The following is a 61,827-nucleotide window of genomic DNA, read 5'->3' on the forward strand; positions in this document are numbered from 1 at the left end:
TTCTATTGTTCTCCCTGTCTGTTTTTGTGCCAACACCAAGCTATTTTTATTATTAGTGCTCTATAGTCGAGCTTGAGTCAGAGACGGTGATGAGAGTGGGGTGTTGAAGTCTCCCACTATAAGTGTGTGGGGTTTTATGTGTGATATGAGTTTTAGAAAATTTTCTTTTATGAATATGTGCGCCTTTGTATTTGGCAGATAGATGTTCAGAATTGAGACCTCATCTTGATGAATTTTCCCCGTAATGAATATGAAATGACCTTCTTTATCTCTTTTGATTAATTTTGATTTCAAGTCTAATTTGTTAGATAATAGGAGAGCTACAGCAGCTTGTTTCTTAGGTCCACACTGCAGAATAAGTCTTTTTATCTTACTTTTGCTTTTTGGAAGGCATGAAACTATTCAAGGCTGTTTTCACAACTTTTCCATTTTTTATGAACTCTAGGAGTAAGTTTTAATTTGTATTTATGATTAGCCATGGTGGTGTAATGGGCACATATCAGAATAGGAAACATTATTACATCTTTAGGATGTGACTGCCCTGTCAAAGAATCAAATATATTTTTTTCATTTCTCTGTTGATCCAGATCATGCTCTTCCTTGTCATCATGTGGATCATTGTTAGTTAACATTTATAAGTCACGAGTTAAACATTGAAGGGATAGCCCCAGTGGAAGCCAACACATCAAGGCACTGCCAGCATCTGAGTACCCTTCTACACCCATGGGAAATGTGAGGTAAGAGCGGGCCTGTTTCTGGCGCACCAGCTGGTGCCCTTCACACAACCAGCTGAGGCATGGGGAATGCACACTATGGTTCCCATCCCAGCAGGAGCCTGCCCACATAGAGACTGCCAGCCTCCAGTCCCTTTCTCCACACACTGGACTAAGTATGCCTAGACCTGTTTGCCTCTGACATTCCTGTGCCTGGGGTGTAAGCACTGCAGTTCCCAACCAGGCTGGAGCCAACCCACTGATAGACTGTCAGCTTCTGAGCACATGCTGACACTGCCAAGGCCCCAGTACTAGGACCATCTCCATACACAGGAAGAGGAGAGCCATCAGAGTATTGGACTTGTTTGCACCCAACAGAAGGAACCGGGAGAAGAAGAGAAACCTTTAGCCTGCACTGAAAGCAGAGATGGGAAGGAGACAATATAAAAACACACCCAGCAACAGAAAAACAAATATGCTACCTCCAGAGTCTAGATACTGTACACCAGCAAGACTTGAACATCCCAATGCAGATGAAGCATAAAAGAATGACCTTAGAATTTCATGAAATTGATAGAGGCCCTCAAAGAGGATATGAGAAAATGCCTTAAAGAAATATAAGAAAAACCAAACCAAAATAATCACGAAATAGAGGAAAACACAAAGTAAAAATTACAAGAAACAATTCATACAGTGCAAGGGTTAAAAGCTGAAATAGAGACAATAAAGAACACAATCTGAGGGAATGCTGGAAAGAGAAAAGCTGGGAAAACTGTGAAGTATTATAAATGCAAGCATAACCAACAGAATACAAGAGATGGAAGAGAGAATCTCAGGTGTCGAAGATACATGGGGAGAAATAGATTCATCAACCAAAGAAAATCTTAAGCACAACAAATCCCTAACACAAAATATCCAGGAAAGATGGGACACCATGAAAAGACCAAACCTAAGAATAGTAGGTATAGAAGAAGGTAAAGAAACCCTCCTCAAAGGAGCAGAAAACATATTCAACAAAATTATAGAAGAAAAGTTTCCCAACTTAAAGAAAGACATGCCATTGAAAGTACAGCAAATTGGCAAAGAATGGGCTGGCAAAACCAGCAGAGACTGCTGATCTGAACAGGGGAGAGCTCTTGGACCCCAGACTGACAGCTGGGAGGCCAGCATGGGACTGATCCAGACCCCCTGAATGTGAGAGTCAATGAGGAGGCCTGGGCTACCTATGGGATCCTGAGCAGTGGGTCAGTGTTTATCCCTCGAATACTAACAGACATCATGTGTGCATAACACAAAGAGGGTTGCTCTCTCTGCCTGGACTCTTAGGGAAGTGCCTGGACCCTACCCTGAAGAAATAATAGACTCTAGATATCCCCTATATGGAAGGAATTGGCAATAGGGTTTGAGGATGGAGGGGATGGTGGGGGGGCTGCAGGAGGAGGGGAAGGAGAGGGAACTGGGATTGACATGTAAAACAAGCTAATTAAAATAAAAAAGCAAGTACAGGAGACTTACAGAACACCAAATAGAGTGGACCACAAAAAGGTTCCCTGCCACATAATAACCAAAACTCCAAATATACAGAATATTAAGAGCAGCTAAGGAAAAAGATCAAGTAACATATAAAGGCAAACCTATCAGAATTACACCAGAATTCTCCATGGAATCTTGGAAAGCTAGTAGGTCCTGCATAGATATTCTACCAACACTAAGAGATCATGGATGGCATCCCAGACTACTAAACCCAGCAAAGCTTTCAGTCACTATAGATGGAGAAAACTAGGTATTCCATGACAAAACCAGATATTAAAAATACATGTCAACTAAGCCATCCATACAGAAAATTCTGGAAGGAAAACTCCAACCCAAGGAAGTTAACTACAATCAGAAAAATATAGGCAATAGATAATCCTACTGTACCAACAGCCAAAAGACAAAAGGGATGAGAATCCACACACAATCTCACCACCATGAACCATTCCAAAAAAACAAACATGAGCAATCAATGGTCATTAATATCCCTCAATATTAAAGGTTTTAATTTGCCCATAGAATGACACAGGCTAACAGAATGGATTCAAAGACAGAATCCATCCTTCTGCTGCATACAAGAAACAAACCTCAGCTTCAAAGACAGGCGTTACCTCAGAGTTAATGGTTGGGAAGACATCTTCCAATCAAATGGACTCAAGAAACAAGTGGGGGATACCAATCATAATATCTAACAAATTAGACTTTAAGCTAAAATCAATCCAAAAAGAAGAAGGAGGTCATTTCATACTCATCACAGGAGAAGTCCTCCAAGATAAAGTCTCAATTCTGAACATACATGCCCCAAATACAAAGACATCCTCATTCGTAAAAGAAACATTACTAAAGCTCGAATCACACATAAAACCTTACACAATTATATTGGGAGACTTCAACACTCCATTGTCACCACTAGACTGAACTGCCAGATAGAAACTTAACAAAGAAACAAAGGATCTAATAGAAGTTATGACCCAATTGGTTTCAATAGACATCTATAGAATATTCCATCCAAAGAAAAGAGAATATACCTTCTTTCAGTGCCAGATGGAACCTTCTCAAAAATCGACCACCACTTGGCAACATAGCAAACCTCATGTATCTTTTCAGACCTACCATGCTCAAAATTTAGAATTCAATAGCAACACAAATTTCAAAAAACCTATAAACTCATGGAAATTGAATAATGTATAATTGCATCATTCTTGTGTCCAAGAACAAATAAAAAAGAAAAAAACCCTTCCTAGAATTCAGTGAGAATGAAGACACAACATACCCAAACTTATGGGACACCTTGAAAGCAGTGCTAAAAGGAAAGTTCATAGCACTAAGTGCCCACATGAAGAAACCGGAGTATAGTCAGACTAGGGAATTAACTGCACAGTTGAAAGCTCTAGAAGAAACAGAAGCAAACTCACACTGGAAGAGTACATACCAAGAAATAATCAAACTGAAGTCTGAAATTAATAAAGTAGAAAGTAGAAAAGCAATACAGAAAAACAATGTAATGAAGAGTTGTTTTTTCAGAAAATTATTAAAGTATATAAACCTTAATGCAAACTTAACAAATGGCAGGGTGTGAACATGTAAATTAACAAAATTAGAAATGAAAAGTAGGACACAACAACAGACACTAAGGAAGTCTAGAGAATCTTCAGGTGATACTTTGAAAACTTTGTACTCCACAAAATTCGAAACTTTAAAGGAAATGGACATTTTCTGGGTAGATATCACTTACCAAAATTGAATCAAAAACAGATAAACAATTTAAATAGAACTATAACCACTAATGAAATAGCAGCAGCCATAAAAATTCTCCCAACCATAAAAAAGCCCAGAGCCAGAAGTCATCAGTGCATTATTCTACCAGAAATTCAAAAAAGATCTAATACAAATTCTCCTCCAATTATTCCATACAATAGAAGCAGAAGATTCATTACCAAACTCTTTTTATGAGGCTTCAACAACATTGATATACAAGGCACACAAAGACACAACTAACAAAGAGAACTTCAGGCAAATATCCCTCATGAACATTGATGCAAAGTACTCAATAAAACACTGGCAAATTGAACACATTAGAAAAATCATCCATCATGATCAATTAGGTTTCATACCAGTGATGCAGGGATGGTTCAGCATATGAAAATCTGTCAATGTAAGCAAGCTGAGAAACAAAAATCACATGATCATCTCACTACATGCTGAAAAATTCTTTGACAAAATCCAGCACTCTTCATGATAAAGGTTTTGTAGAGATCCTGGGTAACAGGAACATACCAAATATAATAATAGCTATATACAACAAAACAAACAACCAACATCAAACTAAATGGAGAGAAACTCCATAAGAGTACTCTAAAACCTAAAACAAGACAAGGCATCACCCTATCTCCATACCTCTTCAATATTGTACTTGAAGTCCTAGCTAGAGCAATAAGTTAAATGGATATCAGGGGGATACAAATTGGAAAGAAGTCAAACTTTCACTATTTGCATATGATGTGATAGTTTACATAAGGGACCCAAAAAACTCTACCACAGAACTCCTACAGCTGATGAACACCTTCAGCAAAATGACAGGACACAAGACTAACTAAAAAAAATCAGTAGCCCTACTATAAACAGACAAAAATATGGTCAAAAAAGAAATCAGAGAAACATCACACTTTACAGTAGCCACAAACAACATAAAGTACTTTGGGATTTCGCTAATGAAACAAGTGAAAGACCTGTATCACAAGAACTTTGAATCTTTATAAAATAAATTAAAGAAGACACAAGAAAAAATAAAGATCTCAATGCTCTTGGATAGGTAGGATCAACATAGTTAAAAATGCCAACCTTGCCAAAAGCAATTTACAGGTTCAATGTAATCACTATCAAAATCCCATCACAATACTTCACAGACCTTGAAAGAACAATTTTCAAATTCATGTGTAAGAAAAAAAGACCCAGGATTGCCAAAACAACCATGTACAATAAAGGAATATCTGAAGGCATCACCATCCCTGACTTCAAGCACTATTATAGAGCTATGGTCCTGAAAACAGCTTAGTATTAGCACAAAAATAGACATGTAGAACAATGGAATTGAATTGAGCACCCTGATGTTAACCCACACTCTTACCAACACTTAATTTTTGACAAAAAGCTAAAATTATATAATGGAAAAAAGAAAGCATCTTCAACAAATTGTGCTGGCATAACTGGGTGCTGAAATGTAGAAGACTACAGATAGATCCATATCTTTCACCATGCAGAAAACTTAAGTCCAAATGGATCAAAACCTCAAGGGAGGTACCCTTGAACGAATTTTTATAGGAGTCTGCTTCCTGACCATGACACCAGTAGCACAAACAGTGAGATGACAATTAATAAATGGCACCTCCTGAAACTGAGAAGCTTCTGTAAGGCAAAGGACACAGTCAGCAAGACAAAAATGCAGCCCACAGAATGGGAAAAAATATTCACTAACTCCACATGTAACAGAGGGCTGATTTCCAAAATTTACAAACAACACATGAAGTAAGTCTCCAAAACACCAAAAGATCCCATTAAAAAGTGTGGCAAAGAACAAAATAAAGAATTCTCAACATAAGAGTATAAAATTCCTGACAGGCACTTAACAAAAAGTTCAACATCATTAGTTATTAGGGAAAAGCACATCAAAACAACTCTGAAATACAATCTTACTCCTGTCAGAATGACTAAGGTCAAAAACAGCAATGATATTTTATGCTGGAGAGGATGTGGAGAAAGGGGAACACTCCTCCACTGCTGGTGGGAGTGCCAACTTGTACAGCCACTTAGGAAATCAGTATGGAGATTCCTCAGGAAATTGAGAATCAGTTTGCCACAATATCTAGCAATTCCACTATTAGGCATATACCCAAAAGATGCACACTCATACAACAAGGATGTCTGCTCCACTATATTCATAGCAGCATTATTTGTCATATCCAGAACCTGAAAGCAACCAAGATGTCCCTCAACTGAAGAGTGGTTAGAAAAATATGGTACATTTATGGAGTAGAGTACTACTCAGAGGAAAAAAAACAATGGAATCTTGAAATTTGCAGGGAAATGGATGACACTAGAAGAAGCCATCATGAATGAGGTAACCCAGTCACAAAAGGATAAACATGGTATGTACTCATTCATATATGGATTTTAGACATGGGTCAGGGGAGTGCCAGAGACCCTGGTAAGCAGGGAGTACCCCGTGGGAGATATGCAGGGTACCCCAGAGAAGGGAAATAGGACAGTATCTCCTGAGAGGATTTGGGAGCATGGGGGAAGGGGAGAGGTGTGAAATAGAGAGGTGGACAAGAGTGGTAGGGAGGAAGACATGAGGGAGTAGGAAGTTTGAGTCTGGGGAACAATATAGGAGACCAGGATGATAGATAATATAATAGAGGGAGTCATTATAGGTGTGAGTTAAGATCTGGCACTAGTGAGATTTCCATGATCTATAAGGATGACACTAACTGGCAAAATAAGCAATAGTGGAAAGACTACCTTAATTGCCCTTCCTGGATAGTGAAATTGACAACTACCTTATGAGCAATCATAGAGCCTTCATCCAGAGGCTGATGGAAGCAGAGGCAGACACCCACATGTAAACACTGAACTGAACTCCTGGAACTAAGTTTCAGAGAGGGAGGAGTGATGAGCAAAGGGTTCAAGACCAGACTGGTATAGTCAGCAGAAACCGATGTTGTTAAAAAGTGGGAGCTCATGAACCCCAGACTGATGGCTGAGAGGCCAGCTTGAGTCTGATCCAATCCCCCTAAATTCTGGTGTCAGTGAGAAAGCTTTGGCAATCTATGGGACTTGGGGTAGTATCAATATTTATCTCTTGAATACTAATCAACTTTGGGATCCCATTCAATATCTAGAGGTGGACAACAGGTATTAGATGTTGTTAAGAGGGAAACTCCATCCCTTCACATTTTTCAATAATCTTTTTTTAAATTTTAATTAGAAGCAAGCTTGCTTCACATGTCAATCACAGTTCCCCCACCTCCCACCACCTGACCAAACTTCCACCCAATCTCTACATCATTCCCAAGGGAAGGTGAGGCCCTCCTTGGGGATCCCCAAAGTCTGTCATTTCATCCAGGGAAGGACCTAGGCCCTTCCCCATGTGTCCAGGCTGGGAGAACATCCCTCTGTTTGTAATGGGCTCCCAAAGATCATTCATACACCATGGTAAAGACTGATCTACTACCCAAGGCATCAGGGATTTCTTTGGCTTCCTCACTGGCACTACAATCATGTATCCTGGACTAGTCCCCTGTTGGCCTCTCAGGCATCCGTCTGGGATTCAAGAGCTCCCCCATGTCCAATCAGCTATCTTTGTGGGTTTCACCATCATGGTCTTGACCTCTTTGCTCATCACACCTCCATCTCTGTCACTATGTTCCAGGAGTGCAGTTCAGTGTTTAGCTGTGGGTATCTATCTCTGCTTCCATCAGTCCCTGGATGAAGGTTCTTGGATGGCATATAAGGTAGTCATCAACCCTATCATCAAGGAGGGGCTATTAATATAGTCTCTCCACTATTGTTTAGTTTGCCAGTTGTTGTTATAATTGGAGATCTCTGGAGATCTCACTAGTGTCAGCTCTCTACTCAAGCCTATAATGACTCCATCTATTTTGATGTATCTCATCCTGCTCTCCTCTATTCTTACCTGGATTCAACTTTCCTGTTCCCTCATGCCTCTTTCTCTCCTCCTCTTATATCCCCCTCTCTTTTCCTTGGTTCCCTCTCCCCTACCCCGATGTTCACAATCTGCTCAGGAGACTTAAGTTTTGTGCATGGTGATAGACATGGATCGATCTGCATTCTTCAACATGCCAGCATCCAGTTATGCCAGCACCATTTGTTGAAGGTGTTTTCTTTTTTCCATTGTATATTTTTAGCTTCTTTGTAGAAAATCAGGTATGCATAGGTTTGTGGATTAATATCAGGGCTTTCAATTCGATTCCATTGGTCTACCTGTCTATTTTTGTGCCAATTCCAAGCTGTTTTCAGGACTATTTCTCTATAATAGTGCTTGAAGTCAGGGATGGTGATGCCTCCAGACGTTGTTTTGTTGAGCAGAGTTGTCTTGCCTATCCTGGGTATTTTATTTTTCCATATAAAGTTGAGAATTTTTCTTTCAAGGTCTGTGAAGAATTGTGCTGCGATTTTGATAGGGATTGCATTGAATCTGTAGACTGCTTTTGGCAAGATTGCCATTTTATTATGTTGATCCTACCAATCCAAGAGCTTGGGAGATCTTTCCATTTTCTGGTATCCTCTTGGATTTCTTTCTTTAAATACTCAAAGTTCTTGATATACAGGTATTTCTCTTCTTTGGTTAACACTATCCCCAGATATTTGGTGCTGTTTATGGCTATTGTAAAGGGTGATGTTTCTCTGATTTCTTTCTCAGCCACTGCATCATCTGTATATAATAGGGTCATTGAGTTTTTTGAGTTATGCTTGTATCCTGCCACTTTGCTGAAGGTGTTTATCAGCTCTAGGAGTTCAGGATCTTCTTGCTTTCATAGTTTCCATTGAGAAGTCAGGTGTAATTTGGATAGGTCTGCCTTTATATATTACTTGGCCTTTTTCTTTAGCTGCTCTTAATATTTTCTCTTTATTCTGTAGGTTTGCTGTTTTGATTATTATATGGTGAGGTGACTTCTTTTTATGGTCCAGCCTATTTGGTGTTCTGTAAGATTCTTGTATTTTCATAGGCATGTCCTTCTTTAGGTTAGGGAAGTATTTTTCTATGATTTTGTTGAATATGTTTTCTGTACCTCTGAGCTGTATTTCTTTGCCTTCTTCTATACCTATTATTCTCAAGTTTGGCTTCTTCACTGATGTCTTTCCAGTGTGTGTGGGTCCTCTAGATGCCAGGAGCTCAAGCTGGTGTCACTGGAGGTTGTGGCCTGGTAGGGCTGATGTCTTTCCTGTGTGGACAGGACTTCTGAAGTTGGGGTCACCAGAGGTTGGGGCCTGGAAGGTCTGATGCCTTTCGTGAAGCTGGAATCACTGGAAGTTGGGGCCTGGAAGGGCTGATGCCTTTCTTTAAGGTGGAGTCATTGGAGGTTGGGGTCTGGAAAGACTGATGCCTTTCCTGAAGATGGAATCACTGGAAGTTGGGGCCTGGAAGGGCTGATGCCTTTCTTTAAGGTGGAGTCACTGGAGGTTGGGGTCTGGAAAGACTGATGCCTTTCCTGAAGCTGGGGTCACCAGAGTTTGGGGCCTGGAAGGGCTGATGCCTTTCCTGTGTGGGCAGGTCTTCTGGATGCCTGGAAAGGGCCCCCGGAAGATTGAGGGGATAGGTGTTGGGCTGATGATGGGGAGTGGCCCCACGGAGACTCAACCTGACCTGAAACTGGGGTCGCCAGAGATTGGGGCATGGAAATGCTGATGCCTTTCCTGAAGCTGGGGTCCCCAATTTTTTGTACCTGTTGAAGTTTGCTATGTTGTCAAGTATGTGGTTGGTTTTTGAGAAGGTTCCCTATGGAACTGAGAAGAACATATATTATTTGTGTTTGGATGGAGTGTTCTATTGATGTCTGTAAACCCAATTGGGTCACAACTTCCTATTAGGTCCTTTGTATCCTTGTTATGATTCTTTCTTGTGGTCCTGTCTATTGGTGAGAATGGGGTGTTGAAGTCTCCCACTACAAGTGTGTGAGGTTTTATATGTGCTTTGAGTTTAATAATGTTTCTTTTTTCCAGTTACAAATACCATTAAAGCTGTGAATATCTATAGAGCCAAATAGATACAATCAATTATTTCTGGATAAGCAAGAGCTAGTCATCAGAATAGAGGACTCACTACCACCATTATCACATACAACATCCTGAATTCAATTGGTATCACTGTCTGCATGCATTTCCTGATGAGAGACAATTTTGAAACTTAGAGACAATCTCCAATGTTTCTTTTATGAATGTGGATGGCTTTGTATTTGGGGCATAGATATTCAGAATTGAGACTTCATCCTGGTTGATTTCTCTTGTGATGAGTATGAAGTGGCCTCCTTCATATCTTTTGATAGATTTTAGTTTAAAGTCTAATTAGTTAGATATTAGGATTGCTACCCCCACTTGTTCATTGATTCCATTTGATTGGAAAATATTTTCCCAACCCTTTACTCTGAAATAATGTCTGTCTTTGAAGCTGAGGTGTGTTTCCTGTATGCAGCAGAAGGATGGATTCTGTCTTTGAATCCATTCTGTTAACCTGTGTCTTTTTATGGTCGAGTTAAGACCATTAATACTGAGTGAAATTAATGACCATTAATAGCCCATTCTTGTTTGTTTCAGGATGGTTGTTGTTGTTGGAATTGTATTTTGATTTCCACTACTTTTTCTTTTTTCTGTTGGTAAAGTGGGATTATCTATTGCCTATGATTTTCTGGTTGTAGTTAACTTCCTTGGGTTGGAGTTTTTCTTCCAGAATCTTCTGTAGGGTTGGGTTAGTGAATATGTATTGTGTAAATCTGGTTTTGTCATGGAATATCTTGTTTTCTCCATGTATATTGACTGAAAGCTTTGCTGGGTACAGCAGTCTGGGCTGGCATCTGTGGACTCTTAATGTTGGTAGAATATCTATCCAGGACCTTCTGGCTTTCATAGTTTCCATGGAGAAATCATGTGTAATTCTGATAGGTTTGCCTTTATATGTAACTTGGCATTTTTCTCTAGCTGCTCTTAATATTCTTTCTTTATTCTGTAAATTTGGCATCTTGATTATTATGTGTCAAGGGGATTTTTTGGGATCACTCTATTTGTTGTTCTGTATGCTTCTTGCACCTTCATTGGTATGTCTTTATTTAGGTTAGCAAAGTTTTCTTCTATTATTTTGTTGAATATGTTTTCTGGCCCTTTAAGGTGGTGTTCTTCACTTTCTTCTCTACCTATTATTCTTAAGTTTGGTCTTTTCACAGTGTCCCGTATTTCCTGGGTATTTTTATTAGGGTTTTGTTGGACTTAAAATTTTCTTTGGACGCCTGGCGGTGGTGGCGCACGCCTTTAATTCCAGCACTCGGGAGGCAGAGGCAGGCAGATCTCTGTGAGTTAGAGGCCGGGCTGGACCGATAGCCTCCGAAACAATACAGAGAAACCCTGTCTCGTAAAAACCAAAAAAATTTTTCTTTGGACGATGAATCTAATTCTCCTAGTGTACCTTCAACACCTGAAATTCTCTCTTCCATCTCTTGTATTCTGTTGGTTATTCTTGCTTCTGTAGTACCTGACCATATCCCCAGTTCTTCTATTTCCAGCATTCCTTTAGACTGTGTTTTTTAAATTGTTTCTATTTCAGACTTCAGCGCTTTTACTGTTTGAATTGTTTCTTGTGGTTTTTGTTTTGTCTTTTTTTCCAGTTAATCAATCCATTTGGACTTAAGTTTTGTGCATGGTGATAAACATGGACTGCATTCTTCTATGCCAGTCTCAATTATACCACCATTTGTTGAAGAGGACTATAGCTCTATAATAGAGCTTGAGGTCAGGGATGGTGATGCCTCCGAGGGTTGTTTTGGCTATCCTGGGTCTTTTGTTTTTCCATACAAAATTGATTATTGTTCTTTCAAGGTCTAGCTTTTGTCTTTTAATTCATTTCTTGCATTGTTGGATTGTTTTTCCTTCCATCTCATTAAGGTATTTTCTCATATCCTCTTTGAGGGCCTCTATTGTTTCCATAAAGCCATTTTTATGTCATTCTCTTCTAGTTCATTTGTGTTTGGGTGTTCCATTCTTGTTGGTGTAGGCTCTCTGAACTCCAGTGGTGTCATATTGTTTTTTCTGTTGCTCCTTGTGTTTTTATATTGTCTCCTTCCCATCTGTTCTTTCAGTGGGTTCCAGAGGGTACCTCTTCCTCTTCTGACGGTTGTGGGACCAGGGTTCCCTTCTGTTGGGTGTAGGCAAGTCCACTGTTTTGGTAGCTCTCCACTTCCTGGTTTCATGGGTAGAAAAATGGACTAGGATCCTGGGGTGCTTTGGATCCCACTGGGATGGATGGGAGCCCCACTGTTATAACTCAGGCACAGGAGTATCACCTGGAGACTGGCCCTGATAGCCTTAGTCACATGGGTGGAGCAGGAGACTAGGATGCTAGGGTGAGTTTGCTCCTGCCTCTGGGATGGAAGACACAGTGGTAGACCCCAAGCACTGGGAGCCATTCTAATCCTGGTTCCATGAGTAGAGCAGGGAACTATGTTACCTTGGCTCCTGCCACCTCTGCCAGGGTAGAAGCCTCAGTGGCAGAGCCTCTTATGTTCTCTTTTTATTTACTGTCCAAATGCAGTATTTTTGTTTGTATTGTGGTAAGCTTCAGTGTGCACAGCATTTTCTCTTTGTATATCATTTCCTTCCATCACGTCTAAGTCCCCTGAGTCACTTGGAAGCTTTTTCTTTTTCCTTTCTCAGTAATCCTGCTGCATGTTTCTTTGCAGTACAACCTGCTGAGTTTGTATAATGATACTTTAAATTTTGCTGTCATTGAAATTATGTTTCAGGGCTGATCATTTTGTAAATTATCACTGAGTAATCAATTGGTATGCTCTTCCATGGGCAAAACTATTTCTCCTTCTATCAGATTGTCTAAATTGTCTCTAGTTCTCTTAGTAGATTTGAGGTCATGTGAGCTTTTTCTCATCTAGATTAGCATGTGCATTGGTGTCATCCTTGTTCAGCTCAGTTTTAGGCAGATATATTGGTGGAAATTTATGAGTTTATTTTCTGACATTTCTGGGAGACACAACCACAGAACAAACTACACATTACTTGCTTCTTAGAATGTTACTATCCCCTCTCCTTCAATTATCCCAAATTCTTAAGTTCAGTGGTTGTATTATAGATATACCCTTGAGACAGGGTTCCACATCTCTTCTTTTTTATTGGTTATGGTTTTGCATAGTGATCTCTGTCTGTTGCAAAGAAAAGTTTTCTTCATAATGATTTAGTACTACCCCTTTTCTGGTGAAATGACAAAGGTTTAGAGTATAGTTATGATCTATGTTGTTTAAATAAAATGACAGTTAGAGATTTCCAACATTCATAACTTTATTAGTGATAAGTAATTAACTAGGTTTCATTTCCCATTATGGTTTACCTCCTCTAGAGCAGCTCCTATGTGTAATAATACAAATATTGGTCATCATATGGTATACATGCCACAATTACTGTTTTAATGTAATTCTGTCATGCTGATCTTCTGTGTGGTTCATAGGTGGGTGAGAATGTTTGTGGCTTCTCTGCTTTGGAAGCTTACATGGCACCAAATAGAAAACTATAGTCTGATGGTTTTTGAAAATGAATAACAGAGGGACTATTTTATTGCATTCTATATTTGCGATACATTTTTTTGCATTTTAGCTGTTTTATTCTGTCTTTTTGAATTCAAAATAGATTCCAATATCATATAATATATCTGGAGCAGAGTTTACCCTACCTCAATTCCTCTTGGTTGAACTCCACTTCTACTCTCCTTCATATCCATTCCCCTTCCATTTCCTCTTCAGAATAGAATTGGTCTGTAAGTTTCAAACTTTAGCATAAGTTTCTGTTCTTCCTGGTCTCATGGCAATTTAGCCCCAAATAAACACACAGAGATTCATATTAATTATAAATTGTTTGACAAATGGCTTAGACTAACTTTTGGGTAGCTCACTATTAATTATTACTCATTACTATTAATCTATGGATTTCTACATGGACTTATCTTGCCAGAGAATGACCGGCATCCTGTATTCTCAGTTCTACATGGTATCTCTCTCCTCTCCACTCTCTGTCCTTTCCAAGAATTCTCCTCCTGTGGTAACCCTGCCTGTACTTTCTGCCTTGTTACTGTCTAATCAGTGTTTTATTCATAAACCACTAAGAGAAAGATGTATACAGAAGAACGTCCCCCATCATCCCCTCTCTTCTGTCTAAATAAAAGGGAAGTTTTAAATTTAACAAATTTGTATATAACAAAATTTTATCAAGGAATAACTGTACTAACAATATTTACTCCATTTACATTTGGCAAAACTTAAAGAAAATATTTTATCATCTATCATATCTTTGTGACTCTACAGTTTTATGTGTAAGTTATCTTTTAATATAACTGAGGTAAACCATAATTTTCTGTCTTCAACTCCATCAAAGACCTCAGAAAAATATTATATAAACTTGAGAATTGACAAAGACAACTTGCTGCTGTCCAGTCAATCATAATGCCTCTGCAATGTTGAGGCATCCATGTTCAGCCTACAGGACCAGGGTGTCTGGCAGACTTCTTAGTGGAGCAGGAAATTTGAAATAGTCCTGCCTGTATTGGCATTTTATCTGTCATTTTTTCTGTGTCCTGCAGAATGTCAGGCAGACTCTTCCATGAAACAGGAACACCGAAGTACTGTTCCATCTTGTTTTTTCAAGTGCAGCAGGCACTTTCCTGTGGGTCTTACATGTCCAGTTTTCACATCATTCAGTCAAACAGTCAAGGCAAGAGACTTTTCTTGCCCAAATGGTCAATCTTGCCATAGCTACATTGAACACAAATTCCATACTGAGTTTCTTTGATGAGGTCTTCCTTTCTGATGAAATTGGTGATGCCAGGAGCAGTTCTGTCTCATTGCCTTGAAAACCCCAATAAACCAGTTGAAATTCCATATTCTGTAGGTCTTTGAAAGGTATTTAAGACTACCTACTCAGGTGAAATACATCTCTGTATATCTAGAAAACCTAGCTAACATAACTGTAAGTTTTGACTATTATAGGTTACTATCTATAATCTGCATTTAATTATATATTATAACTTTATAAGAGCTGTATATACACAATATCTAAACAAGAGTAAAGTATACCTTACACAAAATTAACTTTAAATTTGTATCAAAAAATTAAAATCCATACCAACTCAAAGTAAACATTTCTAAATCATATTCCCTTTCTTTTTCTTTAGAAAGACATTGACTGTAATCATTAACTATTTCTAATCAACTCCATTTAAATGAAAACAAATATGCATAAACAATATTTGGGAATATGAGCATAGTCTCTCTAAACTGCTTCTTACTGTCTAGGGGTGCTGTCAATCCATTGGGGATCCTGAGAAAACCCAGAAATCTGTCCAAATCCTGGCTCTTATAGTATGAGCCTGCATCATGTTAGCTATTTAGGATGTTGGATTACCTAGGCCACTGCTTCAGGGTGACTTGCTTGAACAGATGATATTAGTCTGGAGAGAATGCACAACTTTTAATTTCCTGTAGAAACAAAAGCAGAATCTCTTTTCCCAAGTAATATGTCCTTAGACTTAAATTTTAAAGTCAAGGCATTTTAAAGTATATATGTTGGATTAGTCCAGCAGTACTTATAACCAAATGTCTTTTAGCAGCTGTTGTTCCTTTCTTATCAACCAAACAATTCAGCGACATCACAATAATATATAGTATCCAGACTCTCTGTATACTTTCCTTCTTTATGAGGGTTTTTGATTAGTCTATTTCTTTTATTTTTATTTTTTAGTTTTTGAGACATGGCTTCTCTGTGTATTCTTGGTTGTGCTGGAATTCACTCTATAAACCAGTCTTGCCTTGACATCACAGAGATCTGCTACCTCTGCCTCTGGAGTACTGGAATTAAAGGTGTGTTCCAACACACCCAGCTACTATATTTTTAAGGGATTTTTCTATCCTTTTTCTTTTTCCCCAGGCCTACATCTATTTTTAAAGAAGTTTTCCCCCTCCAAATATTTCTTTACTGTCTATGTCTATCTTTTGCTTATCACAAGATTTTAATCTGTTAATCAGCATGGCTAACATTAAAGAATCTGGCCCCACCATGTTCCAAGGCTTTATGAGAGTAGCTTCGTGGTGTGGAGTACTAGTAGGAGCCATGTTTATTGCCAAAACTCTGCAGAATTTATAAGCCCATACCACCATCAAGAAGTATACTGTTGGGTGTTCGTGAACACCATTTAATTGTTTGGTAGCAGGGCCTCTTAAAAAGCCCTGTGGTTTTTACTGCTAACACTGAGTCAGGAAGCCTCTGTTAAAAGAGCCATGAGCCTGTGCTTACCTCTAGTAAGCAGAGCCCAACTGAGAAATCGCTGCTACCAAGAAGCAGTGCTTGAATTTTTCTTTTGTTTTTAGAATCCTTTTTTAGTCTTTTGGAATTATTACCCCATGTTGATTATGCTATTCTTATGCTATTCTGTAGAAAGAAATTTCTGTTCTCCCAAGTTGCACAACTGTTCATCACCAAGTAAACACACAGAGACTTATATTAATTATAAGTTTGGCCAATGGCTTAGGGTACTTGTTGACCAGCTCTCTTAATTATTAACCCATTACTATTAATCTATGTATTTCTACATGACCTTATCTTACTGGAGAATAGCTCCTGTCTTCCCAGTACTGTGTAGCATCTCTCTAGTCTCCTCTCTCTGTCCCTTCCCAGCATTCTTCTCCTCTGGTAGCTCCGACTTTATTTTCTGCCTGGCTACTGGCCAATCAGTAATTTATTCATCAACCAATAAGAGAAACATATATACAGAAGAACATCCTTCATCATCAAACAGTCCAAGAGGACAAACGAGATACAATAAGACAAGGCAAAGCCTTTATATAGAGGCATATATTTGCTGACAGTTGGAGCTATGAATCTCAGAAGAGAGAGAGTATGAAAGTTTGTACTTCTGTGTCTGGCTCAACTCATTCAATATGTCTCTTCTAGCTCTAGTCAAGTATCTACAAATTTTATTTTAAAATGTTAGTTAATATCATTTCTTTCTCTTTTTTGAACTTGTAATAGAATTACCTCATTTTATGCTTTCCCTATCCTCTCTCCAAACCTCCACATAAACAGCTGTCCTGGTTCTTTCAAATACATCACCTCTTTCTTATTATATATATATATATATATATATATATATATATAAATGTACACATATGTGTTCCTATATAAAACTTGCAGTCTGTGTAATGTTGCTTGTATGTATGTTTTCAAGACAGATAATTCAGTATTGGATAACTGATAGTTGTCTTCTTCCCTGGAGAAGACTATGTCTCCCACTCTAATCCTTTATTAGTTTCCTGCAGATTTTCCTGAAGGACTGAAGCCTTATGGTCTGTTCAGAGACCACTTTGGCATGCCTATTAGCACCTTCAAGTTTGTGTTTATGCATTCATGTTGATAAGACTTACTGGTGTAGCATCTACTGTCATTAGGACACAGTCTCAGAGAAAATTATGATCATCTGTCTTTTACAATCTATTACCTCCGTATTCTGCATGTTCTCTGAGTCTTGGGTGTGGAAATAGTTTGATAGATATGTCAGATGTGATTGTACTCCAGAATTATGCCTCTTGACTGGTTGTATTATATGTTTCTCTCCTGAACTGTTACAAAGAATATTTACCTTGGTGATGGTGAATTATATGCATATGTAGGCATAATGATAGACATTTTTTGCTAGACAATACTCTCTTATTAAAGTAATGGTTATAGATTTTCCTTAAAACTTCATTTGTATATTTATGCATGAACTTACATGTATTAAGGATATTTTTAGATAGACAGTTCGCAGTATACTGATTATGATTTTTCAGATACACCTACAATTATTAAACCTACTTCCTTATTTCAAGTTTGTACATTATTCATGTTAACGAATAAATTCAGAGGCTTGCAATGAATCACTATGTTATTTCAATTTAGATACCTCCTTTTCCCTTTTCCCCAATCAAATCATTTCTTTCCTGATATTCTACCCTCTCTTGCTTCCACATACTCTTTCATGCTTTCTTCAGTTAGTTCAGGGTAAATCATCACATGTGAATAATGTAAGTAGATATCTCAGAATACAGAGAATATGTGACATTTGTCTTTCTTGATCTGGGCTACCTAACTCAACATAACTTTTTTATTCCCATCTATTTATGTGCACAACATTGTCATTATCCATGTATCCACTGAAAGACACTGAGGTGTTTCCATTACTATATATTATAAAAGACAAGCAATGAGAATGGCCAAGCAAGTATCTCTGGAATAAGATGTAAATTCCTTTGTGTATATGTTAAAGAATAGTAAGATTTATTTTTAGTTTCTTAAGAAATATCCACCTGATTGCTGGAGAGATTAGATGTGATTGTAAGATCCTTTAACAGAGGGCAATTTCTTTGCTTGTTCTACAAAAGTATCTAAGTTACCACACAAAGCTACGGTTTAGTTCAAAAAATTAAAAGAATAAAATTACAAACATTTCTTTATGTATTATGTAGTTCAGCTACTGTTATATAATTGATTTGAATATTTATAAGGGCTACCAATTAATATGTAGCATGCATAACTTACTAAAACGTGTTTTCATCAATAAGTTATATGCTCACATACATTGTAAATGAGAAAAAGTGAGGGAATCTTTTAGTTTTAAATACATATTTCAGGAAAACTTACTGAAAAGTAGATAAATAATTTCACTTTACTATACTAGTGGATTTAATTAGAGATACTTAATAAATTCATCAAAATAATCTGCTGTGTCTATATTTTGTTTTGTTTTTGAAACATTTCAAAGAGTTGTTATCAGGCCTCAGGAGAATAATGTAGCACTTTGGGATAAAGATGCACCCTAGCAGCCCTGCACTTGAGGCCAAAATGGAGAAGACCTCCACAGCCACCATGGCCTTGTTCTTGGTGCTGTGGTAGACAGGGAGGAAGGTGACCCAGACACTGCAGAACACCAGCATGCTGAAGGTCAGGAACTTGGCTTCATTGAATGTGTCAGGCAGGTTCCTGGCCAGGAAAGCCACAGTGAAGCTTCCTAGGGCTAGGATACCCAAGTATCCCAGCACACAGTAGAAAGCAGTGACTGAGCCCTTGTTGCATAAAATAGTGATGTAACTATGTTCAGAGTGTGCATCTGCTTCAACATATGGAGGTGAGGTTCCCATCCAGACTCCCAGGAGAATAATCTGCATCAGGACACAGATGGGGATAACAGAGTTATAGATGCCTGAGACAAACAGTCTTCTCGATGTTCTTCCTGGGTTTACAACTCTAAAGGCCAGTATTACAGTTATAGTTTTGGCCAAAACAGTGGAAAGGGCCAGAGTGAACACAAGTGCAAATATAATTTGTTGCAATATGCATGAGGCTGTGCTTGGCTGACCAATGAAGAGAAAGGAGCACAGGAAACAGAGGAGAAGGGAGATGAGCAGGATGAAGCTGAGAGTCCTGTTATTGGCCTTAACGATGGGTGAGTCTTGATGCTTGAAGAAAATACCCAAAACTACAGCTGTGCTGCCAGAGAAGCACAGAGATATGCAGACCAGAGCCATGCCAAGAGAATCTCCCAAAGACAGGAATGTCACAGACTTGGGAAGGCAGTTGTTTCTCCCAGGGTTTGGGTACTCTTGAATTGGGCAAGGGATACACTCCCGCTGATCTATGGGAGAAAATTAGGCACAATTTCAGCCTCTGCTGAAATTATTTACTTATTCCATATTAAATACACTAAGGGTGCCTTCCACTGATGTTGTGTGTTGCCTGGAACATTCTGCTTTACTGTAGTGCCAAGGAAACCAACTGTTTAGAAATTCCCCTTCTGATATCGGTCATATCTGCATCAGGATAATCCATGTGATAATAATAGTATAACTGTTATCCGGGCAAATGACATTCAAACAATAATCAACTTTTTCAGATGATGTAAACACATAAAATTCTGTTTTAAAGAATTCTAAAGTTAATACACATCAGCTTGGTCAGACTCCCAACTACTTAGGTGAACTCCTAAACACTCAGAAGTCTACGGAACCCCAAGTACAACAAAGGCCAAGATAATCACCAGAGGGTCAACTCTCTACTTGGACAGACTCCTAAGTGGAACAGAACTTGTGTCAGCTACTAGGAATCCAGGCAAGTGTTACTAGAAAGAGGAAGCAAAGAAACAAGACACCCATTCCACAAGAGAAACTCAGAAATCAGGGACTAGAACTAATAATCCCAACCCCAGATGTCTAAATTCCAGCATGAGAAATAGAATGAACAATGACTGGGGCGATATAACACCACCAAAGCTCATCTATCCTAAGACAACAATACCTGAATATTCCAACTCAGTGAAAGCACAGGAAAATGACCTCAAAAGCAACTTTATTGAACATGACAAGTGCTTATAGAGGAAGTTAAAACTCAGAGCAATCAAGGAAAAGCTTATCAAAAAATTGCAGGAAATCAACTAACCCCTCAAATAATGCTATGGAAGCTAAGAAAAAGCAGGCAGGTAAGGAAATTATTCAAGGCATGAAAATTAAAACAGAAGCAATAAAACACAAATTGTGGGAATTCAGGTAATGCCAAATCTGAGTGAGAGAACGGGAAGTGTGGATGCAAGCATTGCTAGCAGAATACCAGAATCCAAGAGGTAATCCTAGGCATTGAAGATGCAAGAGAAATGTAATAGTGTCATCAGGCAATACAATAGTAAATCTGAGAAACTCCTAACATAAGACATTCAAGAACTCTGGAACATCATGAAAAGACAAAAATCTAAGAATAATAGGAATAAAAGAAGGAGAAGAATCTCAGTATAACTATCCAGAAAATGCAATTAATAAAATCATAGAAGAAAATTTCTCTAACTTAAAGAGGACATGCTTTTAAGGTGCAAGAAGCTTACAGAACACCAAATAGATTAGATCAGAAAAAAAGTCCCTGTGTCACATAATAACTAAAACATGAAACTCATTGAACAAGGAAAGACTATTCAAAGCTGCAAATGATAAAGCCCAATTAGCATATAAAGGCAGACCTATAAAAGTTAAACCTGACTCTCAGTGGATACTCAAAAAGATAGAAGGGCATGGACAGATGTCTTATAGACTCAAAGAGACTACAGATGCCAGTTCAGACTAATATACCCAGCAAAATATTCTATCGCCACAGATGGAGAAACCAAGGTAAACCTCAACAAAATCAAATTTAAATAATATCTATCCACAATCTAGCCCTACAGAAGGTACTAGAAGGAAAACAGTAACCTAACAAAGTTAACTACAGCCATGAAATTACAGGGAATATATAATCTTACACCAGCAAAATCCAAAGAAGACATGTATACAGACAGACAGATACACACACACACACACACACACACACACACACACACCTACTACTATTACCACCACTACCATTGTAACAAGAATTAATATTCACTGGGCATTAATATCTCATTATAACAATGGATCCAATTCCTTAATTAAAAGACATAGGCTAACAAAATGAATATGAAAACAGTATTCATCATTATGCTGCATACAAGAAATTCACCTCAGCATCAAAGATAGATATTACCTCAGGATGAAGAAAGGTTTGGAAAAATTTTTTCCATTTATATGTACACAAGAAGCAATTTCTAGCTATAGCACCAAGACAACTAAATGATATCAGGGGGATACATATTGGAAAGGAAAAATTCAATGCATTGTTATTTGGTGATATGATAATACATATGACGGGCCCCTGAAATTCTGACGGGGAACTCTGATAACTAATACAGAAGTTCAGGAAAGTGACTGGATAAAAGTTTAGTTCATAAAATTAGTAGCCCTCATATATACAATGATAAACAGACTTTGAACAGAATCAGGGAAACAATGAGCTGCAAAATATCCAGAAATAGTATAAAATATCTTGTGGTAACTATAAACAAGCAAGTGAAAGATCTGTACTACAGGTGCTTCAAGACTTTAAAGAAGGAAATCAGAGAAGATATCAGAAGATGAAAAGATCTCCCATGTTCATGGAGGGTTAACATAGTAAAATGGCCATCTTACCAGAAACAATCTACAGATTAAATGAAGTTCCTAAAAAATTCCATCACGGTTCTTTACAGACCTTGGAACTCTACTCAACTTTGTATGGAAAATAAATATCAATTAGCCATAAAGTAAAGGAGAACCATTCCACAAACCACAGACCCAGATAAATTAATGCCTAGTTCAACTGTATTGATGCCTAGTACAATAGTAACTAGAAAGGCTTTATCTAGCAACTGATGGAAACCGATGCAGAGACCAAGAGTAAAATATTAGGCAGAGACTGGGGAATCCTAGGCATAGGGTAAGGAAGGATTGTAGGAGCCACTAATGTCAAGAGTACCAACAGAAAACCCAGAGAACAAACTAACCTGAGATTATAAGGTCTCACAGAGACTTCACCACCAGATAGGGAGCTTTCTTGAGACTAATTTAAGTGATCTGCACCTTTGTTACTTAGGTGTAGATTGGTCTTGTTGAGGGAGTCCTCCAGTGCTAGCAGGAGCTATTTCTGAATCCAATGTCTACATTTCAGACCCTTTCCTCCTACAGGGTTCCCTCAAACAGCCTTAGTAGAAGTGAAAGTTCTTCATCTCACAATAATTACATATAAAATGGGTGGCTGACATCCATGGGAGGCCTGATATATCTGAAGAGAAACAATGGAATATGATTTATTGGGGATAGGGTGAAATCTGGGGGAGGAAATAGAAAGAGTGGAGAGAAGGAAAATAATTATTGAGATACAAAAGCAGAAAAAACAAAGAAACAAAAATCATACAAATTCTAAAATTATTTGTTTATACATTCTTTGAGAACTTAATGTGTTAGATCACATCTGTGTCCACACTCTCCTATAACAGTTTCCTGATTTCCAACCTATGCTGTTTGTCCTTTTTCATTTCCTTCAAATGGCTAATGTTAGTTGTACATCCTCAAAGTCCCTCCTTTTCCTGGTTGCTTCAATCCTCCTCGCTATTTAATCCCTTTATGTCTCACCATTAATGTAAATTAGCCATTCATTGGGAGATCCTTTCTTCCCTCCTAGTCCCTTACTAGGTACATATAGCCTCATTGTTTGTTTGGATTGTGACACCAGCAGAGACAGCTGAGCTGAACAAGGGGGGAGCACTTGGACCCCAGACCGACAGCTGGGAGGCCAGCATGGGACTGATCCAGACCACCTGAGTGTGAGAGTCAGTGAGGAGGCCTGGCAAACTATGGGGCCCTGGGCAGTAGATCAGTATTTATCCCTGGCATATAAATGGACTTCATGTGTCCATAACACAAAGAGGGATGCTCTCTCAGCCTGGAGTCTTTGGGGAGGGCCTGGACCCTGCCCTGAGTGAAATGACAGACTCTGGATAACCCCTATGTGGAAAGAAGTGGGGATTGTGTTGAAGGCTGGGGTTATGATGGAGGAGTGTGGGAGGAGAGGAGGGAGAGGGATCTGGGATTGACATGTGAAGCAAGCTCTTTTCTGAAAAAAGTAATAAAATTAAAAAAGGATAGCAAAAAAGAAAAATATATTGGTGCTGAATGGAATCATATTGATGTTGGTTGAATTATTTGTGTTGTATAGTTATTGTATCAAAATGTCAAAATTTTCAGCATTATTATTCATTTACTATGAATAATTTTATAATATAAAATATATACTTTATTTTATTTATAATATATAATATAAAAATGCAGGTTGTGCATTTTTAAGAATTTATTATTCTGACATATAAAAACATTGGTATGTATTTCAACATTTCTGATCTTCTTTTAATCATAAATGCTATCATAAAGTTCATGTTTGGTGGGTACATGCATACTGTAATTACATTGTGCTCAGAGAAATATCCAGTACTGTGTCCTCTCTCAAATTACTGACCCTGATCAGTTATACCAAGCAATAGTTCTACAACAGGACAAGACTCTAAAGTGCCTATGTGCTGCCCACCATACCAGGCCCTTCTGTCCAATTGATTTAAGTACACTTAAACCATTTAAAGCTGTAGATTCAAAATGTTTGTGTATACTTTCGTTTGACCTAATCTATATCATGTATATGAGTACTAGAAGTTATAAAAAATACACATGCTCAAAATATCAACAAAAGATACCAAGATAGGAATGGTATAGCTTGTATATTCTCTCCGATAACTACCAGACTGAAAGAAATGTTTTTCATTAAGGTTTACTGAATAAAATTCAGAACACAGAATATAAAAAGTATTTATTCACTTCTTAGAGAAATTTATAAGTGTTTTAAAAAAGCAAAAAGAATCAGTTCAATGAAACTAAGAAGAAATAGCTCAAGGGAAATTAATACCTTTGTGAGGAACAAATGAACACAGACAATCCAACTTCTACATGGAATTCAGTAGGAAATAGTAAGAGTGAAGAAGATTTGAGGTAAAATGAAAATGAAATTGAAAAGACAAACATTACACCTAAAAAGGAAAGAATTACAAGTCAAATAAATCATACAGAAGGCAGAAAAATTGGACTTAAAGATTAAATAAAGAATAAGCAGTAACCATAGAAAATTAAAACAGAAAAGGAAATGTTGGACACTATGAGAAAACCAGAACTCTAAATTATTGGCATAGATGAAGGAGAAGAATTCCAGTTCAATGACTTAGACCAGTTGTTCAACAAGGACAGCTACATAGAAGAAGCATTCCTTAAATTAAGGAAAGATACGTATAAACGTAGAGAAGCACAGAGTACACAAATAGAGAAGACCAGAGAAGAAAATCTCTACAGCGTATCATAATCCAAGTACTAACAAAGAACAATATTTTAAAATAAATTTTAATTACATGAAAATGTGTGTTGAAAATTCCAAGAGAAAGAAAACAAAGCAAACCACAAGTCAATTTAAAGGAACACTCATTAGAATACCAGCTGATATCCTGAATGGAATCTGGGAGAGCCAGAAAAGCCTAGAACAAAGCATACCAAGTCCTGAAAGACTATGATGGCCAGACTAGAGAGCATTGATGAAAGCAGAAAAATAGTGGAAAGAAGAAGAAATCATATTTAGTAGAACATAAAGGACCACTGAGAACAAGACAACAACTCTTAATTCAACAGCACAATGACCACAAATATCAGAAACATCTACAATACCATTAAACATGAATTGCCTCAATTCATCAATTCAAATAATGAACCATCTTAATGGATCATTAAACAAAATCCATCTCACCGTTGTCTACAAGAAATATGCATGCATCACAACCATAATAGTTGGTGAAATAGACTTTAATCTAGAAGTAATTGGAAAAATTAAAATAGGAATCTAAATTCTAGCCAAGGGAACAGTTAATCAAAAAGACATTATGACTCTAAGCCCGTATTCACCCAATTACGGGGCAGCAAATTTTGTAAAAATTTTCTTACTGTATCTGAAAATGTAACTTAACCAAAATCCCAAAACAGTAGGTGCTCCAATTTCCCACTTTTATATAATAGACAGGTCATCTAGCCAAGTATACAAATTGACATCTCATATCACCTGGACTCAAAAGATATCTGCATGATATTCCTCACAAACTCCAAAGAAAATAGATTCTACAACTTTGAACATGGAGGTTTTTCTAAAATAGCCCAAATCATGAAGCACAAAGGAAATATTTACAAATTCAAAAGACTGAACTACGTGTACTTTGTCGAATCTGATCTCAATTAAGAAAAACAACCCTAAATTGACAGCAAATATATCTCTAGTAAATACATAAACTCATTGGAGATGAAAAAACTCAGTACTGAATGATGACTAAGTCAATGAAGAGATCAAGACAGAAATAAAAAAAATCCTGGAACTAAATGAAAATGAAAACAAAAACCAACAAAACATCTGGGATACACTGAAAGGTGTCCTACAAGGAAAATTTACAACTCTAAGTGACTACATTAAACAAGACCCCAAATAGATGGCTTAGTTATGCAACTAAAAATGGAAAAACAGGAAAAAAGAAAATACAAACATAAGTGATGGCAAGAAATGGTAAAATGAGAGCAGAAATCAATGAAATAGAAGTAAAGGAACACCTGTGCCTGGGGAATGTCCTCAAATCTCCCATGCCAGCAGGAGCCATCACACCCCAGGTTCGTAGTCTCCTTCTCCACCCATAGGACCAGGACCAGGTAAATTGGGGCCAGTTTTCTGGCCACCTTCATGTGCCTGGGGAGTGCCACTGAATCTCCCAACCTGGCAGGAGCCAATGCATCCTCGCATTCTAGTCTTCTCCACCCATGGGAGTAGGGACCAGGTTAACCGGGTCCTGTTTCTGGGCCATGTTTCTGTACCTAGGAAGTACCATCTCAGAGTGAGTCAATGCACTCCAGGATGCCACACTCCTACTCCACCCACAGGACCAGGACCAGGGAAGAGGAGAGCTACCAAAGTATTGAACTTGCTTGCAGCCACTGGCAGGCAACCCTGCTCCTGTTATCACCAGGAGAAGAGGCTCTTCCTGTACCCAATAGAAGAAGGGATGAGAAGGATACAATATAAAAGCACACTCAGCAACAGAAAAACAAATATGAAATTTCCAGAGTCTAGAGAGTCTACACCAGTGAGATTTGACATTCCAATGCAAATGAAGCAGAAGAGAATGACCTTAAGAACAGCTTCATGAAAGTGATAGAGGCCCTTAAAGAAATGGAATTAAAAAACAAACAAAAATGCAAGAAATACAAGAAATGAAAAAAACAAAGCAAAAATTGCAAGAAACAATGCAAGGATAGAAAGCTTCAATGGGGACAGTTAAAAAAGCACATTCTGAAGAAATGGTGGAAATAAAAAGGTTGGGCAAACAGTCAGGTACTACAAATACAAGCATTACCAACAGAATACAAGAGATGAAAGAGAGAATCTCAGGTGTTGAACATACATGAGGAGAAATAGATACATCAACCAAGGAAAATCTTAAGTCCAACAAATCCCTAACACAAAATATCCAGGAAATATGGTACACTGTCCAAAGACCAAACCTAAGAATAATAGGTGTAGAAGAAGGTGAAGAAATCGTTCCTCAAAGGGGCAGAAAATATATTCAACAAATCATAGAAGAAAACTTTCCCAAACTAAAGATCGAAATGCCAATGAAGGTACAAGAACCTTACAGAACACCAAATAGAGTGGAAGAGAAAAAGTCACCTCAACACATAATAATCAAGATCCAAAACATGCAGTTAAGGCAAGAGTATTAAGAAGAGCTAAGGAAAAAGGTCTGGTGACAAATAAAGGCAAACCTATCAGAATTACACCTGACTTCTCCATGAAAACTCTGAAAGCCAGAATACTGGATATATATTCTACCAACACTAAGAGACCATGGATGTAAATCCAGAGTACTATACCCAGAAAAGCTTTCAATCACTATAGATGGAGAAAACAAGATAATTCATGTCAAAACCCCGATTTAAACAATACATATCCAAACCCAGCATTTCAGAAAGTTCTGGAAGGAAAACTCCAACTGAAGGAAGTTAACTAGAACTAGGAAAACATAAGCAATAGATTATCCCATTTTATCAACAGCCAAAATAAAGAAGGGGTGGAAATCCACACAGAGTTCCACCATCAAAACCATTCCAATACAAACTAGAATGAGCAATCAATGGTCATTAACATCCCTCAATATTAATGGTCTTAACTTGCTTATAAAAACACACAGGTTAACAATGGATTCAAGGATAGAATCCATCCTTCTGCTGCATACAAGAAACACACCTCAGCTCAAAGACAGATGTTACCTCAGAGTTAAGAGTTGGGAAAGGTTTTCCAATCAAATGGACCCAAGAAACAAGCAGAGGTAGCAAATCTTGTATCTAACAAATTACACTTTAAACTAAAATCAATCAAAAGAGATGTAAGAGGTCATTTCACACTCATCATAGAAAAAATCCATCAGAAAGAAGTCTCAATTCCGAATACCTTTGCCACAAATACAAAGGCATCCACATTTGTAATAGGAACATTACAAACTCAAATCACATATAAAACCTCACACACTTATAGTGGAAGACTTCAACACCCCTCTGTCACCAATAGACAGGAATACCAGACAGACTTAAAAAAGAAGCAAAAGAACTAATAGAAGTTATGACCCAACAGGGTTTAACAGACATCAGTAGAACATTCCATCCAAACACAAAAGATTATACCTTCTTCTCAAAAATCCACCATATACTTGGCAACTGAGCAAGCTTCTGCAGGCACAAAAACTGGGATTAACTCCATGTATCTTATCAGACCACCATGCTTTAAATTTAAAATTCAACAACAACACAAAATGCAGAAATCCTACAAACTCATGGAAACTGAAAAATGCGCAATTACACCATTCCTGGTTCAAAGAAGAAATAGAAAAATAATTTAAAGACTTCCTAGAATTCAATGAGAATGAAGACGCAACATAGCCAAACTTATGGAACACTTGAAATGCAGGGCTAAAAGAAAGTTCATATCACTAAGTGCCCCCATGAAGAAAAGAGACAATAGTCACACTAGAAAATTAACAGCACAATTGAAATCTCTAGAATTAAAAGAAGCAAACTCACTCCAGTGGAGAAGACACCAGGAAATAATCAAATTGAGGACTGAAATCAATAAAGTAGAATCAGTGTATCGAATAGTTGGTTCTTTGAGAAGATAAACAAGATAGGCAAACCTCTATCAAAACTTATCAAACGGCAGAGTGTGAACATGCAAATCATCAAAATTAGAAATGAAAATGGGGACAGAAAAACAGACACTGAGGAAATCCAGAGAATCATCAGGTCATACTTTGAATACCTGTATGCCACAAAATTTGAAAATTTCAAGGAAATAGATAGGTATCACATATCAGCATTAAATCAAGAAGACATAAACAATTTAAATAGATCTTTAACCCCTAAGAATACAGAAGCAGTTATCAAAAGTCTTCCAACCAAAAAAAAAAAGCCCGGTGCCAGAAGGCTCAGTGCACAATTATATCACAAATTCAAAGAAGAGCTTTTATCAATTCTCCACAAATTATTCCACACAATAGAAGCAGAAGGTCATGGCCAAACTCTTTTTACAAGGCTTCAATAACCTTGATACCCAAATCACACAAAGTCACACGTAAGAAAGTGAACTTCAGACAAATATCTCCCATTAACACTGATGCAAAAACACTCAATAATATACTAGCAAATTGGATCCAAGAACACATCAGAAAAATAATCCACCACAATCAGGTAGTCTTCATCCCAGGGATGTAGGTATCGTTCAACATATGAAAATCCTTCAATGAAATCCACCATATAAACAAGCTGAGTTACAAAAATCACATGATCATCTCACTAGATAATGAAAATTTCTTTGAAAAAATCTAACATCCCTACATGATAAAGGTCTTGGAGACATCCAGGGTAACAGGAACACACCTAAATGTAATAAAAGCTATATATAGCAAACCAACAGTCAACATCAAACTAAAAGGAGAGAAAATCAAAGCAATTCTTCTAAAATACGGAGTAAGACAAGGCTTTTCCCTCTCTTTACACCTCTTCAATATTGAACTTGAAGTTCTGACTAGAGAAATAAGACAACAAAAGGAGATCATGGGATACAAATTGGAAAGAAAGCGGTCAAACTATCACTACTGGCAGATGAAATGATAGTTTACATAAGTGATCCATAAAACTCTACCAAGGAACTCCTACAGCTGATAAATACCTTCAGCAATGTGGCTGGATACAATATCAACTCAATCAAACAATAATTAGCCCTACTATAAACAGACAATAAAATGACCGAGAAAGAAATCAGAAATATCACCCTTTACAATTGCCACAAACAACATAAAATACCTTGGGGTAACACTAAGCAAGTGAAAGATCTATATCACAAGAATGGTGAGCCTTTAAAGAAAGAAATTAAAGACACCAGAAAATGAAAAGATCCTCCATGCTGTTGGATATGTAGGATCAACACTGAAAATATGGCAATCTTGCCAAAAGCAATCTACAGATTCCATACAATCCCCATCAAAATCCAACCACAATTCTTCACAGACCTTGAAAGAACAATTCTCAACTATTTATGGACAAACAAAAACCCAGGATAACCAAAACAACCCTGTTCAACAAAGCAAAGTCCGAAGACATCACCATCCCTGATTTCAAAATCTATTACTCACCTATAAGCCTGAAAACAGCTAGGAATTGGCACAAAAATAGACAGGTAGAGAAATGGAATTAAATGGAACACCCAGATATTATCCCATACTCGCACCAACTCCTGATCATTGACAAAGAAGTTAAAATTATACAATGGAAAGAACCACCTTCAACAAATGGTGCTGGAAGAACTGGAGGCTGACATGTGGAAGACTGCAGATAGATCCATGTTTATTGCCAAGGACAAAACTTAAGCCCAAATGGATCAAAGACCCCAACATAAATTCTGCCACACTGAACCTCTTAGAAGAGAAAATGGGAGGTATCCTTGAATGAAATGGTACAGGAGACTGATTCCTGAACATAACACCAGTAGCACAGACATTGAAATAGAGAATTAATGAATGGGACCTCTTGAAACTCAGAAGCTTCTGTAAGGTAAAGAACACTATCAGCAAGACAAAAAGGCAGCACACAGAATGGGAAAAGATATTCCTTAACCCCAGATCTGACAGATGGCTGATCTCAAAAATTTACAAAGAACTCAAGGAGCTAGTCTCCAAAACACCAAAGTGTAAAGGGAAGCCTTCCCGCCAGCCTGGTTCCAGAGCCGCATCAGTCCCAAATGAACACACAGGAGGCTATATTATTTATGAAGCTGTTGGCCTTGCTTGTTTCTTACTGGCTAGCTCTGAATTAAGTATTTATCCCATAATTGCTAATCTAAGTATTTCTCTTACTGGAGAGGTTTCCGGGCTTCCTACCCCATGGCGTTCCATCTTGACTTTCTGTGTTTCTCCTTCCCAGAATCCTCCTGGACTCCTAGTCCCACCTATCTTGGTTCCCTATTGGCCAACAGTGCTTTATTGACAAATACACAGGACTTCCCCCATCACCAAAGGATCCAATTAAAAAGTGGGGTACAGTACTAAATAGAGAATTTTCAATAGAGGAGTCTATAATGGGTGAGAGACACTTAAGATAGTGATCAACATTTTTAGTCATCAGGGGAATGTAAATCAAAACAACTCTGAGATATCATCTTCTGCCTATCAGAATGGCTAAAATAAAAAACACTAATGACTTATACTTGAGAGTATGTTAAAAAGGGCAACACTCCTCCATTTTTGGTGGGAGTGCCAACTTATACAACTACTTTGGAAATCAGTATGGATATTCATTAGGAAAAAGGGAATCAGTTTACCACATTACCCAGCAAATTGCAGTCTTAGACATATACCCAAATGATGCACATTCAAACAGCAAGGATGCCTGTTCCACCATGTTTACAGAAGCATTATTTGTAATACCCTGAACCTGGAAACAATATAGATGCCCTTCAACTGAAGAGTGGATAGAGAAAATGTGGTATAATTATGCAATGGAGTACTACTCAGCAAACAAACAAACAAACAAACAATGGAATCTTGAAATTTGTGGGCAAATGAAAGGCACTAGAAGAAATCATCCTGAGTGAGGTAACCCAGTCACAAAAATGCAAACATGATATGTGCTCAGTCATATATGTATTTTACGCATGAATCAGGGGTGTGCTAGTCTACAATCCCATTGCCAGAGAGTCTGGAATACAGGAAGGACCCTAAGAGATATGCATGATACACCAGAAAGTGGGAATGAGACAAGATCTTCTGAGCAGAAGGGAGAGGGAGCTGAGAAAAATGGAGGGGTGGTAGAGGAGGGGGGGGAGGAGAACATGTGGGGAGCAGAAAGGTTGAGTTGGTGGAAGAATAGAGTTGAGCAGGATGAGAGATACCATCATAGAGGGAGTCATACTTTTGATGAGAGTTCTGTCACTAGCAAGATTTCCAGAGATCTACAATGATGGCACCAACTGGAAAACTAAGACATAGTGGAGAGATTATCTTAAATGCCCCTTCCTCGTAATGAGTTGATGATTATCTTGTATGACATCCTAGAACCCTCATCCAGTGACTGATGGAAGCAGAGGCAGACACCCACAGCTAAACAATGAACTGAACTCCTGAAATGCACTGACAGATAGGGAGGAGTGATGAGCAGAGTGGTCAAGACCTGGCTGGTGAAACCCACAGAAAAAAATGACCTGAACAAGGGGGAGTTCTTGGACTCCAGACTGATGATTGAGAGAACAGCATGGGAGTGATTCAGACCCCCTGAATGTGGGTGTCAGTGAGGTAATCTATGGTGCCTTGGGTAGCAGATCAGTATTTATCCCTCACACACAAATGTACTTTGGGTGCCAATCCCACATTAAGGGATGCCCTCTATGCCCGGACAAATGGGGGAGGACCTAGGCCCTGCCCTGGATGAAATGACAGACTCTGGAGATCCCCGTGGAGGGCTTCACCCTCCCTGTGGAAAAGAGTGGGTATCGGGTAGAGGCAGGGAGCTGGTGAGGAGGCAGGGGAGAAGGGAGGAGAATGGGAACTGGGATTGACATTTGAAGCAAGCTTGTTTCTGATTTAATTTACAAAAAGATTAAAAACTAAATAAATTAGCAATACAAAATTAAATCAAAAAAAGATCTGACTCTTTGAGAAGATAAACAATAAGCAAGTATATTTAGCTCCTGTAACCCAAAGAATAAAGAGGAAGACTCAAAGTAAAAGAATCATAAATGTCAGGGAAACATAACAAAACACACCAAAGATGATCAAATGTTGTAAGAGAGAATTTTTAAAAGGATAAGAAAAACCATATTCCAATAAGCTTGAAACCTAAATGAAATGGATAACTTTTTAAATTTAGCCAACCCATAAAATTTAAAACACCAAGTCAACAAGCTAAACAATGTCATAATACCCAGGAGATTGGAACAGTTACAAAAGCCTTTCAGCTATAAAAAATATTCCAGGACCAGATGAATTCAAAGCATATTTTACCCAAACAGTGACAGAAAGTATGCAATCAGTCCTTTTTAAAATATTCAAAAAATAGAAAGATAAGGAACATTTCCAAGTTCCTTTATAAAGTCATTTTCATTCTAATACCCAAACCAGGTAATGATAGAACAGAAAAGAAATCCACCTACCATTACACATGATACTCACCAAGCTTAATAAAATTATTGCAAATAGAATAAGACAGATATCAAAACTTTTGTACACTATGTCTAATGTGGCATTATCATTGAAATTCAGGGATGGTTCAACACTATCAACTTAAAAAATGTAAATCCGCATAAGTGGATGTACAGATTAAAGACATGAAAATATCAGTGATGTATATGTGACAGAAACGTGACAAAATCCCACTGATTGATAATACAAGTTTTAGGCAATATACAGAAAAGGGAACATACCTCAACACAATAAATGTCATTTTCTATACACCAACAACAAACATACAGTGGAAAACTTGGAACCACTCCCATTCACAATTGCCTGAAAGAAAATAATTTTTTTAGGAATAATTCTAATCAAGGAATAAAAGACTTTGACAAGAGAACATTAAATCACTGGAGAAACTGGAAATGGCTATAAAACAGGAAGACAAAGCATTTCATGATAATAGATTGGTAGTATTAACTTCAGGAGAGTGAACATTGTACTAAATTTAATGCAAACCCAATCAGAATTCTGATATCACTCTTTGCCGATAGAAAAAATGCCAAAATTCAACACAGAAATGAGAAATAAAAAATATAATAGTGGGATTGCCATTCTGAATTCTAAGATTATATTACAGAGCCATAGTAAAACAATACCAATAAAAACAACCACAAGCATAATATGGCAGAGGCAGGAAAAGAAACCTGTAGTCCAATGCAACAAATCCAAGATGCAAATATGAGCACATGCTTGTTCACTCACTTAATACTCAATAATAACTCCAAAACATAAGGTTGAAACTAGAAAACCTCATGAAGACTTGGTGTTGGGAAAACTGGAATCCTACAAACCCATATCTCTCTCCTAAGCCAATTCTAACTCCAGAAGTATCAAATACTTAAACATGAAACCCAAACACTGAAAATGTTAGAAGAAAACATAGGCAATTACCTCCATGATCTAGGTATCTGGAAACTATGAATAGGATTCTGTTTACTCAAGAATTAAAGATAACAATTGAAAAGTAGGAGTTTGTAAACTAAACGGCTCTGCACAGCCAGAGAAACAACCAACTGGGTAGATAGGAAGCCCTCAGAATGGGAAAGAATTTTTGCCATTATATATCTGAGAGTGGATTAATATCCAGAATATAGAAAGAACTGAAAAAAAACAAAGAGTTACCAAACAAATGACCTATTATATAAGAAATTATCTGGGGATCTAGAAAGAGTTTCAATTGCAAAAGAAATGGCTAATGAATATGTTGAAAACGTGTGTCAACCTTAGCAATTATGGAAACAGAAATCAAAATGACTTTTGATTTCATCCTTCCACAGTCAGAATGAAAAAGATCCACAGAAAAATCCAACAAATACTTGAGTTGACATAAAGGAAAAGGAACCACTCATTGACTTATGGTGGGATTGTAAGCTGGTGCAGCCTCCTTGGAAATGAAAATGGGAAATGATTAAAATCTAAAAATAATACTGTAGTATGTCCCTACAATAACCCTCCTTGGCACATGTCCAGAAGTTGCCACAATTTTTTGTACAGGTGTTTGCTTTGCATGTGCAGTGCTTCTTTGTTTTACATCAGTTAAGAGAGAAAAACATGTAAATGACCTAGAAATAAAAAATGGATAATGAAACTGATACATGTATACAATGGAATGCAATTCAGGTGTAAAGAAAAATATAATCATAAACTTTGTGGGTATGTGCATGGAACTAGCAAAAATCTTAGTGAGTCATGAAACCCTAAAATACAAAGAAAAATGTCACATGTTCTTTCTCATGTGAGGCTTCTAGCTCCAAATCTACAGATGTGAGTACATGTTTGGGAAAAAGTGCAGAAGACAGTAAAAATAAGCGGGATTGTTGAAGGAGCTTGGGGAAAAGCAGAATGAAATAGCAAGGAAGAAATGCCTTAAAGGGCAATGAGACTTTAATTAAGCAGGCAAGAGGGAGAGAAATACAGTTGATGGAGGGAAGAGAGTGAAATAACAGTAAGGATGTTGGAAAAAGTCTAAGTGATCTGAAAGGTAAATGTGTAAAGGCGGCACTCTAGGAAAGAAGAATGGAAGGAAATACAGAAGAATGAGGGAGGAGTGTAAAGTATCATTAAGGATGTCTGAAACAGCCAGTCCACAAAGATTCATATCTACTGACATGAAACCCCTACAATACTGTCAATACTGATACACATAGTTTTAGTAAACCTTTCTTATCTGGGTTGATGCTCCCCACCCTGAGACCAAGTCTACATAAGACAATCCTATTCTAAACATGGGAAGCTTCCTTTTGAGTTTCTCAGCAGAGTTGTTGAAGGGACACAGAAAGTATGCAGCCAATTTCTGTTGCCCTTGCTTATCCTGCAGAGTTGAAATGTGAGTCTGTATTGCTGAAGATACCATGTATGTTAGAAACAGGAACCAGAAACCCTTGATCTGGAACTGATATGAATGTCCTTTCCCAGAGGACCAGCTTTTCTGATATCAGAAGACATCATGAAGCCTTCCATATGATGGAGAAAACCAACATTCCTACCCTGTTTTGACAATTAGGAACCACATCAATGATCATCATAACCCAAAACCCTAACGGTGCAGAAATGCCATGCATTCCTTGATGATGATCAAGACCTCTCTGTGTTGGACTCAAGACCCAGTCAACAATAAGGAAACCATGCCTCTGCCCAAAACCTAAGTACTCAGTGCTAGTGAAGTCATGGTTATTGGAGGAGAATCTGCAACCACTAATTCACTAAACCAGCATAATCTCTAACAGTAAATAATAAACATGTTTCCTGATATTCACAGATAATTGTAGTCTTCATCTCCCAGCAAGGAAATCTTTCTTCACAACAGGTGAGACAATGACAGACCAATAAAAATGCAAAGTTGCAGAGGGAGTTTCCAGTGGGTAAATTTCCAAAAACCAATCCCAAATTTAAGGTTCAGGGGACATTTTAGATTTAAAGTTGGAATGTTTGTAGGGACCAGAAGATCAGGGAGCTTTCTATAAGATGAGTATCCTCTAATATCAGAGGCTAAACTCATAATTTCTACCAACATGACAGCCTAAACATGTGGAATCAACCAGGTACAATAGCAATAGACATGCCAAAATGGTGAAGAAAATAACAACAAGGCCCTAACCCTACAGAAAGAACAAAAAACAACAAAGAAATGTTGAGAGAGGGAGAAATGGTCTTCCCAATTGATCATTCAATACCAAACAGTCAGCCCTAAGAACATATATGCAACTAATGGCTTATAGACCAATCCAGTTATATTTAGTAATTTACATGTATACTTATGTTATTGTAGTGTAATCAGTGAAAAAAGAGACTGTTAATGTGAAAAAGTGCAATGAGGGATACATAGTACGTTTCACTTTGAAGAAAAGAGAGGGGAATAAATGATTACATTTTAATTTCTAAATTAAATGTAAAGAAAACAAAAAAACAAATGCTCTAAGAATCAGGATATATGAAACTGTGGTAGATAGCTCTGTAGAGAAAGGTGCTTACCATGCCATCTTGATAACTAAGTGTTATCTCTAAACACATGTCAAAGTCAAAGTAGATGACTCGTCACTACAATGATGTTCTGTGACCTCCTTATATGAGCTTTGGTGCATACATGTGTGCATGTATACACACACAAACACTCATCAATACTCACACAATGATAATAAGAAGCTATTTTAAGTAATCTTTTCTTTACATGAAGATTTCAACTAATGAGTTAGATATTTCCAATTATCCATACTTTAAGATGATGATAATCACATTACACTGAACAAAGAATTTAACCTATGGAAACATTAGATCTTAGAAAATAAAAGTACATGTAATAAATTTCTCACCTTCAGTTGCTGCACTAACAGGCTGTTTGCTATTCAGTTGCTTTAGTTTTGGTTTTACTTAAGAGAATCATTACATAATAGGTTTTGTATTATATTTTTCCCAATTCTTCTTTATATTAGTTTTTATTTCTTAAAGTATAATTTAATACTCAATATAATAGTCTTATTATCTCTCTTCTCATTATTGTCTCTAATCATATTCCTGGACTCACCTTGCTCTTGTTTTCTATAAAATTAATTCCTCTTTTCATTTATTATTGATTGTATTTTGTGTGTATATTATTAAATACCATCTGTTAATTCCATATAATATTAACTTTTATATAATATCAGGACTGACCTAGACCTAGATCTACAGGCAGCTTTACCTATCTTTACATAGACTTATCATTCCTTCTAGGTTTGATATTACAAATGATAACTATAAATATTGGAATCTTAATTCTATATGTGGTACATTTATGAAACAGCCCCACATGTACTTGTCCTGAGCTTATTTTAAAGAAAAGAATCATTGGAATCATTCATTTGAGGAATAAACAAGCAGCCTGGACATTGCCACACTACCCATTGCCTGGCAGCATATAGAATGATCATTGCAAGAGCTACGGTGATACTGTCATGAAATGAAAGGCAATGTTTTTAGAAGTAGTATTGCAGGCGACACAAGATCATGAGGCTTTCAATCAAATGTTCATACATTGTGTGGCATCATCAGTGATTATTCATGAATGAATATAAGGACGAATGTAAGAGACATGGAGAACAATGCTGCATCACAACACTATGATAACTGCTTTATCCTATTACATTTACAAGCAGTTCGGGGAAAGGTATCATTTTTCTACCTGTCTCATTTGAAATATGCCTCTCTGGACAAAACACACAAGAAAAACAGCAGGCAGGCCTTCCTTCTTCTGTACGTTTCCAGAAACCTGGATCACAGCTCTGTGTACACACAGATTGAGGAGTCTGAGGGACACACAGAAAAGCTCATTATAATTTTTCACATAAGTTACAGGCTTGAATATTTTTAAGCTAAACATTTTAAACTTCACTTAGACTGTCAAAGTTGTATGAAGTTAATGTGGCACTGTGAATTCTCTATATGAAGTGTGTGTGTGTAGGGTGGAAGTTAGCATACTTCCAGATACGAAACTAAAATTTCAGTGTCTTTATGGTAATTAAACCGGGACTAATTTCTGCTAGCTTTGTGAAATTTCTTTAACAACTGAATATTCCCTCCTGTGAAATAGCAAGCAGAACTCCTTCCTTGTATGAATTGTGGAACAGTTGAAGTGAGACAGAAACTAAGTCACTCTTGCTTATCTGTTTCTTTACCTTCCCTAGCCTGTAGTCACAACCATACACTGTAGAACTGGCTCAGCATTTAAGAGTGTATACTGCTGTCACAGAGAAACCCGAGTTCATCTCCCAGAATAAAAATCAGACAGTTCACAAACTTTGGTTATAGAGATGATTTGTATAAAAATCCATGATTTATTTTTTGTTATAAGGACTATGGACATGTTTGTGTATGAGCTGTGTTAAATGAGGGATGAATTGAGCATCAGCATACATGTATAATAAGCTTATGTATATGTATGTACACAACTGTGTTCATGTACATGAACACAGAAACACACACACACACACACACACCTTATATAAAGCCACGAACACTGATTTAGTCATTCACTGCAGCTTGAATGAACACACAGAAATTCAAATTCAATTCAAACTAATTCTATTTACAGGAATTAGCTGAAAATATGTGTTTGCTTTTGGATATATATGTACATAATATATAAATATATCATAGTGAAATTCAGAAGATTGATTTATTTCTGAATTAAAGATATTAAACTAAGCCGGGCAGTGGTGGCACATGCCTTTAATCCCAGCACTCGGGAGGCAGAGGCAGGTGGATCTCTGTGAGTTAGAGGCTGGCTGGACCAACAGCCTCAAAAACAATACAGAGAAACCTTGTCTCATAAAAACCAAACAAAGATATTAAACTAAACTAAAGAGATAGCTCAATATTTAATGTGCTTGCTGCATAAGCTATGAGGTCCTGAACTTGATCTTGCAGAAGGGAAATAGAGAAAAGTCATGTGCAAAACTGTGTGTCTGTAATTCCAATATGGTGGTCATGGAGACTGGGAGAATGCCTGAGCATGCTGTCCAGTGAGTACAGATAAAGCTGAAACTTGGCATCCAGAGAGATTGAGATCATGCCAATAGTAAGATGAGCACAACTGAGGAATCTAACTAGTGCTGACTGTGGCCTCAACAAACACATGCATGAGAATGCACCCACTAGCTCACAACACAGCTAAAATCTTAGACTCTCTAAGTTACTTTAAAATTTCAAGGAGGTATCATACAGTCATCATAACTCTTTTTAGATATTTGATGATACATTAAATGCTGATATTCAACCTGACCTGATTGAAGGTGCTTGGCCATTTGATCAGAACTTCATTGATGAACAAGCCTTGATCTTGTGGACTCTTGGAGACAAACTCTCCTATTTTAACTACAAATGGATCATCATTAACATATCCCACAAAGTTTTGTATATCATACTTTTTCACATGATTCTTCTCATCAAAGCATATTTGATCTCCAGCAGCATTTGTAAATTGGACTTTCCTCAGAAATGGATGAAGCTGAAGAGAGACATCATTTGGGTAAGAGTTGTGCATACAAATTTCTCACTGGTGTTCCCTAAGAGCAAGCTTCTTCCTCTCTCCCTACACTGGATTTCTTTTCAATGAGGCTTCATTTGAGCAATTGTCTCCCCAGTCGTTCCAGTGAGATGAACTTTTCTCCCCCATGAAATTAATATAGGAGTAGCTGAGCCTAAATATAAATTTTATCTGAGGGGCAGAACATAGTACAGTGTGCACCATGTTCTTAGTGGGATCAAGGCTTGTGTCTCTTCCCAATATAAGTAAAATGTCTATAATTAGAAAATATTAATGTTTTAAGAGTGAACCTGAAGTAAAAATGGAAGCAACACTATATCTATGATTTTATAGGTGCTAAGATATTCATCTTCCTTATGGCAGACAATGAACACATATGTGTATGGTTAGTTAGGTTAATAGGTGTACAGACACAATAATATTAGGAGGAGTTTATGCAAAGCTCCAAATTCATGAAAATGCATATTAATTGGTGTCAATAAATTAAAAGCTGAAGCTGAGAAGAGAATTGACTTTGTTGCAAGAGAAATTTTAGATTGCACACACGGATTGAAGTAGATCTGAAGCTTCACTGCATTCTGGTCATATTAACCTCCAAGCATTCCCTTACAGGAATTTTAATGCAGACAGAAGATATTATCATTAAATGGATGTATTTACAACATAAACTGAGTAAACTATTAAAAATTATGTGCAAAATATCTTTGAGTTAATTCTAAAATGAAAACTGAGACTTCATCAGTTAGTAGGAATAGACTCGGCAGAAATTATGATGCCTTTTAATAAAGATGAGATTGCCTAATTATGGGCAGAAAGTGAACCCTAGAAAGCAGGTACAGTAATTGTCTGGGGAGAGATTAACAGTAAATACTCCAAAAGCAAGAGAATTCAAATTATAAAGAGAGCTAACTGAATCTTCCCTCACATTGTAATAGAAGTACCAATAACTGGAGCCCCTACATTCTATACTGATGCAAATAAATCTGGAAAGGCAGGTAACAAATGAAAAACTTAAGTAAAATGGCACTAAGTCCTTATAATTCTATCCAAAAGTCAGAATTATGCTATTCTCATGGTGTTAATGGATTTTACAGAATCTCTCAACAGTTACTGTTTTGCAATATTCAGAAAGAGTTATTTTGCATGTTGAAACCAATGAACTTATACAAGGTGATACAGAATTGACTTTATTATTTATTCAGTTAGAAGACATAATTAGAAATAAGAATCATCCAATATGTCTAACACACATCTTATCCCATATGGGTCTACCAGGTCCTCTAGGACAAGTTAATGATGAAATTGTCAACTATTGATAGGAAATGTTCTATAGGCCTGAGAATTTCATTTAAAAGCATGTAAATAGCAAATGTTTGAAAAAGGACTTTTTCATCAGATGTCAACAAGCCATGGAAATTATTAAGAAATGTTCTACATGTTCTTTATACAACCAATTCTACTACCTGCAGGAAGTAATCCCAAAGGGTACTCAAAGGAATGAAATCTGGGAGATGAATGTGTTACATTTTGCAAGACTTGGAAAACTAAAATATGTATACCATTCCATTGATACCTATTCAGGTTTTCAATGGGCACCTTCTTTGAGTTTGGAAAAGGCTGGTTCAGTAATTACATATTTACTAGAAGCTATGTCCACCATGTGTATACCTGTTCAAATAAAGACAGCCAATACTTCAGTATACAACCCTAAGAAAATGAAACAGTTTTTTGCTTATTATAATACTAAGCATACTATTGGTATATCATACAATCCTATAGGGCAGTTGGTTATAGATGGATCAAATGAAACTCCAAAGGATAGGCTAAATAAAATAAAGGGATAATAAAGACACACAGAAATGTTTACATAATGCTTTATTAATTTTGAAATTTTTAATGCAAATGAAAAAGGAACAAAAGCTGTAGAGAGACATTGGATAATAGAAAAAGCTATGGAATTAAATCAGCCAGTATACTTTAAAGATGTGTTGATCTCAGAAAGGAAACCAGGATACATGATAGGATGGGTAGGGGTTTTGCTATTGTTTAAAGAGGAGAAGTAAAGCTATGAATACCATCAAAATTGATAAATAATTTATTTGAATAAGAGAGACCTTTCAATTAGAAGAGATGACAGTTCATCAAGCAGCATGTACATTTAACCTGAACTAACCTATAACACTAACAAATGCTTTATTTGATGAGATATAGCTTGCCAAAACTATTGGTAGAAATATAGACAGTTAGATCAGTGGAATCAAATTGAACACTCCTGACATGTACCCATGCATGTATGAACACCTGGTATTCCACAAAGATGCCAAAATTATACACTGGAAAAAGAAAGCATCTTCAACAAACGATGCTGGCAGAACTGGATGATGGCATGTGGAAGCCTGTGGATAGATCCATATCTATCACCATGCACAAAATTTAAGTCCAAATGGTTCAAAGACCCCAACATAAATCCAGTCACACTGAACCTGTTAGAAGAGAAAATGGGAGGTACTCTTGAACGAATTGGTACAGGAGAACGCTTCCTGAAAATAACACCAGTAGCACAGACACTAAGGTCGACAATACATGGGACATCCTGAAACATGAGAATTTTCTGTAAGGCAAAGGACACAGTCAACAAGACTAAAAGGCAACCTCAATAATGGGAATAGATATTCACATACCCCACATCTGACAGAGAGCTGATCTCCAAAATTTACAAAGAAATCGAGAGGGAGGTCTCCAAACATCAACGTATCCAATTATAAAGTGGGCTAGAGAGCTAAATAGAGAACTCTCAATAGAGGAGTCTAAATGGCTGAGAGACACTTAAGAAAGTGCTCAATATCCCTAGCCATCAGGGACATGCAAATCAAAACAACACTGAGATACCAACTTGCTCATGCCAGAATGGCTAAAATCAAAAACACCAATGAGAGTTTATCCTGGAGAGGATGTGGAGAAAGGGGAACAGTCCTCCACTGCTTGTGGGAGTGCCAACATGTACAAACTCTTTGGAAATCAGTATGAAGATTCCTTAGGAAAATAAGAATCAGTCTACTACAAGACCCAGCATTTCCACTCTTAAAAATATACCCAAAAGATGCACATTCATACAACAAGGATGTCTGTCCTACTTTATTCATAGCAGCATTATTTATAATAGTCAGAATCTAGAAGCAACCTAGATTCCCCTCAACTGAAGAGTGAATAGAGAAAAGGTGGTACATTTACACAATGGAGTATTATTCAGCAGAAAAAAATGGAATCTTGAAATTGGCAGGCAACTGGATATCACTGAGTGAGGTAATCCAGTCACAAAAAGACAAACATGGTATGTATTCACTCATATATATGATTTTAGACATGAATCAGGGGAGTGCCAGCATACAATCCCACTGGCAGAGATTCTGGGAAACAGGGAGGACCCTAAGAGTGATATGCATGTTACCCCAGGAAGGGGAATGAGGCAAGATCTCCTTAGTAGATTTGCAGCATGGGGGAAGAGGAGAGAGAGCTGGGAAAAAGAGGGAGAGAAGAAAAGGGGAGGGGATGAATGGTGAACCAGGAAGTTTGAGTCAGGGGAAGAATAGAAGAGAGCAGAATGAGAGATACCATAATAGAGGTAGTCATTATACGTTTGAGGAGAGATTTGGCACTAGTGAGATTTTCAGAGATCTACATGGATGACACAAACTAGCAAACTATGCAATAGTGAAGAGACTACCTTAAATGCCCCTCCCTAATAATGAGTTCTACTACTTCCTTATATGCCATTCTAGAACCTTCAACCAATGACTGATGGAAGCAGAGGCAGACAGCCAAAGCTAAACACTGAATTGAACTCCTGGAACCCAGTGACAGAGAGGCAGGAGTGATGAGTAAATGGGTCAAGACTGGGCTTATTTCACCCACATAAACTGCTGACCTGAACAATGGGGAGCTCTTAGAACCTAGACTGATGGCTTGGAGGTGAGCATGGGACTGATAGAGACCCTCTAATGTGCTTATCAGTGAGGAGGCTAGGCAATCTATGGGGCCTTGGGTAGTAGATCAGTATTTATCCCTGGCATACAGAAGGAATTTGGTTGTCCATCCCACAATGAGGGATGCTCTCTCATTCTGGAATCTTCGGGGAGTGCCTAGGCCCTTCACTGAATCAAATGACAGACTCTGGATATCTCACATAGAGGGCCTTACCCTCCCTGAGGGTAATGGAGTGGGAATTGGGTGGGGGCTGGTGGGATTGTTGGGGGAATGTGTAGAGGGGAGGGAGAGGGACCTGGGAATGACATATGAAGCAACCTCAGCATCATCTGTTTCTAATTTAAAAATCTAAAAAAGAAAAGAACCTCCCCAAAATTAGTGTTGGGCAAAGATATTTTTTGCCTTTTCAGGAGAATGAAGGCATCTGGCTAGTAAAGCCAAAGAATAATGGAAAGATGAGACATCTGAAGAAAAATGAAAAATCATCTAGGAAAAAAAAGTTCCAAGAAAAAGAGTAAATCACATTTCCAACAATATAAAATTTCATAAATCTTCCCAAATATTTATTTCTGGTTTTCTCTACAGATATGTAATAAAAAGGTTCCTCTTGTAGTCCCAGTTAAATTAAAGATTAAACCACACTTTGGTGTTGGGAGTGTGGTTCTTTCCTTCTCTAAATCTAAGAAGTCTCATTGAAGCAAAATATCTGTCTCCCATGATATGGAACAGAAGAAAAACAAAAATTAAGGCACTACTGTATTGATACTAATCTCATAGTTCTTTGGTTTTATTTTGGACTCATTAAAACTTTTCTTGATTTATGTTATCTAAAACTTTATAAGACATGTATGTATGTGTTTTTAATATTTAGTCATGACATTAATGGTCATATAGTGTACTAACTAGTTTATCAAAAGGGTTTCATCTACATTGCTATACATGATGTTGGTCTTGAGTCTCAAGCAATTTTCTGCATTGAACAATGACAACACCTAACAATTAACTTTGAAGTCTCTCCAACAGAATGGGGCTCCACCATGATGATTCTACCATGGCTATGATAATATCCGTAAGTTGAAAAACACCAACTAAAAATTGGCCTTGGACTACAAACTGCTCAGAACAATTTCAAGGTGGCTAGCTGAGATGATCCAGCCTCATACACTATTCTCTCCAGGACTTGAGACAACTCTTGCGCTTTCAGATTACACAGATACTGGACTACAAATAATAGAGCTACCACTCACAGAACTTGACAATTAACCATAAATTTCCTTTATAGGATCCCCTAAAGATGCCATCACCCCCAGAGAGCAGGAAACAATTTAAGAACATAATGTCCACATCCCAAAGCAATGGAGTTGGTGGTTTTGGATCATTCATTGGGTTATGGATATTTGTCATTGTTTATGGGGATTGTTTACAAGTTGCTATTGGTAATGGTCAGGGAAAAAGTAAACAAAGGAAATTAGAATGAAGGTTTTTCTTTTGAAAAGAAAAAATGTTGATACAGACATAATAAGATAAAAAGGAAGCTTACTGTATCTACTTCTAAAAAGCAACTACTAGTTTAAATATTTTACATTGAATTATACTTTTATATATTGTATTCAAATTTTAGAATTGATACAAATTTGAGATTAATTTTGTTAAAACATACTGTACATATGTTTTTAATCTTATTCAAGGTTTGTACCTATACAGCTCATTTAAAATGTAATGCAAATTTCTAGTTCTTTAAAGTTATTATTATTATTAACTTTTTAGGATAATAAGAAAATGTGGGTTAATAATTAGTCACCTATTACAATTAAATATGTAGTCACATTTGGTATGTTTACAAGGTCAAACACAGATTTATTTTAAATAGGCATGTCATCTCCAAACACTTCAGATATCTACATAATGTGGCAATTAAGATATTTTGTTCTTGAGTTGTTTTTATTTTTTTTTTTGGACAATGAGACATGTCTGCTCCTGGCAGCACCAATCTACTTAAGAGAAGATGATGGGCTTTGAAGAAACTCTGCATGGAGTTTACTTTCTTAGTGGCAAAAGTAAGTCACTGGGCAAGAAAGTGCTCTTGGGTGAACTGCATGGATAACAGGATACAAACGAGTGACTGCCAAAACTTGCAAAGACAAGGTGGGACAGCCCTTCAAAAATTCTTCTTCATAGAAACTTCTATCGAATATTCTAGGCCTGTATATAAAACATGGACTCCCCAAATTTACAGAGGACCCTTGGGAACCTATCAAGGCAGACAGCTGTTTTTTGTTATTTCTCACATTTTTTGGAAGTTGCTTGTTTGCACTTCCTGCTTACTCAGTTAATATTATTTTCTTCTCAGGTCTCTGAGGGAGTTGAAGACTTCGTAGTCATCGTTATAACTTTTCATTGTTTACCAGACTAGGTAAAGAAACTCACTAAAAGGTGTAAAGTGTAAAAGGTTGATAGACATTACAAGATAATTTGAAGACACAAATTAGAATAGAAATTGAATTAGGTTCAACCATTTGAACTCATCAAGGTAGGTTAGATAATTGAGTATTTTCTCTGAATTTGTCAAATGCAGATGGAGTGGATGTTATTTAGGTGCTTATATATTGCCTACATATTGCAGATATTTATTTACTTATTCAATATAGTTTTTCTTCTATTAACCATAAGGGGAAATGTGGTGATATTTTATTTGATTTAATAAAGCTTTCCTGAAGATCAGAGTGCAAAGCTAGCCACAGACATAGAGGCCAGAAGGTGGTGTTACACCTTTAATCTTAGCAGCTACACCTGTTAGCAATAGAAGCTGGGCGGTGGTGACACATGGCTTTAATCTCAGCACACAAGAGATGAAAACGGTGGGTAGAGAAAGGACTGCAGCCGGGTGGTGGTGATGCACACCTTTCATCCCAGCACGCAGGAAGCAGAGGCAAGCAGATCTCTGTGAGTTCGAGACCAGCCTGGTCTACCTAGCAAGTTCCAGGACAGGCTCAAAAACAATACAGAGAAACTCTGTCTCAAAGAACTAAAAAACCAAAAAAAAAAAAAGAAAGAAAGGACTGCAGTATATTCAGTCTGCAGTCGTGCTGAGGAGAGAATCGCCCCAGCCTTGATAGAGGTAAATACTCTCTAGTTGTTGGCTGCTTTGTTTTTCTGATCTTCAGCTTGAACCTCAATATCTGTCTCTGGGTTTTTCTCATCTGTGTAACATATGTATTCTCTCAAGTAGCATATCTAATGCTTTTAGAGGGCAGAAGAATGTGTCCACATTCCTTAGAATAAAGTTACAAACAGTTGTGAGCCCTACTTGTAAAGGCCATGGGATCACTGGCAGTGAAAACCAGGTGCTCCTGTCTGTAATTTCTCTCATGAGTTGCTTCATTTCTTACCTAATAACAAATTTGGATATAGTAACAGGGCTTATGAGTTTACTTCATGAAAATATTCCATCTACTGGGCACAAAGATAGCTGTGGATAGTCAGGAAGATGGTTCATAAGGTATATAATTTTGATGAATAGAAAAATACTTGGATATTATTCATTACTCAGACTGACATTGGACTCTCAGTCACAAAACAAAGACAGACTTTTAGAAAGATAGCCAGTTTTGACTTCAGAGCAGATTCAAAGCAGGTTGATTGCCCCTAGAGACAAATATCTGGCTGCCCCTACAGACAAATACACTAAGTCACTTTCTCAGGTGTTGTTTTACTGATTCCAGGTCAGAGATCAAGGCAAATTTAGTCTCTATTAGCTCCCTACATCTCAATGTCCAGCTAATTAATTGTAATTGTTAAGTCTTGATATCCAAAGTCATTTTCTATATGGGAAAGTGCTACATGCATGGGTAAATGAGACATTCCTAGTCTGAGGGAAGCTATGTGACTTTACATGCATTATGAATATGGGTTGGGTCCTGAAAAATAAAATATAATTGTCCAGAGTTTGGCTGTGAGTGAAGCAGAAGGCAGAGGCAGAGAATGAGGCAGAGGGCAGAGGCAGCAGAGGCAACAGACAGGAGGGTCAATGGAGAGAAATATAGTAGCAAAAGGGGGCCATAGAGAGAAAAGGAGAGAGAAAAGAAAACGATGTTACCAATTAGAGAAAATCTGCTGCATAGAGCTCTGGGAGAGACAGACTTTTCAGAGAGGATTTTTTAAAAGATGAAGAGAAAGTTATCCTCAGAAAGCGTCTCTGTTTCCTTGTTTTCCCCCTCAGACAGAAACGTCTAGTAAACCTCACATTAAGTATCTTTCTTAGCTCCCCCACACCTTCATGGATTTCCTTATTTACTCTGGTGCTGACTGGGGGTTGGATCCTCGAAGTCATTGTTTTGCCTTATTATTTTAAATATAATATGAAAATATGTTGTGTGTTTGACCTCAGTGAAGTACCTTCTTGTAGGTGAGAGCTCATGTACTACATATACTGGCCACGCCCATTAGGGGAGTGGACAGAGGGACCTGAGAAAGGCAAGAGATATATAGGACAAAGAGAGTAAAATCTCTCTTGGATGCTGGCCATGCTCCCAAGAGCAGAGCACTTCCCAGCTTCCCCTATAAGTGGTTTCTATATTTAATAAAGTATCCTAGATCCCTCTTTTCCCGTTTGCACTGTTTCCTTTTCAGCTGGTGTCAGAGTTGTGGGGAATTAAGTTCAAGTAGTCCCCCACACTAGTGTTCACTGGTTCAGCAACTGCTGGTCCCAGCTCCTGTGCTGGGCTACCTGCTGGGGAAAACAGCAGCCTCCTCGAAGTTTGCATGGCTCCCGTGCTCTTTCACATCCCAGAAGTCCCTCCTGGGTTGCTGGGAGTTTTAAAACTCATTCGATACTCATCTGCCCTCCTGGGTCCCATTGCTGCCCACCACCACAGAGCCACCAAGGGACCATTGAAAGGGGCCAATTCTTGCTGCATCAACACTTTTACTTCATCAACCCAACAAGCCCCAAACCTCAAAGAGCTTGAAGAATACCGCCACTTGTGCCACGTCCTCCTGCTTGTGGGGTGGGTTCCTCTGTTGCTTGCAGGCACCAACACAAGTCGCAGCCTGGCTGTAGCCAAGTAGAAGGTACAGCAGCAGCCCTAGTGCGCTGGTGCCCACTAGGATCACCCAACCCAGGTACCACATTGGCTCCAGTCCCAGGTCAAGGCCCATCCCTGAGTGCAGAAATACTGCTGCTGCAAGCGCTACCATCATTGTCATTGCTGCTACAGGCCACTGGTCAGCTACCGCCACCACCATTGCTGACGCTGCCATTGCTGCCATCACCACCACAGGCTGCAGCTCAGCCTCAGCTTAGCTGCACATCACTTTCCCCATCCCCACCTTTTTTTTAAAACATATTCAGGCTTACAATTTTCTTTATAACTGCTTGGGATTTCAGGTACCTTTTGGGAACACTGATCTTCCACAAAGGAACTGTGTTTGGCCGTACAACTGTGCAATCTGCTTGCCAAGGACACTAACACTAGGTAAAAATCCTCTCCTTAACCCCAAAAATTTTGGAGGTAAGTTGGCAACTTAAAATTGATGGTAAAATTATTTGCTTTCTACCATGGCAGATAATCTAACAATGCATAACATCAGAGATCTAATTACCAATGTCATGGATAACATATTGGAAGACAATTATGATATGTTCCAAATGTATTTGCGTCTGATGCTCATGATTAGCTTCCTCATATATGGAATACATTCATTAATAATAAAGCAGATATCAGGGAAATTGTACAAATGATTAAAAATTAGCATCAAAAATTCAAAATCTTCAGGTCAATGAGGAAGTGACTAACAGAGTAGATGAATTGGAAAATAAACATAACAACTTATAAGCCACACTTGATTCCATGTCCCCTGTCCTTATGGCCAAAATAGAATCGAATCAGGAGGAAGCTATTAAGAAGTCAGGGAACAATTCATTTCATGTCTGACAATAAAGGTTGTCTAGCAGACACAACACAGTTCATAGAAGACAACTTATATGCCATTCAGGTCTCTAGGGATGAGATTATTCAATGATTGGAATCGCACGTAAATGAGGAATTCAAGGAACAGGCAGATTCTGTGAGGACCTTAGAAAAATTTCTAACCCAGAGAATTCAATAACTGAGAGACACGATGGTCATGAGGCTGCAAGGCTTAGATGAGTTACAATCTAATACATCATATTCACCATTACTAGCTGCAGGCCATGGAAGGGATATACCTACAAGACACATCAGAGACCTTCCTAAGGTTGTTAGGCCTTCTCCTATGACCTTCCCAGTAGCTATGACTGAAAGGCCAGCAACAAAGAGGCACCATGAAGGTTCCATCACATCATTTGGAGCCAATACAGATGAAGGACCTAAAGGGGATTAAGCAAGCCATTGTTTCCTATGGGGTCCATAGCCTCTATGTCAGGGAATTGCTGAACTCTTAGGCAAGCATAAATTGAATAACACCAAAAGATTGGAGTCACTTGATTTCAGTGGTGTTAGACAATTCATCTAAAATACAATGGAGAGATTTGTGGAGGGAGGAAATGAAGGCTCTTTAAATTCAAGGCCTAAAGAAACGTTATGAGGCTTCCCAAGATAAAATCCTGGGTGAGGGTGACTATGCTGATCTACAAGTCCAGCCTAAATGGCACAAAATATCCTATCTTTATGCTATAGAGTAGCTCTGAATGCTTTGAGTAAGGTTCATGAACCAGGAGAAAATATTGAACAGTATACAAAGCAATATAATGTCCAAGAGAAAAGTTCACTCAATTTTTGAAAAGACTGTCCATAGCAATAGAATTACAAATATATGACACAGATCCTAGAAGAATCCTTATAGAGTCTCTAGCTCATGAAATACTAAGCCACAATGTAAACAAATACTTTGGCCACTGAAAATTAGATCAGCGCCACTGGACGAATGGGTCTTACATGCAGCAATCATTGAGTAAAATTGTCAAGATATAGGAACTTGGGTAGGAGAAGCAATTTCTAAGGTTGTAAAGAGGCACCAAGATGCCAAATGCCTTAACTGCGAGGACATAGAAACTTGATTAGGAGAAGCAATCACCAGAAATTTAAGCAGAAATCGAAATACCAGATGTTTTAACTGTGGTAGAATAGGACATCTGAAAAGAAATTGTAGGCAAACCATTCCTAGAGATATTGCTCCTCCTAGGAATGATTAAAACAAAAGGCCTCAGGCTTCTGGGTTATGTAGGAGATGTAGCAAAGACAAAAACTGGGCCAGTGAATGTAGAGCGAACACAGACCGGCGAGGTAAGCCTTTAAAATTGGGAAACATCCCAGGGGGTCTCTCAAAGACCCCCATGTCAAAAGTGGTCTGGTCATTCCCAGTCACTCTGGATGACAGTTTCTCCCAGAATAATTAGAAGATCCACTGCCTATTGTAAAGACTAATAGCACTGTGGATGACAGATTAGTAACTGGGGATGAACCAATCGATGCTGAACAAAACAAAAAATACTCATATTTTGGCAGACTTCTATAAATGACCAAAGACCAAAATTAAGAGTGCAGATGAATAACACTATGTTGACAGGCTAGGTGGAAATGGGAGCAAATGTTACTATATTAACTTAAGAATCTTGGCCTAAAAAATGGCCCCTACAAGAAGTAAATGTTCATTACTTAGGGATTAGAATGCTATCACAAGTAAAACAAAGAATGAGATGTGTTGGATGTATAGGGCAAGAAGGACAAAGAGGAAGACTGAGGCCATATGTCACAGATATTCCTGTAAATCTTTGGGGTCATGATTTACTGCAACAATGGATTACCCAGATTAACATTCCTGCTGTATCAGATATGAATCATAAACAAGCTCTTGGTTATAGTAAAAATAATGTAAGTCACTATAGTAAACATATGTCAAACATACAGGCTGCACAGAAACAGGATGCTAGTGCCACACGTAGAGAGAAACCAAAACACTACCCTTAAAATGGCTAACAAATGAACCTGTCTGGGTAAGCTAGAGGCTTTAGACAAGCCGGTTCAGGAACAGGTAAATGCTGGACATTTTGAAGAATCCACAAGTCTGTGGAATTCTCCTGTATTTGTTATCAAAAAGAAGTCTAGTAAATAGAGAACGTTTACTGATCTGATAGATATCAATAAAGTTATTCAGCTTCTGGGCTCTCTCCAGCTTGGGATGTCTTTAACTTCTCTGATACTTAAAGGGTGGCCAGTTATAATAACTGATCTAAAAGATTTCTTCTTCACTATAACTTTACAAGAAATAGATAGGGAAAAATTTGCTTTCATAGATCCTACCTATAACAATTCACAACCAATTAGAATTTCAATAGAAGGGTTTGTCACAAGGACTGTTGAATAGTCCTACTTTTTGCCAGGATTTTGTGCAAAAACATTTGGATCTCTGTGAGTTTGAGTAGAAAAAGGAATATTAGAAATAATGTGGACCATGGGGATTGCAAACTGGACTGCATTCTGGTAATTCTGCCATCTAGAGAATACCCCTCAGGAATTTTAATGCAGAGGGAAGATATCTTACTTGAATGTGTATTTCCCCCACTTAACCAAAATAAAAACTAAAGACATACATAGAAATGATCTCTGATTTGACATTCAAAGATAGGTTAAGGCTTCATCAACTGACTGGAAGGAACCGAGCAATGATTATTGTACATTGAACAAATGAGGAAATTTCCTCTTTATGGAAGGATAAAGAATATTGGAGATTGGCTTGCTGTGACTTTTCTGGAATTATTAGTAACAATCAACTCAAAATGGAGAAAATAAAATTCATAAGGAAAACAATTTGGATCCTTCCACATTTATAAGAAAACACCAATCTCTAGAGTTTTTACACTCTACACTGATGCAAAACAGTCAAGTAAGGCAGGTTATAAATCAGGAAATCTAAGTAAAGTAGTTCAAAGCCCTTACAACTCTGAACAAAAGGCTGAGTTGTACGCCATTCTCATGGTACTTGTGTATTTTACAGAGTCTCTTAATGTATTTACAGATTCTCAGTATGCAGAGAGAGTCTTACACATTGAAACTGCAGAATTTGTTCCTGATGGCACAGAATTAACCTCATTGTTTATACAATTACAGGAAACTATCAGAAATAGAACTCATCCTATATATGTAACACATATTAGATACCACACAGGTCTTCCAGATCCTCTAGGATTAATAGGAAGTGTGTTAGAAGCTTAGAGGTGATGGAAGTTGTGGGTATACCTGCACAAATAAAAACTGACAATGTTCCAGCATATGTCTCCAGCAAATTGGAACAGTTTTTCAAATATTATAACATAAAACATGTAACTGGTATACCTTACAATCCTACAGCACAAGCAGTGGTTGAGAGATCTAAACACATCTTAAAAGACATGCTTCATAAACAGCCAGGGGGAACAAAGACCCCCATACACAGATTACGTAATGCTTTGCTAACATTGAACTCTAATAATGCTAATGAGAAAGAACAAACAGCTGTAGAAAGACACAGGACTAGAGAAAAAACTTCTGAATTAAATCAGCCAGTGTATTTTAAGTATTTTATGACCTCAGTTTGGCAACCAGAATATGTGTTACATTGGGGAAGGGATTTCGCCTTTGAAACCACAGGAGAAGAAAAGGTTTGGATTCCATCAAAGCTGATCAAGATTCGATCAAACAGGAGAAACCTTAGGAAGAGGAAAGATGACAGCTCATCCAAAAAGTCATACTCTACTATACATAACGAGAAAAAGAAGGGAAAAAGAAGTGTTTTGTTTTAGTCTTCATGGGAAAACCCATCTCCAAACAGTGAGAAAATACTGAATGTGTGGGTACCTGAAGAAGAGAGGATGGCTACTCAAAGGACCATCAAGCAAACAAGAATCTAATGTTTGGTATTAATGCCTAATTCTCTTAACATTGTACTTATAATATGTATTTCTCTTTATTTCCAAATGCTCTTTTAGTCCCAATTCGTTTAAACTGAAGCTGGCTTTGGAGTTGAATTTGGTTATCCTCCTCTGAATCCAAGCATGTCGTTAAAATAAAATTCAGAATTTCTGTAGCATATCAAGGAGCCATTGATGTAAGACAGGAGAAAACAAAATCGAGGGACTATCATCTGTTTGTACTCTATTCTTTCTCTGAAAGTCTAAATGCCTTCACATTTACCATCTTCCTTATTGTTGCATTTTCTGGTATGCATACATATAACAGTTGAAAATTTCTCTGTTAACATGAATGTTTGAGTTTTCCACAGAGAAGAAGGAGTTTCCTAACAGCAATCTTAAAGAACTCCAGAAAGTAAATGGGTCCCCACATCATTGACTCCACCGGACAAATTCCATTCTGAAACCGATTTGGGACTACATCGCTCTAAACAACTCCAGACCAATGAACTGATATGGTGCACTTTCTACAGTCTGGCCACAGCCTCACACAAGAGCTTTAATCAACATTAGAACTTCAGTCAAGACCTTCAAGGAAGCCTTTCCAGCCAACAGAGACTGAATGCGAGTGAGACTTTCATTACACTAACATTATTTTACCACAGGATCCCATGAGGTTGTCATCATCTCATCTCAGCAGGAAGTAATTTTGAGAATACTAAACCCCCTGTCCCTACTGTTGCTATTGCAGGATAGTTTACACCTGTTAAGATTAGTTTTAAATTACTTACGGTCAGAATTTCAAGGAGGTGTTCAGACTTGGGCATCTCTTTCAGATAGCTTTAGGGTTTACATGGGATAGATATACTTAGGATAGGATACAAGTAGCATATAATTTGCTTGTCATCTTCTATGTATATATTCTGCATATGTTTGAATTTTGTATCATGTCTAATCTTTTATCTAGACTAAAAGGGGAATTGTAGGGGAGATCTCACGTACCTATTTGGGGCATGGACAGAGGGACAGAAGAATGGCAAGAGATATATAGGATGCTTTGTAGAGCAGAATTCTTCCCAGATACCTCTGTAATTGATTTCTATATTTAATAAAGTATCCTAGTCCATCCTTTTTCCCTTTGAACTGTTTCCTTTTTCCCTACTAATAATATAAGTTCTCAATATCTCCTTTCTTTATGAGGTAGACTTACCTGCCACGGTAGAAGCCTTTCCTTGTTTGTGTCTTTGTGAGATACTATTTCTGTTTTTCTCAAAAGCATTTCATGGAGGGCATGGGCCACTGCATACACTGCATTCCATATGAAAATGCTGGGATCAGAAGTGATCATCACAATTCTTTTTTGCTGCTTATTCTTTAGAGATATATTGAGTGGACATATTTCATATCTTCCACATAGTGGAAGAGGTGAGCAATAATAATTGTCCACCCAGAATTTATAGAAGTAAATATCACCTGGGTACTGGGAGGGTGTAAGTGCGTCAACAAATTGCTTGAAGCCAGGGATGTTTCTCTTCTTTGAAAATAATAAGCTACCTTCAAAAGAGGACATCAAACCAATCCACTCATAATATGCAGACTGTAAGTACACAAAGTGGGGCTTTGCCATGATCCATGTCTTCTTTCTTTTAACCCTCATTTCATTTATCCTGCAGAAAAACAGTACTTCATCTATATCCCCATAGAACACAAGCACATTTACTTTTGTATATTGTTTCAAATTCAGGAGCCCCATCAGAAAATATAAGTCAAACTTCTTAAGAACTGGGATTTGTTCTGTAAAAGCCACACAGATATCTTCTGACACAACCTCTGCTTTCAGGTCAGAGAGGAACTCCTTTCCTTTTTGGTCATCAGCCACAATGAGTCCCACCCACTTCCAGCCAAAGTGGAGCAATAAAGAGATCACCCCTTGGGTCAGAGCTTTGTCTTGAGGAGATATCTGGTATAGAGATGGGAATGTATTTTTATCACTTAGCAAAGAATCAAACATTCCATATGTGACCTGAAGAAGCAAAGAAACAAAGGTGATTTTGAGTTTCTAGTTTGTTAGGACTAAGAGCAGCTCCAACCCCTACCCTGGGTACCAAATGTGAAATGTTTCTTAGCAGTGAAGGAGGGGTTGAAAGACTTGTATAGTAATTGCTGTTTTTTGTCTAATATTAAATTTAGAAAGTCACAAGATGGATCTGGCACTGGCAGGAAGGAACATGAGTCATAGAGAGTGCATTAACCATAGAGTTTATTACAGCATTGGTAGAGTGAGGGGGTAGAGAGAGAGAGAGAGACATGAGATAGATGAGAGCAGAGAGACAAGAGAGAAGAGAGTAAGAGAGAAGAAGGGGGGACCATGTGGCGGTGCTAACCTAAAACGGGAAGCTTGCTCATGCATACTGGCATGGTATTGAGTTCTTACACAGACTCAAAAAGAGTGACATAGCAATGATGTGGCTAAACCACTGTGCATGCCCCACCAGTTGTCAGGGGTCAGGGTCAGCATAAAGCCAGATTTCCAACAGTAATCCTTTGATCTATGTCTAATATCCATATATGTGTAAGTACATACCATTTTTGTCTTTCTTTGACTGGGTTACCTCACTCAAGGTGTGTTTTTTCTGGTTGCATCAGTTTGCCTGCAAATTTCAAGATTTCATTGTTTTTTTTTCTGCTGAGTAGTAATCAATTGCCTAAATGTACCACATTTTCTTTATCCATTCTTGGATGAGGGAACATCTATGTTGCTTCCAGGTTCTGGGTATTACAAATAATGCTTCTATGAACATAGTTGAGTAGATGTCCTTATTGTATGTATGTGCATTCTTATAGTATATTCCTAAGATTGCAGGGTCTGGAGGTAGACTGTTTACAATTTTACTAGAAACCACCAGCAATGGAGGAGGTTTTCCCCTTTCTCCACATCCTATAAAGCTTAAACTGTCATTGATATTTTTTATTTTAGCTATTCTGATGGGTATAAGATGGTGTCTCAGAGCTGTTTTGATTTGCATTTCCCTGATGGCTAAGGATGTTGAGTACTTTCTTATGTTAAGTGTCTTTCAGCCATTTTAGATTTCTCTATTGAGAATTCTCTGTCTAGTTCCAATTTTAAGTGGATTATTTGGTATATTGGTGACAATCTTCTCGAGTTCATTGTATACTTTGGAAATCAACCCTCTGTCAGATGTGGGGTTGGTGAATATCTTTTCACATTTTGTGGGCTGCCATTTTGTCTTGCTGACTGTGTCCTTTTCCTTACAGAAGCTTCTCAGTTTCAGGAGGTTCCTTTTATTGATTTTATTTCTCAGTGTCTTTTCTACTTGTTTTATGTTTACAATTCACACTTCCAGAGAAGCTATGAAACAATGAGAACCCTATGAGATACATACATAGTTCCCCATAGAAGGGGAAAGGGACTAGAGCTCCTGAACAATTGGGAGTACATGGGGGGGAAGGGAGTTAGGAGAAGGAGGAGTGGAGAAAGGAGTGGGGAGAACATGAAGGATCAGAATGATTGAGTCCAGGGATGAATAGAAGTGACCAAGAAAACAGATACCTTAGTAGAAGGAACCATTACAGGTTAAAGAGAAATCTGGCACTAGGGAAATGTCCAGAGATACACAAGAATGAACCCAACTAAGAATCTCAGCAATACCAGAGAGGCTACCTTAAATGCCATTTGCCCCATAATGAGATTGATGGCTACCGTAAATGCCATCATAGAGCCATCATCCAGTAGCTGATGTAAACAGAAGCATAGAACCACAGCTAATTACTAAGTCAAATTCTTGGAACCCAATTGTAGTGAGGGAGGAATGATAAAAAAGGGGTCAAGACCATCCTGGGGAAACCCACAGAAAAAGCTGCCCTAAGCAATTGGGAACTATTGGGTCCCAGTCTGAGAGCTGTGCAACTAGCTAAAGACCAAACCAGGGCCCCTGCATGTGGGTGTCAGCTAGGAGGCCTGGGCAGTCTATGCAGCCTCTGGCAGTAGAAACACTATCCCTAGTACACAAATGGATTTTGGGATTCCATTCCCCGTGGAGGGATACTCTCTCAGCCTAGATCCACAGGGGAGGACCTAGGCCCTGTAACAAATGACTTGACAGAATTTGATAATCCCTCATGGTAGGCCTCAGCCTCCCTGGATGCAGGATCTGTTTAGGGGCTGGTGAGGGCATGGGAAGATAGAAGGGAAAGCGAACTGGGATTGGTATGTAAAATAAGATTGTTTATAATTTAAATAAAATTTATTTAAAAATCCAAAGCTGAATCCAACACACACACACACACACACACACACACACACACACACACACACACACGATTTCTATAGCAACTTCACACACATTCTGATGTGATGTTCTTTATTCTTCTGCCATGTTATAAAAGTTTCCAGTTTATATACACTTATAACCAGAAATTCGATGGCTCTAGCTAGGTACAAGAGTAGTGTTTGTCAGAGTCATACAAACAGATAAAGATGCAATAGTCATGTTTTTAATGGCTCAGAGTGAGAGTAGTTTAAGCTTCCAGGCACTTATTAAAGGAAAGGGAGGTTAACTAAGAGAGAAAGACTAAGTCATTAAGGAAATCTATGAGGTAAATATGTGTGCTTCACTATTTTATTAAATGTGACTAGGTATATAAGACAAAAGTTATAATCAGTGAATACCAGGAGCAATGCAATTATCATCTTTTCCTCAGAATGCCACTTTTCTCCAGTCAGTGGAGGGAGTGTTGGACAACTAGGTACCAAATGTAAACAGAGAAATCATGGGGTTTTTGGTTCATGTTAACACTTTCCGCAGATGGTAGCTGTATGAAAGGAACCTTTTGGCTCCAAGGATTACATTCTATGCTATCTCTCAGGGTAAATACAAGCAATAAACTTCTTGCTTCTATGGATGAGGTAAAAATAAGTTCAAAGAGTTAAGGATTTACCTTACAGTTTTTTCTAGGTTAGCTTGGGAGCATACTTTCCTATCTGTTGGCACAGTGAATACAGGACATTCTATTTCTCTATCTCTCTGAGAGCTAAGCCTCAACAAATTCAGACATTTTGTAATTTTTGTCCTTGGATGTCTGTGAATATGTCAATAGAGGTCTCTTTGCATGGAGACTAACACTAACCAGCTGTCTGCAAAAGAAAATAACTGCAGGGGAAGATTTCTAAATTTATGCAAAGATCTCATTGAGACAGTAATGTGTCAAGACTGTGATTACTTTCTTGCTAGAAGTACACATTGCTGCAGGGAGTCATCCAATATACCAGTTCATAGGAGAAATGGTACCCAATAAACACATCACACATTGAAGTGCTGTGGAAAAAATCCTCAAGCTGTAATGTGAGGAAAAGAGCTCTTCACACAAGAAATCTGCAATGAGGACAGCTAACACATTCAGAAGACAGGAATCCTTATTATCTTGCAGAGAAATTTAATGAGATGTGCTTCTTTGGTGACAGTATACTTCATCACCTTGCTAAATGAGGTCTATCACCTTTAGATAGTCACCTGTGATCAGCTGAACTCTAAAGTATGTGTTGAGCTCTCAGTGCTTAATTCTGGGTCCCCTAGCAATAGATATTCAGAGTCATTATCTTTAGAGTGGAAATGAGTTCATTATTCAACTAAGAGGATCAGGAAACTGAATATTGATGAGGAGAATGTCTTCTGTGAGATGAGCTTTTTTCCTTATCATGTGATAGAATATGGGTTTTGCAAAATAGTACGGGCTACAAAGTTATTAAGTGTTCTGAAGCAGCCAAAAAGTGACAAATATTCTGTTCATGATACATTGGAAAGGTGCTACAGATTTCCCTTGCTCCAATATCAATGGAACAGAACATTAGTTATAGCTTTAGGAATCTAATATTTGTTTTTAGATTTAGCTCCTGTGGTAGGAAAAGAGAAAGGTATGAAGATCTGGGGGGACATCACCAAGTATTTTTGCCTCATCCTTCCCTAATGATAATTTTGATGAAGTCATCACCCAGAATTTAGTGTACAATGCAAGTCTGTGAGAAAGAAATTATCATGTATTTCATGATTTCTTACATTAGGATGCAATACACATATGAATTGTTTTACTGAGTGATAAGAGTCAGTGTTACACTATCTCTTTTTCTAATCTTGATTATTTCCCAAGCATCGGGCTCACCTAATGCTTTCTCAGTTTGCAGTGATGCCTGAGGGTGGTTGCTTAACTTCATTAGCACCTTATAAGAGCCTATTGTGGTTATGTCTCTAAGTGAATGTCCCCTGTGAGTCCTAGTCAGAGATCTGTTTCCCTGAAATATAAATTCCTTGCAACATTTTCAGTAGTGATGGCCTTGAAGTTTGTTCCAAATTTACTTACATGTCTTTGACTCTCTTCATCTGTATGTCCATTGTTGACCCCTGGATGAACTATGAGATCTTTATACCCTATCTTGGGCAGTTAGTTATATGACTATTGAGCAGCACTCATCTATGAATCATCCTACTACATCCTGCCAAAGATTGAAGATAGAATCATGAATACTACTAAGTGATCTCCTTAGGAATCCAAGGATTTGCTGCTTATGTTTTCATCACATTCATTCCACTATTGATCATTTATTCATTCATTCATTCACTTCTATTTTAAATCAAAGGCATTAAACAGATAATTCTGCTTTCTATTGTTCATATATCCTACAAGACTGTGGATATCAAAAATTTACTAACTTACTTGTGGAATTTTGTAGAGCTCCAAAAGGGTTCCAATTTCGGCAGAATATTCAGACCTAATTCCTGCAATGATTCCAAGAGCTTTGTGTTGAGTTTTCCATTTGTAGTTAGGAATAAACTATACTGCTTTCAGACAGCCACATCAGAAGACCCTCTAAAGTTCTGTGGTGAGAGTTAAAGGCATTGTAGTGTTGCAATCCCAAGGTCACATTGGGAAGCAGGCTGGCATCCTTATTGATCTCCTCAATGGCAAAGTATAAAGTCAGCAAGTATTGATAGTTTTTCCACTTTTCTCTAAACAGGAGGGGCAGAGTGATGAGCACAGTCAGGCCATTATAGTCAGAAATTTGTAGAAAATTCAGGAAATTAGAGGATTGTAAGTCCTGGCTTCTTTACTGACATGTAAGATTAGTGTGAGTGAGCCCCTGACAGCTCCAGAACATCATGGAATGAGTCATGAAGTCTCAGAATTTTGACTTATATTTCAGTAGTTGGTTTCTGGAAGTGCATATTATGTATTGGATTGTCAGGTGTCTATGTGCTATGGTTGCTGAGTATATGGTGCTTATGGTGCTTCTATTCATGAAAGCCCTGGGATAGGGAAGAGTCACTAATATTTTCTCTAGGAATGTGAATAAGAACTTCATAAACTTTTATTTTGTAATGAAATGGTTTTATACTCAAATTTTAATTGTATAATAATTTTATTTGCATACCACTTAGTGTTAATGTTTTTCTTTGGGAGATGGACAGATGACTAAACAGTTAGGAACTCTGATTGCTCTTGTAAAGACCATGGGATCAATTCCCAGTGCCTACATGTTGGCTCAGAACCATATGTAGGCTTAGACAAGATATCCTCTTCTAATGTATGTGGATACCGTGTACATATGTAGGAAACGTACTTATAGAGGAAGGTAAGCACTCAAACACATGACATAAAAATAAACTGTTTTGAAAAGAGTGTCTGTGACTTGAGAAATGACTGAGAGGTTAAGGCTACTTTCATCTTTTGTGTAGTATTCTGTTTCAGGACCCAGTGGCCTTTCTTTGGGTTACAATAGTTTGCAGCACTGGTTGAGGGGGAATCCATATCCTCCTTTGACCTCTGCAGGCACCAGGCACACAAACACATTGGCAAAGTATTCAAAGATATAAAAATTTTAAAAAACAATATTTAATAAAATTTAAAAACTAATAAACCCAGAAGAACATATTTCTCCAAGATTACAGATTAAAAGAGTGAGCAGAATCTCCTGTGTAAGACAGTGAAAGAATCAAAGAAAGAAAAAAGTCAACACATAAAGAGGAAACTCCCCTGTGTCCATGAGACAGTAAAAAAGTGCTTAAAATGAAAGGAAAGGAAACTTTGGAAGCAAGTGGATGGGTTGAACTGTCTC

General features: G+C 37.8%; 1 pseudogene; it reads right to left on the reverse strand.

Moving 5' to 3' along the window:
- Window positions 1-18,769: 18,769 nt before the first annotated feature.
- Window positions 18,770-60,721, reverse strand: LOC121138507 (annotated as a pseudogene).
- Window positions 60,722-61,827: the final 1,106 nt, after the last annotated feature.

The sequence above is a fragment of the Mesocricetus auratus genome, unplaced genomic scaffold, assembly GCF_017639785.1.
Source record: "Mesocricetus auratus isolate SY011 unplaced genomic scaffold, BCM_Maur_2.0 contig_11296_pilon_obj, whole genome shotgun sequence".
NCBI lineage: Eukaryota > Metazoa > Chordata > Mammalia > Rodentia > Cricetidae > Mesocricetus > Mesocricetus auratus.